This window comes from Triticum aestivum, chromosome 2A (assembly GCF_018294505.1).
Source record: "Triticum aestivum cultivar Chinese Spring chromosome 2A, IWGSC CS RefSeq v2.1, whole genome shotgun sequence".
In the NCBI taxonomy this organism is placed as follows: Eukaryota; Viridiplantae; Streptophyta; class Magnoliopsida; order Poales; family Poaceae; genus Triticum; species Triticum aestivum.
The window spans coordinates 25993691-26065779 of NC_057797.1; positions in this window are offsets into that span (position 1 = coordinate 25993691).

Sequence of the window (72089 nt, forward strand, 5' to 3'; positions counted from 1 at the left end):
GCTGAAGGTAGTCCGGCCATCCGGACACCCCCTAATCTAGGACTCCCTCAGTAGCCCCTGAACCAGGCTTCAATGACGATGAGTCCGGCGCACAGATTGTCTTCGGCATTGCAAGGCGGGTTCTCCTCCAAGTTCCATGTACCTGTCGAATAAAGTCCGGTTTCTTGTAGATGTTGCGCTCCTTGGCTTCTACGCCCAATAATGGCCGCTCCCCACATGTCAAACGAATATAAAAGGTCCGAGTGTTTTTACATTCACACCCCTAGCCGCGTAAACAAGCTGACCTATTTAAGGAGACGAGGATTTAGATCCAAACCACACCTTCCCCCTTCGCGAGTGTTCATCAGAGCGCCTTCGACAAAGATCCATTCCACCATGGCCAGCCGTCGCGACTCCTCCTCCCGCCCTTCCAGCCCCAAGCCTGGATATTGGGGAAGATGCTCCATCCAGCATAATGAGTTGGTGACGCTCCAGACCAAGGGATTTCTCCCCCCCCCCCCGGCCTATATGATCCCGGTTCGAGCCGGTCTTGCCGTCTATAACGGCGGAGAGCAAGCGGAGAGCGCCCCTAATCCCTCTAAGCGAGAGCGGGTGTGCCTCGTCCCTTATTTAATAAGGGGGCTCGGATTTCCAATCCATCCATTTCTTCGGGGGCTGCTGGAGTTCTACGGCCTCCAGCTACATCATCTCACGCCTGCCTCAGTATTGCATATCACGGGCTTTGTAGCCCTCTGCGAGTTGTTCTTGGGTGTTGAAGCTCATTTCAGACTGTGGAGGGAGCTATTTTGCCTCGTGCCCCGTTCCAAGAAGGGGTCTATGTATCAAGTGGGCGGAGCCGAAGTATGGCGCATCGTCGGGACCGGCTATCTGTCCGGAACCCCAAAGAAGGCGTCCAAAGACTGGCCCTCGGAATGGTTTTACATAGAAGACGTCCCACTGCCGGATCCTGTCCGGATCGGCCTCCTTGAATTCAACAATGCTCCCCTAAAGAAGCGCCTAAGATGGTGCCCACGGAGCCCTCAGAGGGAAAGTGACAGGGACGTCGTTTACCTGATGGGCCGAATAAGATTGTTAGCTCATTCCGGATTAACCATGATCGGGGTCATGGCCGCATGCATCATGCGAGGGGTGCAGCCGCTACAGTATAGAGGCCACCCCATGTGGGATTTCAACGGGGAGGACGACATCACCCGTTACGGCCGTAAGGGGCCGGATTCGGCTGCGGCTCTAATAAAGACCTTGTCTGCTTTGTACAAGGGAGAAGAGGAGGATTTTCTCCGCGTTGACCCAAAGGGTGGATTTTCCACATACAATCCTCCAAGCTGGGTGAGTTATCACATCTTGCCCATCTGTTTTATATCCCCATTGTTTAAATATTTAATCTTAGTGACTTCCATGTAGGAACCGCGCCAGGCTGTTAAAGAAATAAATAGCCCTCCTCCACAACCCGAGGACCCAGAACGGTCCCTCGACCCGGGCTCACAAGAGGATCCGAATCTTTCGGTGGATATGATTGATGGAGTGTTCCATCAATTGAGCAATGACAACGTCCTGGTGGCAATTACGACCGATTATCCAGGGCTAATTCCGGCCTCCCAGAAACGGGAGGCTGAACCTGCGGCGACAAGCCAACGAGGGGCCGCAGGGTCCCGTGGGTAGAAAAGAGGTGCAGTCCGGACCGGGGCGTCAGCGCAAAGGTATGGCGCACCCCTTATCCCAGGTGTCGTACCTTCAGTGCATATTACCACTTGTGCTCTCTTCAGGATAAAGAGACCTCGCCGAACTATATTCGGAGAGACCGCCAATCGCGCCTCCACCAGCCAGGCTCCAAAGCCTGGCCCGGAAGCAGGGCCGAACACAAGGTGCGCACCGGACGCTCCTCCGACGGAGGATGTGGACAGGTTGTCTGCCACCAACTCTGAGGTGGAGAGTGCCATGAAGCACAAGCGTCGCCGGACAGTTCTTCGCGACGCGTGTTTCTCCCAAGAGGCGTTAGATGCCTTTAAGTCGGGAGATGCGCACCTCCGTGCCGCTCAAAATGGTCTAACCAGAGTCACGGAGCAATATGTGAAAGACATACGGGTAAGAAAATTTTGGTAATTATATATACCAGTAGCCCCCGAGACTTGAAACAGTTAAGATAACTGATTTAAGGATCATTTGTTATGAAGGTTCTTACAGAAAAGAATTCCCTACTGTCCAAGGAGCTGGAAGAGTGCAAAGCCCAACTTGAGGCCGCACTAGCCGCGGCAGGGGAGCCTAAGGAGGCCCCCCTTTGGTAATATACACTTTGAAAGATAAGTATTTTGTGAAGCACAGCTTTGGTGCGAATCTGACAAATGAAACTGCAGATGGCGCCAGATTAGATCCGGAAAGGCAACACCTCCTACGCCAGCTAAAGGCTGGTGAGAGGGTGCTGTTAAAGGTGATGGCGGAGAAGAACGATCTCCGAGATGCCAACACCAAGCTAGGCGTCGAGCTGAAAGATGTTCGTGCCCAGCTGCCAGACTCCGTGAAGGAGAATCAGCGGCTTCGGCGCGGCATATTTAGTAAGTGCTTGAACGAACCTTTTGAAAGAAAGTTCGGCGGGGAAGTCGACTAACAGAGCAATATCTGTAGGTCACAGGTCGTCCTGCAGAGGATATGCCTGGTTCTACGGGTGACCTTCTTCCCGAGCTCTCGCAACTGCTCAATCGAGTTCGGAAGGCAGTGCGAGGCGTCGCCCAGGCCCTGTGGCCATCTGTCTCCATGCCCGAAGGTCTTGGAGAGCTTGCGGAGAAGATAAAAGTTTCGCGGCGGCGCTTCCAATTGTGGAAGATATTAGCCTGCCATCAAGGCGCTAGGGAGGCCTGGGCCATGGTGAAGACGCAATACGCAAAGGCTGACCCCAACCACATGGCCGAGGTCGGTCCTATAGGGCCCGATGGGAAGGAGATCCCTGTAAGATTGGTATACGGCCAAGTAGAGTTGGCCGCAAAGTATTCCCAGCAGGATTGTAAATTAGACAGCCTGTTAGATGGTATTGAAGAGGAATACGATCAGTCAAAATGACTATGTAATGTAATTGACATTTATGATGCCTTCTAGCCGGATTGTAGATCGTTTTTCATGGCCGACCTTTTCGCTTCAGCCTCGGGACCTGACGGTCCGGAGTGTGTCTGAATTCCCGTGCGGTTATATAAGAACCGGGGAATGCATGGAGACCAGGTGTAGGGGTCATTAGTGCGTGAACAGACAAGTGCCCGACTAGTTATGTTATATTACATGGTTAGTAAGAAACATCTTCCAGGGAGAATAGTTCCGTTAGGGGTTCCTTTCCCTGGGAGGCATGCCCTAAAGTGCATGTCCATGCTGCGAAAACAAACGTAGGAAAAACATCTGGGGGAATAAAAAATAAAAAAGATCATCTTTAGTTCACCGACCGAATATTCCCTTAAGAACGCTAGCTTTCGGCTTCACCCAGTCTGAGGTACACATCCGGCTGACCCGACAGTAACAATCGCAGAGGTGCTCCCTTTACCACCTAGCCGAACAATTGGGAACGTAGGGGTAAGCACAGGAGCCAGGCAACCCAGCTTGGCCAAAACTCAAGTCATATCGATGCATATAATGGTGAAGAAAAGGTACATGCGGAAGTGTGACACATGTGTTGGGCATGAAGCCCGTATAAATAAGCTTCTGTTTAAAGAAGCCCCCAGGTTTAATGAGCGCGGAGAGCGCGTCACTTTATGAGCCTTTAAGGGCTATTAGCACGGGATTCTGTCAGGACCGGTTTTTCGGGATATTAATTTCCCAAAAGCGGCCCTTGTGCTCACCAGCCCCAGGATTACTGTTAGCTGATGAGACACCAACTTGTTACAGAAACTCCAAGAAAAATACAAAATATGAAGTACAAGACCATTCTGGCCTATGGGTACAACAATTGGTCTCTAGTGGTTGATGGCGGAAGCGGTTTGCGAATTATCAGCGTCTATGGAACTCCGTTTCCCACAGGAACAGCTGACCAGGATAACTCCTATCTTCGCGAGGCTGCTATCACCATTGCGTAGGTTCCGGGGCTGTCATCACAACGCTCCTCTCCACGCAAGAAATCTGGCCAAGACAATAGCTAGGGACAAGCCAGTGAGTACTTTGAATGTACTCGCAAACATTAAGAACACAGGTATAATATAGCCACTGATAATCATGGTTTAAAAATATTCTATGATCACTCCGGCAGTTATGAAATAAGGTTCATGATGCGCGCAAGCAGATCATTCAAATAAAACATGAGTAAATGATCAGGGTGTAGAAATGAAAAGCACCGATCGGGTGTCTGCAGCGACGCCTCGAAAGGATAATAATATGAAGCATGCCTCAGTCATGCGTCTGAGCGACACCATAGAAAGGGCTTATATATAAAAGGAATAACAAGCATGCCACAGTCGGGCGTCTGTGTGACACCACATAAAGGGCTTATAAGTAAATGAAATGACAAGCATGCCACAGTCGGGTGTCTGAGCGACACCACATAAAGGGTTTATAAGTAATTGAAATGACAAGCATGCCACAGTCGGGCGTCTGAGCGACACCACATAAAGGGCTTATATAAGAGTAATCACAGTGAGTATCCAGGAGGTAGAACCGTCCCAAGGATACTCAATAATTCAAATAACATAAATGGTTAGTCCATAATAATAATATTCATAATCATCATATATCACAAGTCATAATCAATGTTCTGATTCAGTAGTTTCTCCTCCGAAGACCGACACTAAGACCGACACTTGACCCATCCCAGACTGTAGTCCTTAACCATGGACACGGCTATTCGAATAGGTTTAATCTCTGCAGAGGGTGTACTCTTTACCCACTAGCAACGGATTCCTTTAGTCCATCGGGACTAATTCCGTCCACGGTCTTTTGATTGAAAACACACCTGACCGCACACACCAGCCTAACTCAGCAGTGTCTGGAATCACCCTTGACACCTGTTAAGCAAAACTCTAAGTGGGGAGGCTACAACCTCGACTAGCATGGGATCACAAATTTATACCGCGCGCAAACTGGGGGAGCTACCCCCTTCGGCTACAACCGAAAACACCCATGCCCCTGGACCGGATGACTGGCTTTAACCCAGGGCCATGGAACCCTCATCGCGGTCCCTCTGTACGGTGTGTGCTAGACAGGGGTTGAAAAATTACTGAACCGTACCCTACCTACGGCAGGGACAAGTGGTAGCACGAAACAAGTATGGGGGTTACTGGAACAAGACTCGATCTACGGCCGACTCAGGAGGCTTAAGTATTTCCTGCATGATTAGCTCAAGGATAATATTTCACATCCATCAGACACAACCACCACTCATCATACCTCCCCCTGCCCCGCCGGTCATAACCGTCTCGACGAGGGACAAGCTTGTGTCTACCCAAGACAGAGACTTTCTCGGATCTTTCCCGGTAGGCATGAGAGGCATATGAGGGTGATTGCTATCACAAGTATGTCCATTGCCAATAGAAAAAAATTTCATCTTTGCACTCAAAGCGTATGATCATATCGTCACAAACACATAACGGATACTCCGTGTCATGATGGTGTTGTAACTGTATTAAACAACACACGATAATATTATGCTTGAGTTCAGAAATGCTTGCCTTCAAGGTGTGGAGAGGTGAGGTGCCCTCCAAAACTTTTGAAAGTTATATCTCCCTTCCAAATTCCTATTTTCAAAAATATTCAAATAACACATACTTCAAAAACAGTACAAAAAGTTGCCGTAATTATTTTTGAAATAAATCTTAAAATAAACTAGGTGAAATTTGAGAGAGGTAGGAAAAAGAATCAATTCATTTGGAGTTTTATTTAAAAAGATATAGCCAGTCAAAGTTTCAGTCAAACTCTATTTTTAAAATAAAACAGAAAAAGAAAACGTTTCGAATACGCATACGCTTTCGGGCAGAGAAAACATACTTTAGGTTTTGCGCTTCCAGTTAAAACACGTGGAGGCGGGGCTGGGTCACCGACAGTGGGTCCCTTGGGCCCACTGGTCAGGTTTGACCAGTCGTCCCCTGCCTTCCCTCTCCTTTCGCCGAACGAAGGCGGAGCTCCGGCGATCTTCGCCGGTGAACGGCAGCCCCTTGAGGGCATCCGAGGGCAGGGATGGATCCGCCACTCCTAGGCGGTCCTACCGATGGTCGACTGGCCGGCGGGGACGGAGGGAATCGCCAGCGGCGAGCTCCGCGGCGGAGGAAGCTTCGGGCAAGATTGGGGAATTGGGCTACGGTGGGTTTTGATCGCGTTTGAGGGGTCGGGCAGCTCCGCATGGTCGAGGGGAATCGCATGGTGGCACTGGTTGGACGGGAGGGGCTTGGGTTGCTACTGAATGGACCGGAGGGCGGCGGCGGCTGTATTGGCTGGAGATGGGGAAGAAGACCTTCCCTGGTCGATTGACTGCTACTGGGGTGCTAGGTGGGGTGGCTTGAGGTCGCCTGAGGTTTCGGAGAGGCTCGGGGCTCCTTAAATAGGTGGTCGGGGTCGGTTCCGATGATGGCCGTGGATTAGAACGCCGACGACCGTCATTCTGTTGCAGCAGGGGGACGTGGCGGCGACAAGCGCTTGCGGACAAGTTTGTGGATGAGCTCAGACAGCTCTAGAGGGCAGCTGGCATGCGGGGGTTTCTTGGGTGGCGCCGTCCATGGCAGGGCGCACTGTGGCCGACCGCTAAAGCCGTGGCTGACCTGACGGCGGAGCTGTAGGGCGCCAGGGGCAGCTCTGCAACGCGGGAGGGGTCGGGTGCGTCGACTGGGAGAGGGGAAGGGCCAAAACAAGCGCGGAGCATCGGCAGTGGGACGCGGCGACTCGGTGCGCGCGCGTGCAAAACATGCGCTCTGGGCGCGCCCAGAGCACGCACGCTGCATGTTCGGCAGAATGCCACGGCATGCCAGAGGGCTCCAAATCGCCTAAGGTTTAGCAGGTCTAGGCTAGGGCCATCTAGGAGTTTAGTGGACAAGCTGGTTAGGTCAGGGGATCAAGTTCACAAAGCAAACTAATAGTCATGCCAAATCTGCTTATACACTCAAGGTGTTCGACAGAATGCTAAGTGCATCTAGGCAACTCTTGGGGTGGCCCAAATCTCCAGATCAGAGTATCTTTGGTTGAATAAGAGAGTGGTGAGGTTAGTTTTTCAAAAGCAGAAACTTGTCAGTTCAAATTTGTGAGGAAATTGATTTTGGACAGAAAGGGAAAGGCACCATTGCATGAACTTAAAATCCTCCAATGAGTCCACTCTCCTGGACTTAAGGGTTTAGCAGGATGGGCTATAAGTAGGAAAAGGAATCATGGGTAAAAGAACAAGATAAAAATTTGTTGCAGTACAAACCACCAAGATGGATCAGAATGAAAAAGAGGTTTTTTCTTTCAATTTTTTCAAAGAACATAAAAGGGCTTTTGCATAAAGTTGCATAATATACTCCTATTAACATCCCATCATTTTGGTGGAAGCTAGAAAGGAATATTTAAATGGGTTGTAGTGCAGAATTGCCCACTAGACCAGATTTGAAAACTTGGTGTAGAGCTCAAAATATCCAAAGAATGAAATATATTTTTGCATAAAAGTGATTGAAAAACATCACATGACATCTCCAAATTTTGGTTTGAATTTTATATAAATATATCAAAAGGTTGCAGTGCAAAATTGGGTCCTGAAACTTAAGAAAAATCATTTTAAGGAATAAGGCTCAGAAAGGAATAATTATGCAAATAAATCCACTGATAATAGAAATGTTTTTCTTGAGGGGAGAAACAAGTCCAATAATACATTTGGAAAGTTTTTCACTTGAGGTAAAAACCCCATAATAATAAGGTAAAGAAAGGCACTGAAACTAAAAGAAAATCCAGAAAATAAAAGTTTAAATTTCCTGGCAAAATTTTTAATCAATAAAATAAGGGTAAAATTTTGGGGTGTCACAACTCTACCCCCCTTAAGAAAAATCTCGTCCTCGAGATTTGTTAAAAGTTGTTTTAAGAAAATATATGCAATAGAATGTGGCTAAAGTTAGAGGGCAATAAGTGGTGTAAAACCACAACGTGGAACACTGGCGCTGCGTGGAAAAATCTTTGGTTAGGGGGAAAACGAGAAATTTCTACGCTGGATACAGTAAATTTAGAATAAATTCTAAATTTATAATACGCTGGTCGTACCCAAGAGCACAGTGCTCTCACTGGCTGACAGGTGGACCCAGGGTCTACTGTCAGTCTCTTCTTCTTCCTCCAGTTCTCTCTTCTTCCAATCTCCCGCGCACTTTCCCGCGCTTTCTCCACCGCTGACGTCTAGCGCGTAGGGCATCTAGGCCGTACTTGCGGTAGTGCGCGGCGTGCTAGCTGCCGGTGCAGCGTGCACTCACCTCGCGGGCTAGCGTGTTGTCGGCACTGCTCGTGGATTTGCCTCCGAAAACCGACGATCGGGCGACGAGCGGCGCTGGTGGACTTCGCCCACCATACACCGAGCTCGAGCTATAAAACGGCCGAGGTGCTTCTCTCTTCTTCCTCACACCTGGCCTCGTTTGTCCTTCTCCTTCACCATTTCCGTTTACAGAAGCTTGAGACGAGGCTCTAATGGCGGGGGCGGTGCCGGACTGGTACGTGATCCTGGTGTGCGGAGGGCTGGCGGCATTGCTGGGGCTCTCCATGCTCCTGTGTGCGATGATCCTCGATGATCGTCGTGATGCTGCCGCTCGAGTGTTGGCTCTCCGTGGTGGCGGTGATCACGAGGAGTAGGTGTGGTGTCGGGTGTTCACTGTTGTCGGTATGCTGGGTAACTTGTACCCGGATGATTACCCACTAATCTCTCCTTCAGAGACTGTGGTGTGTTAGGGAGATGATTAGCCAGATGCAACACGTTTACGTTGTGTCGCAAGTAGTGTATGTGTTCGAGTGGTTGTGGTTGTGAGTCTGCTGTCATGGTGCCGTATGAATAAAATTCCATGTCGTGAGGAGACATATGCTGAAGCAACTCAGGGAAAAGAAATCTCACTCCAGGACTTCTCGCGAGGAAATATTAGTTAATCAAAATTTACAGCAGCAAAAATTACTCACTACAATTGAAACCAAATGTTCATCTCATCGCACAAGATTTAGAATAACACGCATGAGTTACAACACTTAGCTAAATGCGAGAATAAAAGAACGTAGCAGTGACGTCTAGAATGAAAATGGTAACTCGATGGGGTCCCATGAAAACGTCTCTGGTACCGGGGCGCACTCTTCTTCTATCGGGGGAAGTGGATTGACCAGTCGATGAACGCGTCTCTCCTGGTCGGGTCTCAGCGGTCTGCGGATGGCGATCTGAGGATTTAAATCAGCGAGGCTTTGGAGATAACCCGTCACTCGCTGGGTTAAATGCTCTTGAGCGATGACATATTGGACAAGGTTGGCTAGTACTTGGTCTCTCTCAATTCGTCCACCGGGAAAAGATATCACTTCCCCGGGTGCTGCACGGCTCGGAAAGTAATAATACCCTTGTTCGTTGGCATAGGGTACCGCGAATCGAAGGCGAACAATCGCTTTGTGTGCAGCTGCTTCTATGGCGATCTGCGGAGTTGGCATAGATTTCCCTAGGAAGGAGACTTCCGTTGGGTCCTGATTTGAGTGTACGGGAGGGATGTGCACTACTGCCCAATATTTCGAGGTGGAAGAGGTGATCCTCGATTTGAGCAGCTCGTACTGGGGTGGCTGGGTAGAACCCATGGTACTGCAGGTAAAGTCCCACAATATTTTAACGAAACTACCCGGGGTTGCATCCGGGGTTCTCAGATAAATGCTAGGGCTCGGCATGGCAAGAAATGATTGTGAGGGTGGTGCACAAGACGAGGGGTACTTGGCACGGTCACGAGGTGGCCTTTTATATAGCAACTGGGCTGGGTTATTTACCGCGGTGAGGGGCACTTGTTTGCTGGTTCTGCTCTCATGGGGGTCGGGGTCAAAGCCACAGATACACACATCTCACAAAAGTGACGTGTTACTATGCGTGCCGCCGTGGTTGGTTTTGGTAGCCACGCCCGGGATTAAAATGTAGCCGTACACCAACGCACTCATGCATGGCCACTATTCAAAATAGGGATGCACAAGCAGGTAGCATTCCAATATGGCGATACATGATCACACAATTATAGGGCGTGGGGCATACTATGACTCGGCACTACTCGAGTGACTTAGTCTACCTCGTTTATATCTAAGCGGGCGTGCCTTGTGGATGTCGAGGCTTCTCCATTGGCTTCACTGTCGGGGTTAGCTGGAGGTGTTGGGGAACGTAGTAATTTTAAAAAATTTCCTACGCACACGCAAGATCATGGTGATGCATAGCAACGAGAGGGGAGAGTGTGATCTACGTACCCTTGTAGATCGACAACGGAAGCATTTGGTTGATGTAGTCGTACGTCTTCACAACCCGATCGATCAAGCACCGAAACTACGGCACCTCCGAGTTTTAGCACACGTTCAGCTCGATGACGATCCCCGGACTCCGTTCCAGCAAAGTGTCGGGGAAGAGTTGCGTCAGCACGACGGTGTGGTGACGATCTTGATGTACTACTGCTATAGGGCTTCGCCTAAGCACCGCTACAATATTATCGAGGACTATGGTGGCTGGGGGCGCCACACACGGCTAAGAATCAGCTCACGTGGATCAACTTGTGTCTCTCTGGGGTGCCCTGCCTCTGTATATAAAGGACCAAGAGGGGGAGGCCGGCCGGCCAAATATGGCGCGCCAGGAGGAGTCCTACTCCCTCCGGGAGTAGGACTTCTCCCCCAATCCTAGTTGGAATAGGACTCGCGAGGTGGGAAAAGAGAGAGAGAGAAGGAAGAGGGCGCCGACCCCCTCTCTCCTTGTCCTATTCGGACTAGGGGGGAGGGGCGCGCGGCCCAGCCCTGGCTGCCTCTCCTCTTCTTCCACTAAGGCCCATTAAGGCCCATGTACCTCCCGGGGGATTCCGGTAACCTCCCGGTACTCCGGTAAAATCCCGATTTCACCCGGAACACTTCCGATATCCAAACATAGGCTTCCAATATATCAATCTTTATGTCTCGACCATTTCGAGACTCCTCGTCATCTCCGTGATCACATCCGGGACTCTGAACAAACTTCGGTACATCAAAATGCATAAACTCATAATATAAGTGTCATCGTAACTTTAAGCGTGCGGACCCTATGGTTCGAGAACAATGTAGACATGACCGAGAAACGTCTCCAGTCAATAACCAATAGCGGGACCTGGATGCCCATATTGGCTCCTACATATTCTACGAAGATCTTTATCAGTCAGACCGCATAACAACATACGTTGTTCCCTTTGTCATCGGTATGTTACTTGCCCGAGATTCGATCGTCGGTATCTTAATACCTAGTTCAATCTAATTACCGGCAAGTCTCTTTACTCATTCCGTAATACATTATCTCACAACTAACTCATTAGTTGCAATGCTTGCAAGGCTTATGTGATGTGCATTACCGAGAGGGCCCAGAGATACCTCTCCGACAATCGGAGTGACAAATCCTAATCTCGAAATACGCCAACCCAACATGTACCTTTGGAGACACCTGTAGAGATCCTTTATAATCACCCAGTTACGTTGTGACGTTTGGTAGCACACGAAGTGTTCCTCCGGCAAACAGGAGTTGCATAATCTCGTAGTCATAGGAACATGTATAAGTCATGAAGAAAGCAATAGCAACATACTAAACGATCGGGTGCTAAGCTAATGGAATGGGTCATGTCAATCACATCATTCTCCTAATGATGTGATCCCGTTAATCAAATAACAACTCTTTTGTTTATGGTTAGGAAACATAACCATCTTCGATTAACGAGCTAGTCAAGTAGAGGCATACTAGTGACACTTTGTTTGTCTATGTATTCACACAAGTATTATGTTTCTGGTTAATACAATTCTAGCATGAATAATAAACATTTATCATGATATAAGGAAATAAATAATAACTTTATTATTGCCTCTAGGGCATATTTCCTTCAGTCTCCCACTTGCACTAGAGTTAATAATCTAGTTCACATCGCCATGTGATTTAACAGCAATAGTTCACATCACCATGTGATTAACACCCATATTTCACATCGATATGTGATCAACACCTAAAGGGTTTACTAGAGTCAGTAATCTAGTTCACATTGCTATGTGATTAACACCCAAAGAGTACTAAGGTGTGATCATGTTTTGCTTGTGAGATAATTTTAGTCAACGGGTCTGTCACATTCAGATCCGTAAGTATTTTGCGAATTTCTATGTCAACAATGCTCTGCACGGAGCTACTCTAGCTTATTGCTCCCACTTTGAATATGTATCTAGATTGAGACTTAGAGTCATCCAGATCTGTGTCAAAACTTGCATCGACGTAACTTTTTACGACGAACCTTTTTGTCACCTCCATAATTGAGAAATATTTCCTTATTCCACTAAGGATAATTTTGACCGTTGTCCAGTGATCTACTCTTAGATCACTATTGTACTCCCTTGCTTAACACAGTGTAGGGTATACAATAGATCTGGTACACAGCATGGCATACTTTATAGAACCTATGGCTGAGGCATAGGGACTGACTTTCATTCTATTTCTATCTTCTGCCGTGGTCGGGCTTTGAGTCTTACTCAATTTCACACCTTGCAACACAGGCAAGAACTCTTTCTTTGACTGTTCCATTTTGAACTACTTCAAAATCTTGTCAAGGTATGTACTCATTGAAAAACTTATCAAGCGTCTTGATCTATCTCTATAGATCTTGATGCTCAATATGTAAGCAGCTTTACCGAGGTCTTTCTTTGAAAAACTCCTTTCAAATATTCCTTTATGCTTTCCAGAAAATTATACATTATTTCCGATCAACAATATGTTGTTTACATATACTTATCAGAAATGTTGTAGTGCTCCCACTCACTTTCTTGTAAATACAGCCTTCACCGTAAGTCTGTATAAAACTATATGCTTTGATCAACTTATCAAAACGTATATTCCAACTCCGAGATGCTTGCACCAGTCCATAGATGGATCGCTGGAGCTTGCATATTTTGTTAACACCTTTAGGATTGACAAAACCTTCTGGTTGCATCATATACAACTCTTCTTTAAGAAATCCATTAAGGAATGCAGTTTTGTTTATCCATTTGCCAGATTTCATAAAATGCGGCAATTGCTAACATGATTCGGACAGACTTAAGCATATATACAAGTGAGAAAATCTCATCGTAGTCAACACCTTGAACTTGTCGAAAACCTTTTGCGACAATTCTAGCTTTGTAGATAGTAACACTACTATCAGCGTTCGTCTTCCTCTTGAAGATCCATTTATTTTCTATGGCTTGCCGATCATCAGGCAAATCCATCAAAGTCCATACTTTGTTCTCATACATGGATCATATCTCAGATTTTATGGCCTCAAACCATTTCGCGGAATCTGGGCTCATCATTGCTTCCTCATAGTTCGCAAGTTCATCATGGTCTAGTAACATGACTTCCAGAACAGGATTACTGTACCACTCTGGTGCGGATCTCACTCTGCTTTACCTACGAGATTCGGTAGTAACTTGATCTGAAGTTACATGATCATCATCATTAGCTTCCTCACTAATTGGTGTAGTAGTCACAGGAACAGATTTCTGTGATGAACTACTTTCCAATAAGGGAGCAGGTACAGTTACCTCATCAAGTTCTACTTTCCTCCCACTCACTTCTTTCAAGAGAAACTCCTTCTCTAGAAAAACTCTGAATATAGCAACAAAAGTCTTGCCTTCGGATTTGTGATAGAAGGTGTACCCAACAGTCTCCTTCAGGTATCCTATGAAGACATATTTCTTCGATTTGGGTTTGAGCTTATCAGGATGAAACTTTTTCATATAAGCATCACAATCCCAAACTTTAAGAAACGACAACTTTGGTTTCTTTCCAAACCACAGTTCAGATTGTGTCGTCTCAACGGACTTAGATGGTGCCCTTTTAAACGTGAACGCAGCTGTCTTTAATGCATAACCCCAAAACGATAGTGGTAGATCGAAAAGAGACATCATAGATCGCACCATATCTAATAAAGTACGGTTATAATGTTCAGACACACCATTATGCTGTGGTGTTCCAGGTGGCGTGAGTAGTAAAACTATTTCACATTGTTTTAACTGAAGGCCAAACTCGTAACTCAAATATTTTACCTCTGCGATCATATCGTAGAAACTTTTATTTTCTTGTTACGATGATTCTCCACTTCACTCTGAAATTCTTTGAACTTTTGAAATATTTCAGACTTGTGTTTCATTAAGTAGATATACCCATATCTGCTCAAATCATTTGTGAAGGTCAGAAAATAATGATACCCACCACGAGCCTTAACACTCATCGGATCTCATACATCAGTATGTATTATTTCCAATAAGTCAGTTGCTCGCTCCATAGTTCCAGAGAACGGCGTTTTAGTCATCTTGCCCATGAGGCATGGTTCACAAGCATCAACTGATTCATAATCAAGTGATTCCAAAAACCCATTAGCATGGAGTTTCTTCATGCGCTTTACACCAATATGACCTAAACGGCAGTGCCACAAACAAGTTGCACTATCATTATTAACTTTGCATCTTTTGGTGTCTATATTATGATTATGTGTATCACTATGATCGAGATCCAACGAACTATTTTCATTGGGTGTGTAACCATATAAGGTTTTATTCATGTAAACAGAACAACAATTTATTCTCTTACTTAAATGAATAACCGTATTACAATAAACATGATCAAATCATATTCATGCTCAACGCAAACACCAAATAACACTTATTCAGGTTCAACACTAATCCCGAAAGTATAGGAAGTGTGCGATGATGATCATATCAATCTTGGAACTACTTCCAACACACATCGTCACTTCACCCTTAACTAGTCTCTGTTTATTCTGCAACTCCCGTTTCGAGTTACTAATCTTAGCAACTGAAATAGTATCAAATACTGAGGGGTTGCTATAAACACTAGTAAAGTACACATCAATAACATGTATATCAAATATACTTATGTTCACTTTGCCATCCTTCTTATCTGCCAATCACTTGGGGTAGTTCCGCTTCCAGTGACCAGTCCCTTTGCAGTAGAAACACTTAGTCTTAGGCTTATACACTACAGGAATCAGCTATTTTGCCGTCTGCCACGGCGGACGGCAAAGGCATGAACGGCGGACGGCAAAGGCCTTTGCCGTCAGCCGCGGACGGCAAAAGGCTCCGGCAAAGTAGGCTACGGTAAACAGCTACTTTGCCGTCTGCTTCCTGGCGGCTGACAGCAAAGGCCCTTTGCCGTCTGCGATGGACGACAAAGAGAGCGGACGGCAATAATTGCGCTGTCAGTCCGTTAAGTGGCTAACGGCAGGCCTTTGCCGTTCGCCGCTGACGGCAAAATTTCTAGTGTCTTTGCCGTCCGCCGTATGATGTCATCTAGACGTCACTACATGGCAGGTTCTTTGCTGTCTGCCACTGATGGCAAAGTGCAGGTTCTTTGCCGTCTGCCACTGATGGCAAAGTCTTTGCCGTCTGCCACTGTAGGCAAACTGACCAAATGGGTCATCTCCCAGGAAGCACAGCTGGATGCCACGTGTCTTCTTTGCCGTCCGCGGCAAACGGCAAAGAGCCCGTTGCCGTCAGTGGCAGACGGCAAAGAGCCTGCATATTGGCTCTTTTATGTGTTTTTTATTAAATCCAACAATTTTCATCACAAATATATATGACATATATAGATATATTTCAAAAGGCCATTACAGAGCAAACATATAAGATATCCAACACATAACTTCATCATCCAACCATATATATTACATGCATAGTTCCATCATACATAACAAGTTCAACATAGAGGCATCCAACCATATATATTACAATAGTTTCATCCAACGATACATGCATAGTTCAACGATACAAAAGAAACAGAGAAAGGGATAAGGAGCACTCCATCTATGCAAGCTTTCGTCAAGTGAATGAAATCTGCAAAATGAAAAATAAGAAAGTTAGAACAAGAAGAGTAGAACAAGAAGAAGAGTAGAACAAGAAGAAGACTAGAACAAGAAGAGTAGAACAAGGAGAACACTAGAACAAGAAGAGTATGTCATTTATGAGCTAACTTACGTGAAATGGATCATATATGAGCTAACTAAGTTGAAATGGGTCGTTTATGAGCTAGCTAAGGTGAAATGGATCATTTATGAGCTAACTTAGTTGAAATGGGTCGTTTATGATCTAACTAAGGTCAAATGGATCGTTTTTGAGGTAACTAAGGTGAAATGGACCGTTTTTAGCTAACTTAGGTGAAATGGATCATTTAAGAGCTAACTTAGTTGAAATGGATCGTTTTTGAGCTAACTTAGGTGAAATGGATCATTTATGAGCTAATTTAGTTGAAATGGATCTTTTTGAGCTAACTTAGGTGAAATGGATCATTTAAGAGCTAATTTAGGTGAAATGGATCGTTTTTTAGCTAACTTGGTGAAATGGATCGTTTATGAGCTAAATTAGTTGAAATGGATCGTTTATGAGATAACCTAGGTAAGATGGGTCATTTTGGAGTTAACCTAGGTGAAATGGGTCATTTTAAAGCTAACGTAGGTAAAATGGATCATTTAGGAGCTAATCTAGGTAAAATGGGTCATTTTTTAGCTAACTTGGATGAACTGGATCATTTATAAGCTAACCTAGGTAAAATGGGTCATTTTAGAGCTAACTTAGGTAAAATGGATCGTGTATGAGCTAACTAAGCTAATTATGCAATTTTTGACATAAGTAAGCTAAGTACAGATCGTTTTAGATCTAACTTAGGTAAAATGGATGGTTTTGGAGGTCAGTAAGCTTATTAAGTCATTTTGGAGGAGAAGAAGCTAAGTCTAGGTCATTATGGTAAGCATTGGAGGAAATAAAGCTAAGTCTAGGTCTTTATGCATGTGTTAAGCAAAACACTAGATAAACTTACCAAGATCCAGGAGGTGTAGGAGTGGGGTGGCTCATGTCGGTAGCTGGAGAAGGATCGTGCGATGCTTGTCTGGAGTTACGCTGCTCCAAAGATCATTTCCAATGTCTTGTTAGCATGATGACACTCAAATGTTAAGACTAGCAAGTAATGTCCATTCAAATAAAACTCACCGTGGTCCCAGGAGCAATCACTGGCATCGGCGGAGCGGTCTGACTAGTCTCCTCGCACACGGACTGCACATTTGGTTTTGACGACTCAGTCATACTAGTTAGTAATGAGACAAACACTACATGAATGTTTTGGCTAATCTGCAGAAGAAACTTACCACAAGGAGCTCGTACATGGCCCTTGCCTGCATGTCATTCCGTGCCCTCTCCTCCTCCATCATCTTTGTCGTCCTCTCCTCCAACTCCCGCTGCCTCTCCGCCGCCTCCGCCAGAAATTTCTCCGTTCTATCTCTCTCACTCTGTATAGCAGCCTGCAACACCACTCACATGACCATTTGTAATCATTGATGGAAGCGCACATAATGTAATGGAGAAAGATAACTGAGTACGTATCACTAACCTTGATGGCGAGTTGCACTGGCCGTTCACAAGGCCTTATCTCAGGAGCGGAGCTCGACTAACGCGCCTTGATCTCCGGGAGAGTGCTAGGACAACGGATAAGTCCATCTCCAATGGCTATGGAGCCATGGGACCTCCCGCCACCAGATATCATCACCAGCTCTGGATCAATGGGACCCTGGCTCGGGTTAAAGTCCTCCCCTTTCCTCGCCTTCCCCTCATCTCTATATCTCACGAGCTTGTTGTGGGAGGAGATGTTGGTGAAGTTGTTTGCATCATCGAGGTCAGACTGAGAGAAAGCCTTGACTTTCTTGAAAGAGGCAGTGTGGGCCATGGCATACAGGTCATACACCTCTGGCACCTTATCCGCCTTATTGTAGCATGCCTGAAAGAGAGAAACAATGAAAATTAGTAATTAAAGGGCTCAAGCTAGCATGATGAATGAATTGCATGAATCATGAAGCAAACCACATACCCAGTTGCGCCCGAACTGATATAAGTGGCAGCTGCCTTGATGGTGTGGCACACCTTCCATTTGGGCACGTTTGTACTTGGCCTCGTTGTGGAGGGCTAGCCATTGTTTTGAGCACCACTCATCGGCCAACACCTCCCAACAATCCATCCGATCCGCACACCATCTCGGAGGCGCCTACGTTAGCAAATAGAAACTTGAGCGCTACGGCTAAGAATTACTAAATGAAGGAACTTAAGTAGAGAAGGCCTTAAGAATTACCTTCATGTACTGCTCCTTACTCAGGAACTTATCGCGGCACGCGGTCTTGGTCTTCTTGATACCACGCAAGGCGTAGTAGTCTCGAACAGCCTGCACCCGAGCCTCGTGCCGTAAGTTCTGGAGTAGGTGCTTGCAGACGTTCTCGATAACATGTGCCGCGTCCTCCTCATATCCCTCCTCACACCTGTAGAATGTCTGCAATCAAATGAGACAATATTGATTAGTACAATTAATAACTAGCTAGTTGAAGATTTTTAAATGTGCAAAGGAGAAATTACCCAGAACTTTCTGATCACCATGTCTGCCCTCGTGTCGCACACGACACCGTCGATAATCTCATCCGGCGGGGCCGGGGCAGCCACGTAGTGATCCCAGCTCAATCCAAGCTCTGGAAGCCGACCCTCACCAGGCAACGTGACAAACCCCGGGAAGTTTTGCAGGCAAAGAACTCCAAGGACGGAGTTGGGCCGGCGGACACTATGATGGTGATCCCAACCCCTGCAGCATGACAAGGCCAACGCATTAGTTATTTGAAGAAACGTGAATGTAGAAGGTATAAAAATATTAAATGCACTTACATACCTCTCCCCATCAGGTAAAATCAACCACCTCTGCTCGCGGGTCACCGGCACGGACGGGAGCCGTGTAGCACCACGCTGGTAGACGTTGCCCCCCTCCTCCCCCTCCTCATCAGTTGGCTCCCCGCTATCATCAGCATGGCCACTCGGCTCCCCGCCATGCTCAGGCTGACCCGACCAGGTACCCCATCCAGACGTGTGCTCCTCCGGGGTCTCGTGGGCCAAAGGCCCGTCGATCCGAGGCTCGTGGGCTGAAGACTCGTGGACTGGAGGCTCGTGGACCGGAGTCCGTGCAGCCTCCTCCTCAGACGAGTCCACCCTAGCAGTCACGTGCTCGGGTGAAACAGCTGGGGGCAGTGGCGAGGAAGGCACCGTACGAGTCACCCTACCTCCTCTCCCGCGACCGCGTGCTCCAACTCCTCTCTTCTTCTTACCTCGTCCCCTGCTGGGCACCGCGGTCAACGAAGAAGGGCCCAGCGGTGTCGCCATACTGTCCAGCAACGCTCGTCGGAGAGGTGCGTGTGGAATGGAAGACCTCGCACCACACGCCGACGAAGAAGGGGCCTCGTCGCGCTCCCGACCAGTGCCCACCATCTTTCAACACCTGCCATGACAAAGAATAAACGAAATTAGTACAACATAAAAAAAGTACCGACATGAATAATAATATGTATATCACTTAAGTGTATCATCATCAAGTACAACATAAAAAAATTGAATACCTGACACTACTAATAATCTCGATCAGTATCATCAATAAATGCATAATCATCATCATCACTATAATCAATGATGGGCTCATAGGGTTCATTGGCATCAACAGGTGCAAGGCCACCTTGACGTAATCGGTCAAGCATTGACAGGTCATCCGCAGTAGTAACCTCTTCTTGTTCTGGCTCTTCTTGTTCCTCCTCTGGGGTGATGTCGGATTCATTGTCGCTGTCTACTTCAATGTTTTGGGGTGAAGTATAGCGGTTCTTGAAACGCTTTTTGGAAAGACGTGTCTCTTGGAAGAATTCTCCTTCATATGTGTCTGGGTTAATGTGAGGTTCATAATCCTCTTCCTTTGGGGGAGAAAGTCTAGCACGTGGCGGCACTTCATAAACGACATCCCAACCTTTCAGATTTGGATTAGTTTGGCAGGCCCACGGTAGATAGAATACTTGGGTCGCCTGTTGAGCCATAATATAGACATCAGGAACATCTAAATGAGTGCTTTGGTTGATTTCAACTAGCCCTATATGTTCATGAGTCCTTCTAGTCTCCTTCGGCTGAAACCAATAACATTTGAAGACTATGACATTTGGTGGGTTTTCACCATAGAACAGAAGTCCATAAATTGCTTCAACTCTCCCATAATACTCGGTACCTCCTTCGCCGATAGCAGATACACAACAATTTGTAGACTTTCGGTCGGCCATAGATAGCTCTTTGCCATAGGTACGAAAGCGATACCCGTTGATGTCGTACTTGTCAAATGAACGGACCTTATAGTCAAAACCATTAGCGACTTGTCTCAATTCGGCGTCCATAGACTCTTAATTAGCCTACAAGTTTAATATGAAAGGATTGTTGCATTATGCAAAAATTAGCGAATGAAATGAAATTGTCTAATAGAAATTACCGTTTGTTTGAACCAAGAGATGAAACCGGGATAGCCACCTCCTTGCTTTGCGAGAAGCTCATACTCTTCGACGGAATCCTTTTGGATCTCCGCTCCATACGAGAATATGGCGACGTATCAACTGTATGACATATCCAAGAATAAGAGTAGTTCAAAGGAAATAGAAGTTGCGAAACAATGTACCGAGAACTTACTCGATGTACGGCCGCACTTCTATCAGGTTGTTGAAGATATACAACGAAATGGTCCGCCATTCTTTGTCATCCAAAGATACTGGATGTGAAACACTAGCTGGTGCGAGATTCCCTTCGATAGGCTGAGGTTGGATCCACCCTTTTTAGGCTCATCAGCATTGTACCGAGGCTTCGGATTATGCAAATGACGATTTTTGGCTTCGTAGTGCGCTGTTACGAAGTTTGTCGCCTCCTCTGTGATATGGCGCGCTGTTAGATATGTTTAATCTTTGCCGTTCGCCACCTTTGCCATCCGCTAATGTGCTCTTTGCCGTCCACTAGCGGACGGCAAAGAGGGGGGCCGTGTTAAGTATTTTTTAACCAGCTCCTCAGTGGGGCCCCTCCCTCTTTGCCATCTGCTAGCGGATGGCAAAGATTCTTTGCCGTCTGCTAGCGGACGGCAAAGAACCGGCTGATGGCAAAGGCTTTCTTTGCCATCAGCCAGTTCTTTGCCGTCTGCTTTCGGGTAGCTGATGGCAAAGAGCTTCTTTGCCGTCTGCTAGCAGACGGCAAAGAGCTGGCAGATGGCAAAGTAGCTGATTCCAGTAGTGTTAGGACCAGACTTGGGCTTCTTCACTTGAGCAGCAACTTGCTTGCTGTTCTTCTTGAAGTTCCCCTTCTTCCCTCTGCCCTTTTATTGAAACTAGTGGTCTTGTCTACCATCAACACTTGATGTTTTTCTCGATTTCTACCTTCGTCAATTTTCGCATTACGAAGAGCTTGGGAATCGTTTCTGTTATCCCTTGCATATCATAGTTCATCACGAAGTTCTACTAACTTGGTGATGGTGACTAGAGAATTATGTCAATCACTATCTTATCTGGAAGATTAACTCCCACTTGATTCAAGCGATTGTAGTACTCAGACAATCTGAGCACATGCTCACTAGTTGAGCGATTCTCCTCCATCTTTTAGCTATAGAACTTGTTGGAGACTTCATATCTCTCAACTCGGGTATTTGCTTGAAATATTAACTTCAACTCCTAGAACATCTCATATGCTCCATGACGTTCAAAACGTCTTTGAAGTCCCGATTCTAAGCCATTAAACATGGTGCACTAAACTATCAAGTAGTCATCATATTGAGCTAGCCAAACGTTCATAACGTCTGCATCTGCTCCTGCAATAGGTCCGTCACCTAGCGGTGCATCAAGGACATAATTCTTCTGTGCAGCAATGAGGATAAACCTCAGATCACAGATCCAATCCGCATCATTGCTACTAACATCTTTCAACACAATTTTCTCTAGGAACATATCAAAATAAACACAGGGAAGCAAAAACGCGAGCTATTGATCTACAACATAATTTGCAAAATACTACTAGGGCTAAGTTCATGATAAATTTAAGTTCAATTAATCATATTACTTAAGAACTCCCACTTAGATAGACATCCCTCTAATCCTCTAAGTGATTACATGATCCAAATCAACTAAACCATGTCCGATCATCACGTGAGATGGAGTAGTTTCATTGGTGAACATCACTATGTTGATCATATCTGCTATATGATTCACGCTCGACCTTTCGGTCTCCGTGTTCCGAGGCCATATATGTATATGCTTGGCTCGTCAAGTATAACCTAAGTATTCTGCGTGTGCAACTATTTTGCACCCGTTGTACTTGAACATAGAGCCTATCACACCCGATCCTCACGTGGTGTCTCAGCACAAAGAACTTTCGCAACGGTGCATACTCAGGGAGAACACTTCTTGCTAATTAGTGAGAGATCATCTTATAATGCTACCGTCAATCAAAGCAAGATAAGATGCATGAAAGATAAACATCACATGCAATCAGTATAAGTGATACGATATGGCCACCATCATCTTGTGCTTGTGATCTCCATCTTCGAAGCACCGTCATGATCACCATCGTCACCGGCGCGACACCTTGATCTCCATCGTAGCATCGTTGTCGTCTCGCCAATCTTATGCTTCCACGACTATCGCTACCGCTTAGTGATAAAGTAAAGCATTACAGCGCGATTGCATTGCATACAATAAAGCGACAACCATATGGCTCCTGCCAGTTGCTGATAACTCGGTTACAAAACATGATCATCTCATACAATAAAATTTAGCATCATGTCTTGACCATATCACATCACAACATGCCCTGCAAAAACAAGTTAGACCTCCTCTACTTTGTTGTTGCAAGTTTTACGTGGCTGCTACGGGCTTAAGCAAGAACCAATCTTACCTACGCATCAAAACCACAACGATAGTTTGTCAAGTTGGTGCTGTTTTAACCTTCGCAAGGACCGGGCGTAGCCACACTCGGATCAACTAAAGTTGGAGAAACTGTCACCCACTAGCCACCTTTGTGCAAAGCACGTCGGGAGAACCGGTCTCGCGTAAGCGTACGCGTAATGTCGGTCCGGGCCGCTTTGTCCAACAATACCGCCGAACCAAAGTATGACATGCTGGTAAGCAGTATGACTTATATTGCCCACAACTCACTTGTGTTCTACTCGTGCATATAACATCAACATATAAAACCTAGGCTCGGATGCCACTGTTGGGGAACGTAGTAATTTCAAAAAAATTCCTACGCACACGCAAGATCATGGTGATGCATAGCAATGATAGGGGAGAGTGTGATCTACGTACCTTTGTAGATCGACAACGGAAGCGTTTGGTTGATGTAGTCGTACGTCTTCACGGCCCGACCAATCAAGCACCGAAACAACGGCACCTCTGAGTTTTAGCACACGTTCAGCTCGATGATGATCCCCGGACTCCGATCAAACAAAGTGTCGGGGAAGTGTTCCGTCAGCACGACGGCGTGGTGACGATCTTGATGTACTACTGCTGCAGGGCTTCGCCTAAGCACCGCTACAATATTATCGAGGACTATGGTGGCTGGGGGCGCCGCACACTCCTAAGAATAAGATCACGTGGATCAACTTGTGTCTCTCTGGGGTGCCCCTGCCTCTGTATATAAAGGACCAAGAGGGGGAGGCCGGCCGGCCACATATGGCGCGCCAGGAGGAGTCCTACTCCCTCCGGGAGTAGGACTTCTCCCCCAATCCTAGTTGGAATAGGACTCGCGAGGTGGGAAAAGAGAGAGAGAGAGAAGGAAGAGGGCGCCGGCCCCCTCTCTCCTTGTCCCATTCGGACTAGGGGGGAGGGGCGCGCGGCCCAGCCCTGGCTGCCTCTCCTCTTCTTCCACTAAGGCCCATTAAGGCCCATGTACCTCCCGGGGGGTTCCGGTAACCTCCCGTTAGTCCGGTAAAATCCCGATTTCACCCGGAACACTTTCGATATCCAAACATAGGCTTCCAATATATCAATCTTTATGTCTCGACCATTTAGAGACTCCTCGTCATGTCCATGATCACATCTGGGACTCTGAACAAACTTCGGTATATCAAAATGCATAAACTCATAATATAACTGTCATCGTAACTTTAAGCGTGCGGACCCTATGGTTCGAGAACAATGTAGACATGACCGAGACACGTCTCCGGTCAATAACCAATAGCGGGACCTGGATGCCCATATTGGCTCCTACATATTCTACGAAGATCTTTATCGGTCAGACCGCATAACAACATACATTGTTCCCTTTGTCATCGGTATGTTACTTGCCCGAGATTCGATCGTCGGTATCTTAATACCTAGTTCAATCTCGTTACCGGCAAGTCTCTTTACTCGTTCCGTAATACATAATCTCACAACTAACTCATTAGTTGCAATGCTTGCAAGGCTTATGTGATGTGCATTACCGAGAGGGCCCAGAGATACCTCTCCGACAATCGGAGTGACAAATCCTAATCTCGAAATACGCCAACCCAACATGTACCTTTGGAGACACCTGTAGAGCTCCTTTATAATCACCCAGTTATGTTGTGACGTTTGGTAGCACACAAAGTGTTCCTCCGGCAAATGGGAGTTGCATAATCTCATAGTCATAGGAACATGTATAAGTCATGAAGAACCCAAGGGAACCAACACTCAGAGGAGCACTGGCCCGGGGGGGGGGGGGTTAAAATAAGATGACCCTTGAGTCTACAGAACCCAAGGGAAAGAAAAGGGTAGGTGGCAAATGGTAAAACCAAGGTTGGGCATTGCTGGACAAGCTTTAAACAAGGCGAAATCCCAACAAGGAACTACCTCCAAACTTCACCTGCAACTAGCAACGCTATAAGAGGGGATGAGCAAAGCGGTAACATAGCCAATCAACGATTTGCTAGGACAAGGTGGGTTAGAGGTTTGACATGGAAATTTGGGAGGCTTGCAAGCAAGTGGTAGGAATTGTAGCAATGGCATAGCAAAAGAGCGAGCAAACTAGCATAGCAAAGATAGTAGTGATTTCGAGGGTATGATCATCTTGCCTGCACAGTTGTCAGAGTTGACTGGATCCTCAAAATCACACTCAGCGGGATCCTCGGTAGCGAACTCTTCTCCCGGCTCTACCCAACAAGACAAACAAGAAACAAGGATACAATCAACCACGTGCAAACTCAAACAACACGATACAAAGATGATATGCTATGCGGGATGCGAGGCGGGATGCAAAATGCAAGATATGACAGGAAATGCATGAACCTGGCCTCAAATTGGAAATCTAAGTGTGCCAATGGAAATATGGTATGAAATCGCTTGAAAATGATATAAAGAACGCCGGAATCGGAGTTACGGTTTGGAAATGGCAAGCGATTCAAAATTGACACCGGTCTGCGAATTACAGCAAGTTGGCATCTAAACGCAATGAAATGAACATGCCACCGCACTCAAACATGACAACAAAATACATGACAGGGATGCACACAAGATGCTTAACAAAAGACTAGCACTGAGACACGACCAATTCATCCATTAACAGGTTCAAACAAGCATGGCAAAAACGCAAATGCAAACCAGATTTCAGACTTAGTGAAATTAACACTTGTCTGAAATTTCAGATCATATAGCCCTCTTCGGAGCAACAAAACAACATGCTACACGGCCTGAACATGACAAATAAAGACATGGCATGGAGATACTCAACAAGCTTAACAAAAGTCCCTTAGTGACCTTGAGCCAAAAGAGATCACAAAATATACTAACAAGCACACGAACATAGCAAAAACATAATCAGTTTTCAGACTTGGTGAAAACTGGGACATGCAGAAACTTAACTCACGAAGGCATGTAAACAAGCTCGATGCACTCACTACGGTGCAAGTCATGGCAAGACAAGCATACATCCATCAAGAAGGCACAAAATAAAAGCTAGACATGGCAAGAACAATGGCATAGCATGCACGGATCAACTACAATAACATCGGCAAAATCGCAAACAAGTTGACGATCTGCCCAGATTCACCACGAAGTAAAAGTAGAGCTCGATTAACTCAAGCTAGCTTCCTCCATAATTGCAAACAAAGACATGGATGGATAGAGCATAACAAGATTAACAAAACTCCCTTAATGATCATCCTCAAAAGAGGCACGGATCACTAGGAAACAACAAGAACATATGGCATCATGAACTAAATAATCCCAAACTTAGTGAAAACTACTAAGTCCCTGAAAACAGAATTACCGGGTGCCTCACTTTGCAAGCTTGCACAAGTCACCACACACATCCTAAAAATACATGGGTTGCACCTCTGGAATGATAACAAAATCCTTAACAAAACATATGAAGGACTCACAGGCATAGCATGCACACAATAATCATGGCAAAAATGACAAAAGTCTAAGATGAACTAGCAGATCTGACAATTAACTCACGAAGCCTCCTTCTAACAGCATTTCGGGCATCAAGATGAACTCAAATGAAAATGATGCAATGGAATGAAATGATGCACTGATCGAGACGAACATTTTGATATGCTATACGCCCAAATCGGAGCTACAGATGCAAAGTTACGGGACCTCGAACAGGAGCATATGAAGTAAAAATATCCGGGACTTGGCAAAAAAAACCTCTGGAAAGATCTAGGGTTTCGGGGCACGCGGCCCGAGGCGGCAGCAGCACTGTTCACCGGCAGTCGCCGGAGTTGGGGACGAGTCCGGGGCGGCCGGTGGTGGCGGGCGGCGGCCGCGGCGAGGACGGCGGCGAGGTCGGCGCGGCGGGGCAGCGGCGGACCGAGGAGGCGACGCCGGGCGGCGAGGACGGCCGTGGCGGCACGGTGGGGCTGCCGGAGTGGAGCGGCTCCGGTGGCGGAGCCTCGCCGGCGCGGGAGGAGGACGTCGGGCACGGGCGGCGGACGAGGGAGCCGGGCGCGGCCCGGGTGCGCGGCGGCGGGGGCCGGCCTTGGGCCCTCGCGGGCCGACGGCGGGTGGAGGGCGGCGCGCCACGTGGCGTGGCGTGGTTGGGCAGGCGGTGGCGGCGGACATGTCCGGCGCCGTCCGGACGTGCCCGGCGGTGTCGGATCTGAGATTTTAGGGTTAGGGGGAGAACGAACCGCGAATTTCGGAGGGGGGTGTATATATAAGCATAGGGGGAGCTAGGAGAGTCCAAATGAGGTGCGTCTTTCAGCCACGCGATCGTGATCGAACGCTCTAGGACATGGAGCAGAGTTTGGTGGGTTTTGGGCCAAATTGGAGGGGTGTTGGGCTGCAACACACACGAGGCCTTCTCGGTCCCTCGGTTAACCGTTGGAGTATCAAACGAAGTCCAAATGATACGAAACTTGACACGCGGTCTACCGGTAGTAAACCAAGGCCGCTTGGCAAGTCTCGGTCCAATACGGAAATGTTTAATCCCCACACACGAAAGAAAGCTAGAAATGACCACCGGAGGAGAACGAAGCGCCGGAATGCAAAACGGACAACGGGGAAAATGCTCGAATGCATGAGACAAACACGTATGCAAATGCAATGCACATGATGACATGATATGAGATGCATGACAACGACAACAACACACGGAGACAAAACCCAAACCCGAGGAAAATAAATATAACTTAACGCCGGAAACGGCAAGAGTTGGAGTACAATTTGGGAAAGTTACATCCGGGGTGTTACAACACTCCACCACTACGAAAGGATCTCGTCCCGAGATCTAGGACTGAAAGAACTCCGGGTACTCAGAACGGAGGTGATCCTCGCGTTCCCAGGTAGCTTCACGGTCGGAATGGTGTGACCACTTGACTTTGAGAAATTTTATTGACTTGTTGCGAGTCTTGCGTTTAGTCTCTTCAAGAATAGCAACTGGGTGCTCACGATAGGAAAGATCTTCTTGGAGCTCAATGTCCTCGAAGTTGACGGTGCGGTCAGGAGTCTTGAAGCACTTTCGAAGCTGAGAGACATGGAACACGTCATGAACATTTGCAAAGTTTGAAGGAAGCTCGAGTTGATAGGCAAGGTCGCCTCTCTTGCTAACAATCTTGAAAGGTCCCACGTATCTAGGGGCAAGCTTCCCTTTGATACCAAAGCGGCGAGTACCTTTCATAGGAGAGACGCGGAGGTAAACATGATCTCCGATCTCGAAAGCCAAATCACGGTGCTTACTATCATAGTAGCTCTTCTGGCGGGATTGGCCTGCTTTGAGGTTATCTCGAATGACTTTGCACATTTCTTCTGCTTCTGTGATTAAGTCATTACCCAAAAGCTGACGTACACCGGTTTCAGACCAGTTGAGAGGGGTACGACACTTCCTGCCATATAGAATTTCAAAAGGGGCCTTGCCCGAACTTGCTTGAAAACTGTTGGTGTAGGAGAATTCAGCATAAGGAAGACAATCCTCCCACTTCATGTCGAAGGAGATCACACAAGCCCTGAGCATATCTTCAAGAATCTGGTTGACACGCTCAACTTGATCGCTTGTTTAAGGATGGAAAGCAGTGCTGAAGCAGATGTTAGTGCCCATGGCCTTCTGAAAAGAATCCCAAAACTTGGAGGTAAAGATGCTGCCACGGTCTGAAGATATCACTTGAGGAATAACGTGCAGAGAGACAATATGAGAGGTATAGAGTTCCGCCAATTGAGCTGCAGTGATTGACTCTTTGATAGGCAGAAAATGAGCCACTTTGGTGAGTTTATCGATGACAACGAATATAGCATCATTGCCACGCTTGGACTTTGGAAACCCAGTCACGAAGTCCATTTCGATGTGTTCAAACTTCCATTCTGGAATGGCAAGAGGTTGGAGGAGACCTGCTGGCCTTTGGTGTTCTGCCTTCACTCTTCTGCAGACATCACATTCATTCACGAATTGAGCGATCTCGCGCTTCATTTGAGTCCACCAATAAGCTTGCTTAAGGTCCTGATACATCTTCGTGCTCCCAGGGTGGATGGAGAGGAGAGAATTGTGATCCTCGTTCATGATCACTTTACGGAGGTCACCTTTGGGCACAACAATACGATCCTCGAAGAAGAGAGTGTCCTTGTCATCAAGGCGGTAGCACTTGTACTTGGACTGACTCTTGGGAATCCCAATCTTCCCCTTTTTGACCATAGCATCAAGAAGCTGGGCTTGGCGAATCTGGTCTTCCAAGGTAGGAGAGACTTGAAGGTTGGCGAGGAAACCTTGAGGAAGAACTTGCAGATTAAGTTTGCGGAAAGCTTCACAAAGCTCGGGTTGATAAGGCTTAAGAATCAGACTACTGCAGTAGGCCTTTCTGCTCAAAGCGTCAGCAATCACATTGGCCTTGCCTGGAGTGTACTCAATACTCGGATTATACTCTTGAATCATTTCAACCCAACGAGTTTGCCTGAGGTTGAGATTAGGCTGAGTGAAGATGTACTTGAGACTCTTGTGATCAGTGAAAATGTCCACTTCTCTTCCCAATAGAAGATGTCTCCAAGTCAAAAGAGCATGCACAACTGCCGCCAACTCGAGATCATGAGTGGGGTAGTTCTTCTCATTAGGCTTCAACTGGCGAGATGTATAAGCAACAACTTTCTTCTCTTGCATCAATACTGCGCCAAGACCTTGGAGAGAGGCATCACAAAAAACCTCGTACGGCTTGGATTCATCAGGTGGAGTCAGAACTGGAGCGGTGATCAATTTCTCTTTCGAAGTGTTGAAAGCAATATCACACTCCGGAGACCAAACGTACTTGACGTGCTTCTGAAGAAGATTTGAGAGAGGCTTCGCGATCTTAGAAAAGTTTTCAACGAATCTTCGGCAATAGCTTGCGAGACCGAGAAAACTGCGGAGTTGCTTCACGTTCTGAGGAGGTTCCCAATTCACAATTGCAGACACCTTCTCAGGATTCACGGCAATGCCCTTGGCAGAGATGATATGACCAAGATAAAGAACCTCATCAAGCCAAAATTCACACTTGGAGAACTTGGCGTAGAACTGATGTTCCCTGAGCTTATCGAGAACCAAACGCAAGTGCTTGGCATGATCTTCCTTGTTCTTGGAGAAAACCAGAATGTCGTCGAGATAGACCAAAACGAAGTCATTGGTGTAGGTGTTGAAGATGAAGTTCATCATGCGAGAGAACGTCGGAGGAGCGTTGGCGAGGCCAAAAGACATGACAGTGTACTCATATGAACCAAAGCTTGTTCTGAATGCCGTCTTGGGAATATCTTCTTCACGAATGTGAATCTGATGATAGCCCATACGGAGATCAAGCTTGGAGAATACTTGAGCACCTTTGAGTTGTTCGAACAACTCATTGATGTTGGGAAGTGGGTATTTGTTCTTGATGGTCTTCTTGTTCACTGGACGGTAATCAACACAAAGTCGGTCCGTTCCATCCTTCTTCTTCACAAAAAGAACACCACAACCCCACGGAGAAGAACTAGGCCGGATGAGACCCATTCTTTCTTGCTCATCGAGTTGCTTCTTCAGCTCCTTTAACTCTTCAGGTCCGACCTTGTAAGGACGCTTGCACACAGGTTCCGTGCCAGGCTCAAGATCAATAACGAACTCAACTGGCCGGTGCGGAGGCATTCCTGGAAGCTTTTCTGGAAAGACGTCTTGATATTCGCAAACGACTGGAATTTGCGAGATGGCATCCAATTCACCCTTCTCATTGAGAGAAAACAGATGGATAGTATTATCCCGAGCGGCAAAGACAATTACATCCTCAGACGAATGAGTCAATTGAATCTGCCTGGCTGCACAATCAAGCTGAGCCTTGTGCTTAGAAAGCCAAGCCATTCCGAGAATAAGATCAATATCCGAGTCACCGAGAACCGTTGGAGAAGATAGAAACTTGTAGTCACATAAAGTGATAGAAACATCTGGAACTATGGAGTTAGCCTCCATGCGCTTACCGGGAGAGACAACTGCTAAAGGACTAGGCAAAATTTGCAAAGGCAAACCATGCTTAGATGAAAACGGTCTCGAGATGAAACAATGCGATGCACCTGTGTCAAAAAGAACTTTTGCAGGAATATCATTAACAGGGAGGTTACCCATGATCACATCTGACGAGTCCTCTGCCTGAGCTGCATTCATCAAATTGACCTTGGTATGCTTGGGGTTATGCTTGACCACAGCTGTACTTGCCGATCTCACAGGAGGAGGAGGAGGAAGACGCCTCTGGTTGAGACACTTGTTGGCATAGTGACCCTTCTGTTGGCACTTGTTGCACGTGACCTCTGAAAGCGGACGGTGATACGAAGCACTCGATGTTGGAGCTTGAGACGAAGTCTTGTTCTGAAAGCCAGGGTTGGATGGGTGGGAAGAACCACTGCCACCTTTGCTCTTCTGCTGATACGGTTGACGGAACGGAGGAGGAGGAAGCCCAAACTTCTGCTGCTTGGCCACTTGAGTAGAACAAGAAGGAGTAACATCTCTGACTCGCTTCTTGGAAGCATCACACCTCAACTGAGCAGCCTATTGCTTCAGTGCCATGTTGTAGAACTCATCGTATCTCAAGGGCTCGAAGAGAACAAGAGCGAGCTGAATATCTTCTCTGAGACCACCCCTGAACTAGTATATCATGCTCTTCTCATCAGGGACATCCTGCTTGGCAAAGCGGGCGAGCTTCTGGAACAATTTGTTGTAGTCATAGACAGACAAAGAGCCTTGCTTCAGATTGCGGAATTCCTCACACTTGCTTTCAACCACGCTCTGGGGAATATGATGAGCTCGGAAATCTCAACGGAAATCATCCCAAGTGATAACATGTCCACCTCTGGAATCCTTGTACTGCTGGAACCATTCTGCAGCTTGATCTTTGAGTTGGAAGGAAGCTAACTTAACCAAGTCCTCAGGCCTGACGTTACTGCACTTGAAATGGTTACACAGATCCACAAGCCAATCATCAGCATCGGTTGCCTCAACACAATTGCTGAAAGTCTTTGGCCCGTTAGCAAGGAACTGGTTGAGTGTAGCAAAGTGACTCTGATTGCTACCTTGATTCCCTTGACTGCCTTGATTGCGCTCTTGGAGAATTTGCATGATCAGCTGAGTGTTTGCATTGGTTGCGGCCATCACAGCTTGCCATGCCTCTGGAGGAGGTGGAGGTGGTGGCGGATCAGGATTCGGAGTCGTGCACATTGGAGGAGCCATCCTGAAGAGGTTGACCACCATTAGCACATTGACAGATAAATATTGAAGCTGAATCCAACGGAATGAAAATTGCAACATATAGTCTTCACATCCGAACAAAATGAATGAATGCATTCCTCTTCAAATGGTCACATCTCCATAAATTGAGAAGCCACGTAGAATTAAGGTAGAGAAATAAATCAACAAGGTACGGAACAAGAACGAATAATCGGTAAGAAATTCCAATCTCAAACCAATATCCGTGGAAGAACAACTAGAGCTACTAGAATTTGCACCTATGAAACTCCCGAACCTTTCCGGTTATGCAATCAGGTGTTGGGGATACAGGGGAAGCATAATATCTCACCCAAACTAGCAATTCCTACATCCAGTTGTATCCATCCTTCAACACATAACTAAGAAACCTTCGGAAACCATCTACCTCAACCTTCGAAAAGCATCCGTTATGCAAGTTATGGCGATACTCCCGAACTACCGCCCCAGTACTGGGTGGCGTCGATGTTATCTCACCAATGAACTGCATAAAAGAGATTTTCGATGTCGGCGAACATATCTCAAGTATTCCAGAATTGCAACGATAAAATTATGATGACAACACCTCAGAGCTCAACTCCCCGGGACACTTCCACTAAACCCCTGACAGGAGGCACCAAGACAGTATTCTCATCATAAGCCATCAGAATGATTCCAAGATACTCGCGTGATCCTAAAAAAAATTTAGTGAAATTTGAGAAGAGAAGAGTCAAAACTCTACGTCAGGATGCCTTACCAGAGCGATGAGGAGACTGGGAAGTAAAAAGAATTCTTAAGCTCTCCGATATATAATTCCTAAATGACTCAAAACATTTTTCTAGACACAACTCGGCCGCTAAAAACGATCTAGCAATGGGGCTCCTAAGGTCGGGGAAGGCTTTGATACCAACTTGTAACACCCTCGATGCGACTATAGCTCCCACGTGTCGAGGCACGACTTAGAGACATAATCGCATTGAAGGCATTTGTCGCAAGTTAGGAAATCTTCACAACATCCCATGTAATGTAAATAATAAAGGGGAGAACATAGTTGGCTTACACTCGCCACGTCAATCAAGTACATAAATAACATTACATCATCCATACACTCAAGGCCCGACTACGGCGCCAAAATAAAAGAGAACCCAACATGCGACACGGTCCCAATCACCCCCAACTGGGCACCACTACTAATCATCGGGAAAGGAAATGTAGTATCGTTGAGAGTCTTCGTCGAACTCCCACTTGAGCTCATACGCGTCACCTGGAGCGGAATCATCAAGCCCTGCATTTGGAGTTATAGTATCTGTGAGCCACAGGGACTCAGCAATCACGCACCCTCGCGATCAAGACTATTTAAGCTTATAGGAATGGCAAGGCAATATATATGTGGAGCTGCAGCAAGCGACTAGCATATGTGGTAGCTAACTTATACGTAAAAGAGAGCGAGAAGAGGAGGCAAAGCGCGAGCGAGAATCTAGAGGAACAACTCGCGCAAGCATTACTCCAACACCGTGTCCACTTCCCGGACTCCGCCGAGAAGGGGCCATCATGGTAACACACACGGTTGATTCATTTTAATTAGGTTTATATTTAAGTTATGTATAAGCGGACATTAACAAATTCCCATCCGCCCATAACCGCGGGCACGGCTTTCGAAAGTTCAATCCCTACAGGGGAGTCCCAACTTAGCCCATCACAAGCTCTCACGGTCAACGAAGGAATAGACCTCCTCCCAAGATGTTCCGATCAGACTCGGTATCTCGGTAACTCAAGACACTTCGACAGGTTAAAACAAGACCAGCAACACCGCCCGAATGTGCCGACAAATCCTGATAGGAGCTGCACATATCTCTTTCTCAGGGCACACTCAGATTGTCTTAGGTGCGGGTAGGCCAGCCCAGAGTTGCCCCTGGTGGCCACCGGAAGCTGACAGGTGGACCAACACTCAGAGGAGCACTGGCCCGGGGGGGTTAAAATAAGATGACCCTTGAGTCTGCAGAACCCAAGGGAAAGAAAAGGGTAGGTAGCAAATGGTAAAACCAAGGTTGGGCATTGCTGGACAAGCTTTAAACAAGGCGAAATCTCAAGGGGTTCCCATTATAACCCAACCGCGTAAGGAACGCAAAATCCGGGAACATAACACCGATATGACGGAAACTAGGGCGGCAAGAGTGGAACAAAACACTAGGCAAGAGGCCGAGCCTTCCACCCTTTACCAAGTATATAGATGCATTAAGATAACATAGCAATATAATGATATCCCAACAATTAAGTAAAAGATGTCCCAACAAGGAACGGCCTCCAAACTTCACCTGCAACTAGCAACGCTATAAGAGGGGCTGAGCAAAGCGGTAACATAGCCAATCAACGGTTTGCTAGGACAAGGTAGGTTAGAGGTTTGACATGACAATTTGGGAGGCTTGCAAGAAAGTGGTAGGCATCGTAGCAATGGCATAGCAAAAGAGTGAGCAAACTAGCATAGCAAAGATAGTAGTGATTTCGAGGGTATGATCATCTTGCCTGCATAGTTGTCAGAGTTGACTGGATCCTCAAAAGCACACTCAGCGGGCTCCTCGGTAGAGAACTCGTCTCCCGGCTCTACCCAACAAGACAAACAAGCAACAAGGATACAATCAACCATGTGCAAACTCAAACAACACGGTACAAAGATCATATGCTATGCGGGATGCGATGCGGGATGCAAAATGCAAGATATGACAGGAAATGCATGAACCTGGCCTCAACTTGGAAATCCAAGTGTGCCACTGGAAAGATGGGATGAAATCGCTTGAAAACGATATAAAGAACGCCGGAATCGGAGTTACGGTTTGGAAATGGCAAGCGATTCAAAATTGACACCGGTCTGCGAATTACAGCAAGTAGGCATCTAAACGCAATGAAATGAACATTCTACAGCACTCAAACATGACAACAAAATACATGGCAGGGATGCACACAAGATGCTTAACAAAAGACTAACACTGAGCCACGGCCAATTCATCCATTAACAGGTTCAAACAAGCATGGCAAAAACGCAAATGCAAAACAGATTTCAGACTTAGTGAAATTAACACTTGTCTAAAATTTCACATCATATAGCCCTCTTCGGAGCAACAAAACAACATGCTACGGGGCCTGAACATGACAAAGAAAGACATGGCATGGAGCTACTCAACAAGCTTAACAAAAGTCCCGTAGTGACTTTGAGCCAAAAGGGATCACAAAATATACTAACAAGCACACGAACATAGCAAAAACATAATCAGTTTTCGGACTTTGTGAAAACTAGGACATGCTGAAACTTAACTCACGAAGGCATGTAAACAAGCTCGATGCACTCACTACGGTGCAAGTCATGGCAAGACAAGCATACATCCATCAAGAAGGCACAAAATAAAAGCTAGACATGGCAAGAACAATTGCATAGCATGCACGGATCAACTACAATAACATCGGCAAAATCGCAAACAAGTTGACGATCTGCCCAGATTCACTCAAGCTAGCTTGCTCCATAATTGCAAACAAAGACATGGATGGATAGAGCATAACAAGATTAACAAAACTCCCTTAATGATCATCCTCAAAAGAGGCACGGATCACTAGGAAACAACAAGAACATATGGCATCATGAACTAAATAATCCCAGACTTAGGGAAAACTACTAAGTCCCTGAAAACAGAATTACAGGGTGCCTCACTTTGCAAGCTTGCACAAGTCACCACACACATCCTAAAGATGCATGGGTTGCACCTCTGGAAAGATAACAAAATCCTCAACAAAACATAAGAAGGACTCACAGGCATAGCATGCACACAATAATCATGGCAAAAATGACAAAAGTCTAAGATGAACTAGCAGATCTGACAATTAACTCACGAAGCCTCCTTCTAACAGCATTTCGGGCATCAATATGAACTCAAATGAAAATGATGCAATGGAACAAAATGACGTACTCATCGAGGCGAACATTTTGATATGCTATACGCCCAAATCGAAGCTACGGATGCAAAGTTACGGGACCTCGAACAGGAGCATATGAAGTAAAAATATCCGGGACTTAGCAAAAAAAACAACCTCTGGAAAGATCTAGGGTTTCGGGGCACGCGGCCCGAGGTGGCGGCGGCACTGTTCACCGACGGTCGCCGGAGTTGTGGACGAGGCCGGGGCGGCCGGTGGTGGCGGGCGGCGGCCGCGGCGAGGATGGCGGGGAGGTCGACACGGCAGGGCGGCGCCGGACCGAGGAGGCGACGCCGGGCGGCGAGGACGGCCGCGGCGGTGCGGTGGGGCTGCCGGAGCGGGGTGGCTCCGGTGGCGGAGCCTCGCCGGCGCGGGAGGAGGAGGTCGGGCGCGGGCGGCGGACGAGGGAGCCAGGCGCGGCCCGGGTGCGCGACGGCAGGGGCCGGCCTTGGGCCCTCGCGGGCCGGCGGCGGGTGGAGGGCGGCGCGCCACGTGGCATGGCGTGGTTGGGCAGGCGGTGGCGGAAGACGTGTCTGGCGCCGTCTAGACATGTCCGGCGGCGTCGGATCTGAGATTTTAGGGTTAGGGGGGAGAACGAGCCGAGAATTTCGGAGGGGGTGTATATATAGGCATAGGGGTAGCTAGGAGAGTCCAAATGAGGTGCAGTTTTCGGCCACGCGATCGTGATCGAACGCTCTAGGACATGGAGCAGAGTTTGGTGGGTTTTGGGCCAAATTGGAGGGGTGTTGGGCTGCAAAACACATGAGGCCTTTTCGGTCCCTCGGTTAACCGTTGGAGTATCAAACGAAGTCCAAATGATACGAAAGTTGACAGGCGGTCTACCGGTAGTAAACCAAGGCCGCTTGGCAAGTCTCGGTCCAATCCGGAAATGTTTAATCCCCACACATGAAAGAAAGCTAGAAATGACCATCGGAGGAGAACGAAGCGCCGGAATGCAAAACGGACAACGGGGGAAATGCTCGAATGCATGAGACGAACATGTATGCAAATACAATGCACATGATGACATGATATATGATGCATGACAACGACAACAACACACGGAGACAAAACCCAAACCCGAGGAAAATAAATATAACTTAACGCCGGAAACGGCAAGAGTTGGAGTACAATTTGGGAAAGTTACATCCGGGGTGTTACATCAAAGCACCTTGGTTGATGGCTGGGGCTGACCTCAAGGTCTCGATCAGTTGTCCGAATAGCACAACTGGATTGTTGGCGTCGGGCTCATCTTCTCTGCTTGCTGGGGGTCGACGGATCAGTTCTCCGCGAGTTGCGATCAGATCCAGGGTGATTTGATCAAACAGTCCCTCTAGTGCACTTACATAGCGCACCAGATGCAATAATGCAGGATCCGTCTCGTGATCTCCGCTAGCAACTTGTGGTGGTCTACCATACCCGTCACGGCTGGGGTAGTAGTAGAAGGAGCGACAGTTAACTCGGGGCGACAAGTGCTGGAGTTGAACTATAGCTTCTCGAGCAGCTAATTGGATGGCTTGTGGCTCAAAGGAAGTTGTCCTTCTGGTGAACCTGTAGGGGCGTTCTGGTGATAAACCCCTACCATAGATGTGCATAGTGGCCCAAAATTGACGGCTCTCACCGCTCATGGACCCTTGGTACACAACATATTCTGGGGGCTCTTCTAATGCAAAGGCAGGGCGGGTGAGGTTTGCTAGCACGGTCACAAAACCTCCAAGGTTGGTTGCTGTGGTCTCATTGTGAACAATGGGGCCAGGCATTATGGCTTGGTGTGGGGTAGAGGTTGTGCTGTGCTGGGTTGAGGCTAGCATGCCCTTTTATAGAAAAAGGGAACGGAGTCTTCCTTCGCACGCTTGCTAGAAAGACTATTTAGGGGCTGGTCACTGGCGTGTGACTGGCAGGTTAGGCTGATAGGTTGGGCACCGACTGCCAAAAGGTGTCGGGTCACTGTGTGGCTATCTTACGCGAGAAGCTTGGCCAGGGTGTGGTTAAGGTCTGGTGGGTTGGTTTACCTAGGTTTTTTGACCTGGCTAAGATAGGATTAGCCAATGGTCAGCCTGGCTTTGAAACCAAGTTTGTTAGGACCGGTTTTTTGGGATATTAATTTCCCAATAGCGGCCCTTGTGCTCACCAGCCCCAGGATTACTGTTAGCTGATGAGACACCAACTTGTTATAGAAACTCCAAGGAAAATACAAAACATGAAGTACAAGACCATTCTGGCCTATGGGTACAACAATTGGTCTCTAGTGGTTGATGGCGGAAGCGGTTTGCAGATTATCAGCGTCTATGGAACTCCGTTTCCCACAGGAACAGCTGACCAGGATAACTCCTATCTTCGCGAGGCTGCTATCACCATTGCGTAGGTTCCGGGGCTGTCATCGCAACGCTCCTCTCCATGCAAGAAATCTGCCCAAGACAATAGCCAGGGACAAGCCAGTGAGTACTTTGAATGTACTCGCAAACATTAAGAACACAGGTATAATATAGCCACTGATAATCATGTTTTAAAAATATTCTATGATCACTTCGTCAGTTATGAAATAAGGTTCATGATGCGCGCAAGCAGATCATTCAAATAAAACATGAGTAAACGATCAGGGTGTAGAAATGAAAAGCACCGATCGGGTGTCTGAAGCGATGCCTCGAAAGGATAATAATATGAAGCATGCCTCAGTCGTGCGTCTGAGCGACACCACAGAAAGGGCTTATATATAAAAGGAATAACAAGCATGCCACAGTCGGGCGTCTGTGCGACACCACATAAAGGGCTTATAAGTAAATGAAATGACAAGCATGCCACAGTCGGGTGTCTGAGCGACACCACATAAAGGGCTTATAAGTAATTGAAATGACAAGCATGCCACAGTCGGGCGTCTGAGCGACACCACATAAAGGGCTTATATAAGAGTAATCACAGTGAGTATCCAGGAGGTAGAACCGTCCCGAGGATACTCAATAATTCAAATAACATAAATGGTTAGTCCATAATAATAATATTCATAATCATCATATATCACACGTCATAATCAATGTTCTGATTCAGTAGCTTCTCCTCTGAAGACCGACACTAAGACCGACACTTGACCCATCCCAGACTGTAGTCCTTAACCATGGACACGGCTATTCGAATAGGTTTAATCTCTGCAGAGGGTGTACTCTTTACCCACTAGCAACGGATTCCTTTAGTCCACCGGGACTAATTCCGTCCACGGTCTTTTGATTGAAAACACACCTGACCGCACACACAAGCCTAACTCAGCAGTGTCTGGAATCACCCTTGACACCTGTTAAGAAAAACTCTAAGTGGGGAGGCTACAACCTCGACTAGCATGGGATCACAAAAATTATACCGCGCACAAACTAGGGGAGCTACCCCCTTCGGCTACAACCGAAAACACCCATGCCCCCGGACCGGATGACTGGCTTTAACCCAGGGCCATGGAACCCTCATCGCGGTCTCTCTGTACGGTGTGTGCTAGACAGGAGTTGACAACTTACTGAACCATACCCTACCTACGACAAGGACAAGTGGCAGCATGAAACAAGTATGGGTGTTACTGGAACAAGACTCGATCTACGGCCGACTCAGGAGGCTTAAGTATTTCCTGCATGATTAGCTCAAGGATATTATTTCACATCCATCAGACACAACCACCACTCATCATACCTCCCCCTGCCCCGCCAGTCATAACCGTCTCGACGAGGGACAAGCTCGTGTCTACCCAAGACAGAGACTTTCCCGGATCTTTCCCGGTAGGCATGAGAGGCATATGAGGGTGATTGCTATCACAAGTATGTCCATTGCCAACAGAAAAAAATTTCATCTTTGCACTCAAAGCGTATGATCATATCGTCACAAACACATAACGGATACTCCGTGTCACGATGGTGTTGTAACTGTATTAAACAACACACGATAATATTATGCCTGAGTTCAGAAATGCTTTCCTTCAAGGTGTGGAGAGGTGAGGTGCCCTCCAAAACTTTTGAAAGTTATATCTCCCTTCCAAATTCCTATTTCCAAAAATATTCAAATAACACATACTTCAAAAATAGTACAAAAAGTTGTCCTAATTATTTTTGAAATAAATCTTAAAATAAACTAGGTGAAATTTGAGAGAGGTAGGACAAAGAATCAATTCATTTGGAGTTTTATTTAAAAAGATATAGCCAGTCAAAGTTTTAGTGAAACTCTGTTTTTAAAATAAAACAGAAAAAGAAAATCTTTCGAATACGCATACGCTTTCGGGAAGAGAAAACATACTTTAGGTTTTGTGCTTCCACTTAAAACACGTGGAGGCGGGGCTGGGTCACCGACAGTGGGTCCCTTGGGCCCACTGGTCAGGTTTGACCAGTCATCCCCCGCCTTCCCTCTCCTTTCGCCGAACGAACGCAGAGCTCCGGCGATCTTCACGGCGAACGGCGGCCCCTCGAGGGCATCCAAGGGCAGGGATGGATCCGCCACTCCTAGGCGGTCCTACCGGTGGTCGACTAGCCGGCGGGGACGGAGGGAGTCGCTGGCGGCGAGCTCCGTAGTGGAGGAAGCTTCGGCCAAGATTGGGGAATTGGGCTACGGTGGGTTTTGATCGCGTTTGAGGGGTCGGGAAGCTCCGCACGGTCGAGGGTTATCGCATGGTGGCACTGGTTGGACGGGAGGGGCTCGGGTTGCTACTGAATGGACCGGAGGGTGGCGGCGGCTGTACTGGCCGGAGATGGGGAAGAAGACCTTCCCTGGTCGATTGACTGCTACAAGGGTGCTAGGTGGGGTGGCTTGAGGTCGCCTGAGGTTTCGGAGAGGCTCGGGGCTCCTTAAATAGGCGGTCGGGGTCGGTTCCGACGATGGCCATGGATAAGAATGCCGGCGACCGTCATTCTGTTGCAGCAGGGGTACGTGGCGGCGACGAGCGCTTGCAGACAAGCCTGTGGATGAGCTCGGACTGCTCTAGAGGGAAGCTGGCATGCGGGGGTGGCTTGGGCGGCGCCGTCCATGGCAGGGCGCACTGTGGTCGCCCGCTAGCTGTCGTGGCCGACCTGACGGCGGAGCTGTAGGGCGCCAGGGGAAGCTCTGCGACGCGGGAGGGGTGGGGTGCGTCGACTGGGAGAGGGGAAGGGCCAAAACGAGCGCGGGGCATCGGCAGTGGGACGTGGCGACTCGGTGCGCACGCGTGCAAAACATGCGCTCTGGGCGTGCCCTGAGCACGCATGCTGCGTGTTCGGCAGAATGCCACGGCATGCCAAAGGGCTCCAAATCGCCTAAAGTTTAGCACGTCTAGGCTAGGGCCATCTAGGAGTTTAGTGGACAAGCTGGTTAGGTCAGGGGATCAACTTCACAAAGCAAACTAATAGTCATGCCAAATCTGCTTATACACTCAAGGTGTTCGACAGAATGCTAAGTTTATCTAGGCAACTCTTGGGGTGGCCCAAATCTCCAGATCAGAGTCGCTTTAAATGAATAAGAGAGTGGTGAGGTTAGTCTGTCAAAAGCAGAAACTTGTCAGTTCAAATTTGTGAGGAAATTGATTTTGGACAGAAAGGGAAAGGCACCATTGCATGAACTTAAAATCCTCCAATGAGTCCACTCTCCTGGACTTAAGGGTTTAGCAGGATGGGCTATAAGTAGGAAAAGGAATCATGGGTAAAAGAACAAGATAAAAAAGGGGTTGTAGTACAAACCACCAAGATGGATCAGAATGAAAAAGAGGTTGATTCACTCAATTTTTTCAAAGAACATAAAAGGGCTATTGCATAAAGTTGCATAATATACCCCTATTAACATCCCATCAGTTTGGTGGAAGCTAGAAATGAATATTTAAATGGGTTGTAGTGCAGAATTGCCCATTGGACCAGATTTGAAAACTTGGTGTAGAGCTCAAAATATCCAAAGAATGAAATATATTTTTGCATAAAAGTGATTTAAAAACATGACATGACATCTCCAAATTTTGGTTGGAATTTTAGATAAATATATCAAAATGTTGCAGTGCAAAATTGGGTCCTGAAACTTAAGAAAAATCATTTTAAGGAAAAGCTCAGAAAGGAATAATTATTCAAATAAATCCACTGATAATAGAAATGTTTTTCTTGAGGGGAGAAAAAGTCCAATAATACATTTGGAAAGTTTTTCACTTGAGGTAAAAACCCCACAATAATAAGGTAAAGAAAGGCCCTGAAACCAAAAGAAAATCCAGAAAATAAAAGTTTAAATTTCCTGGCAAAATTTTTAATCAATAAAACAAGGGTAAAATTTTGGGGTGTCACAGATTCTCATCAATATGGGTGTGGGTAACCCAACAATGTTTGTTAATATGACTCCTCTATTTTAGGCAAGTTCCAAACGGGCACGCGGAGGACGCTTGATATTCGCCCTCTTTATAAAGGAGCCAAGGCGTGTCCTCCGCCCCCCGCGCTCGGTCCTGCCCTTCCCCCAGCTCGAGTTCCAACACCCAAGGCTCAGGCTAAGCGCTTCAGACTTTTAACATGTACGGATCCAACCTTCAAGGCCGGTGGATGGCCTCCTCTGTCACAGAGGAGGACATCAAGAAGTTAAGAGAAGGCAGGTATCTGACAGCTGAAATCTCGCATAGGTTGCCTGCTCAAGGGTAGGTCATCCCTACTCCCGAACCCAACGAGAGCGTCGTATTTGTTTCCCACTTCCTCCGAGGGCTAGGTTTCAGTCTTGATCCCTTTGTTAGAGGGCTCATGTTCTATTACGGGCTTGATTTCCACGATCTAGCCCCAGATTCCATCCTTCACATCTCGTCGTTTATCGTCGTGTGTGAGGCCTTCCTCCGCATCACCCCACACTTCGGCTTATGGCTCAAGACCTTCAATGTGAAGCCAAAGATGATCGATGGGCGACACGCAGAATGCGGAGGTGCCACAATAAGAAAAGGCGTCGATGCTCCATGGCCCAAGGGTTCCTTACCGGAGGTATCCAACTTATGGCAGCGGGAGTGGTTTTACATCACAGCTCCTCGAAGTACTAAGTGGGTAGCTATCCCCGCCTTCCATTCGGGCCCCCTGCCGGAACTGGCGTCATGGGTCAACAAAGGGCTGGACTGGGGGCCAGCTAATGATGTGCCGATATTGTAGAGTCGTATCCGAGATCTCCTCAAAAGAGATGTCAGCCTTGTCAAGGTAATGCAAGTCATGCTAGCTCGTCGGGTCCTACCATGCCAGCGTCGATCTCTCCGTATGTGGGAGTTCAATCCGGAAGGACCGCGAACTATTCAGCAGTTCTTCAGCATGATGCTCGAAGAGATGTATGGATTGTTCTTCGGATCACGAATAAAGTGTCCGGACACCATCGAGGATGCGGGTCTCCACTGCAACCGTCCAGAAACCCAGGTGAGTAATTCTGCAGCCGAACATGCTGTCTTTTTATGACATCATTATGAAAAAATCGATCTTGGCCAGGACTGGATAAGAAAGGCGAAGATGATCAGGTGTCCGACGCCCCTCCCCGAAGGCTCACCGGATCCTGTACTAGCCAGCATGCTTGAGCACACAATTTATCAAGTGCCATCAGGGGAAGATAAAGGAAGGGGTAAAGAAGCCGAAAGCAGGCCTCGCGCGTCACTTATCCAAACCGGGGGAATTAATGTATCCGCGAAGGAGGATAATCGCGGAGAAGAATCTTGAATCCCCTCTCCCCAAGAAATGAAAAGGACCGCCTCTAAGGCTTGGAAGCGAAGGTTTCCAAATGAGGGAAAAAACCTTCGCCAGGGGTCCCTGCCCCGGAGGGCGTCCTTACCGCAGAGTGCCCGCAGGAGCGCCAGCCCTCCATCAAGCTGTAAGTGAATAAGGAGTATTTTTAGTAAATATATCATGCTTTATTTCCAGGGACAATAACCGAGACATAAATCTTGCAGGCCGGATCCCAGCCCCTCTCAACATAGTTCATCTTCGGGGGATCTTCTTCAGAAGATGATGGATAGCGAAACACCTCTCCCTGACTCCCCGCCTCCTGGGCGGAGGACCCTGAGGTGTCATCACGGAGAATTTCTCCAGATCCGCCAAGGCCCGAAGGTAACCCTTCTGCCACCCGGAGTCCAGAGTATTCGGCTCCAAGGGGAGCAACAGAAAGAGTCCGGGACTGAGGGAGTCCTGGATTAGGGGGTCTCCGGACAGCCGGACTATATCCTTTGGCCGGACTTTTGGACTATGAAGATACAAGTTTGAAGACTTCGTCCCGTGTCCGGATGGGACTCTACTTGGCATGGAAGGCAAGCTAGGTAATACGGATATGTATATCTCCTCCTTTGTAACCGACCTAGTGTAACCCTAGCCCCCTCTGGTGTCTATATAAACCAGAGGGTTTTAGTCCGTAGGACAACATACAATCATACCATAGGCTAGCTTCTAGGGTTTAGCCTCTCCGATCTCATGGTAGATCAACTCTTGTACTACACATATTATCAAGAATAAATCAAGCAGGACGTAGGGTTTTACCTCCATCAAGAGGGCCCGAACCTGGGTAATACATCGTGTCCCCTGCCTCCTGTTACCATCCGCCTTAGACGCATAGTTCGGGACCCCCTACCCGAGATCCGCCGGTTTTGACACCGACATTGGTGCTTCCATTGAGAGTTCCTCTGTGTCGTCGCCGTTAGGCTTGATGGCTCCTTCGATCATCGATAGCGATGCTGTCCAGGGTGAGACTTTTCTCCCCGTACAGATCTTTGTATTCGGCGGCTTCGCACTGCGGGCCAACTCGCTTGGCCATCTGGAGCAGATCGAGAGTTACGCCCCTGGCCATCAGGTCAGGTTTGGAATCTTAAACTACACGGCCGATATCCGCGGAGACTTGATCTTCGACGGATTCGAGCCCCTGCCTAGTGCGCCACACGACCACGATGAGCATGATCTAGCTCTGCCATCGGACAGTGCCCAGGAGATCGCGCCGGCAACCACTCCGACCTTCAATTCGGAGCCAACTGCGCTATCCATGGGAGGGTGGATAGACCCCGCCACGGAGGCCGCACTCTCATCGGTGATCGAGCCGAGTATCGACCCTACGCTTCACGAGAGCCATGACGCCGAACTACCGGATCCTTCCCCGGCCACGGACTCCGAACTGCCTGCGCCCGTGCCTATCGAATCCAACTAGGCGCCGATCATGGAGTTTATCTCCACGGATATCTTTCGGCACTCGCCCTTCGACGACATACCGAACTCATTAAGGTCTCTCTCCTTGTCAGGAGAGTCCTGGCCGAACTATGTTCGGCAGGATTGGGATGCGGATGATGAAGAAATTCGCCGCCCACCCACCACCCACTTAGTAGCCACCGTCGATGACTTAACCGACATGCTCGACTTTGACTCCGAAGACATCGACGGTATGGACGACGATGCGGGAGACGAAGAGGAACCACTGCCCACGGGGCACTGGACAACCACCTCATCATATGATATATACATGGTGGACACACCCAAAGAAGGCAATGGCGACGAGACAGCAGAGGATGACCCCTCCAAGAAGCAACCCAAGCGCCGACGTCAGCGGCGCCGCTCTAAGTCTTGCCAAAGCAAAAGCGGTGACACCGGCACAGGAGATAATACCACTCCGGACAGTGCCGAAGATGACAACAAACCCCTCCAGCAAGATTTAGGGCAGGAGGATGGAGAAGCCAGCCCTCCCGAGAGAGTGGCAGATGGAGAGGCGGAGGATGATAATTACATGCCTCCCTCCGAAGACGAGGCAAGCCTCGACGATGACGAGTTTGTCGTGCCTGAGGATCCCGTCGAACAAGAGCACTTCAAGCGTCGGCTTATAGCCATGGTAAATAGCCTTAAGAAAAAGCAACAGCAGCTTCAAGCTGATCAAGATTTTCTAGCTGACAGATGGACTGAAGTCCTTGCGGCCGAGGAATATAAACTCGAACGCCCCTCCAAGAGTTACCCAAAGCGTAGGCTGCTACACTGACTGGAGGAGGAAGCACTCAAACATACATCTCCAGCATATGATGCGGCTGACCAGCCGCCTCGTGTCCGTGATAGAGAGGCATTTCAACCAAAAGCTCAGCCCGCACTCCGATGCCACTCAAATAACAATGACAAGGCACGGGGAAACATGCTAGACCTGCGAGACGTATTGTAGGACAAAGCAAAACATGCAAGATAGATCTACGAATCACAAGGGGGCGCCACTATGCGAGACGATAACCATCACGCCGGATACATTAAAAGTGAATCCGACCGGGCCAAACACAGCGGACAAGACTCATTTCAGTTGTGTCACGATATAGCCCAGTAGAGAGGCGCCGCACACCCCCTATGCTTCACATACGAAGTAATGGATCATCAAATCCAAGAGGGTTTCAAACCTGTAAATATAGAATCATACGACGGCACAACAGATCCTGCGGTATGGATCGAGGATTTCCTCCTGCACATCCACATGGCCCGCGGTGATGATCTACACGGCATCAAATACCTCCCACTCAAGCTCAAAGGACCATCTCGGCATTGCCTCAATAGCTTGCCAGCAGAGTCCATTGGCTGTTGGGAAGCCGCATTCCTCGACAACTTCCAGGGCACTTATGTGCGACCACTAGACGCCGATGACTTGAGCCACACAATTCAGTAGCCAGAGGAATCTGCCAGGCAATTCTGGACACGGTTCCTAACAAAGAAGAATCAAATCATCGACTGTCCGGATGCAGGGGCCCTAGTAGCTTTTAAGCACAACATCCGTGACGAGTGGCTCGCCCGGCACCTTGGCCAGGAAAAGCCGAAATCTATGGCAGCCCCCACGACACTCATGACTTGCTTTTGCGCGGGAGTAGACAGCTGGCTGGCTCGCAGCAATAACATATCAAAGAACCATGGTACTTCGGATACCAAGGATGGCAATGGCAGGTCACGTCGCAACAAACACAGGCGCCACATTAACAACGACAATACCGAGGACACGGCAGTCAATGCCGGATTCATAGGCTCTAAACCCGGTCAGCGGAAAAAGCCATTCAAAAGAAGCACTTCGGGCCCGTCCTGTTTGGACCGTATACTCGACCGCTCGTGTCAAATACACGGCACTCCCGACAAGCCAGCCAACCACACCAACAGGGATTGTTGGGTGCTCAAGCAGGCCGGCAAGTTAAATGCCGAAAACAAAGATAAGGGGTCACATAGCGATAACGAGGAGGAGCCCCGGCAGCCAAACACCAGAGGACAGAAGAGGTTCCCGCCACAAGTGCGGACGGTGAACATGTGCGCAACCCACATCCCCAAGAGGGAGCAGAAGCGTGTGCTAAGGGACGTATATGCGTTGGAGCTAGTCGCCTAAAAGTTCAACCCATGGTCCTCTTGCCCGATCACCTTCGATCGCCGGTACCACCCCACTAGTATCCGTCATGGCGGATTCGCCGCACTGGTCCTAGACCCAATCATTGATGGATTTCACCTCACTCGAGTCCTTATGGATGGCGGCAGCAGCCTGAACCTGCTTTATCAGGACACAGTGCGCAAAATGGGTATAGACCCCTCAAGGATCAAACCCACAAAAATGACCTTCAAAGGCGTCATACCAGGTGTATAGGCCCATTGCACAGGCTCAGTCACACTGGAAGTGGTCTTCGGATCCCCGGATAACTTCCGAAGCGAGGAGTTAATCTTCGATATAGACCCGTTCCGCAGTGGCTATCATGCACTGCTCGGGCGAAACGCATTTGCGAGATTCAATGCGGTACCGCATTATGCATACCTTAAGCTCAAGATGCCAGGACCTCGAGGGGTCATCACAGCTAATGGAAACACAGAGCGCTCTCTCCGTACGGAGGAGCAAACTGTGGCCCTCGCAATAGAAGCGCAAAGTAGCCTCTTAAGGCACAACACCAGTTCGGCGATTCAAGACCCGGACACCGTCAAGCGCACCCGGAGTAATCAGCAACAAGACCGCCTGGCACGTTCCGAGCTCACATAGCAATGCGGCCCCCACCTCAGTACCAGCCAAACGGCGGAATCCGTGCCATGCGTACATACCTACGCATTGAAAATACCATGGGCATAGGTGAGGAGAGGGGCACGACTACGTCACTCCCCAAGACGCGGCTTAACCGCACTAAGGGCTTCCCGCTTTGTTATTTTTCTCTCTTTCAGGACTTCAATCTCTGGAAACCCTGTCCGGCAATATGATGGCCGAACATATGATGCAGCAACCAAGGAGGCAGAAAGCAACGTCGCACCACGGAACTCCCAGGTGGATTACGATAACGAGTGAAATACTTTCTTTAATACCATTCATCAGCTTGCCCTTGGAGGGGACATGTCAAATAGTCCTACTTTTTGCTTATCGCACTACTTGTATCATTTTGCTTTAATGCACCTTCTTGAATAAACAATGCATAGCATTAGACTATTATTGCATTCTCTATTTTTCTTTTTGTACGTGTATACATATGTTCATTCATGACATCCAGCACCCGTACACTCTGGTACGGCCAATACGCTAGGGGCTTAAGCATACCCCATAATACGTCAAGAGAAGTCCGAACACTTTCGACAGTGCGGCACCCCGAACTTATAACATTATATGCATCAGCTCCGAATCATGTGTTGGGTCAATAGTTGTGTTTGCCCGGCTCCCATGTTTTGGTACCTTACATTGCGCTATATCGGCTAAGGTAGCACTGGGAGAACTACTGCGATTGTGCCCTGATTCAGCTGGGCTAAGCACCTCAGTAGAGAAAGCTAAAACTGACTGTCATGATAAGGCGAGAGACTGGTCGCTGTTCGAGAGGTTTCGAGTCCCTAAAGACTTATGCCCCTTTGAGAGAGGAGTCGGCTTTGTCCGGCTTAAGGCATGTATAGCGCCCCAAATTCGGCCTTTCGAATACTAGGGGCTTCGCCAAAATTTAAAACTATAGAATTCTATGGCTAAGTGAGAGTGATAAAGCATTATAGTCCGATTGCCTTGTTCGTTGCGCTGAGCACCTCCCTCGAAGGACCCAAAAATGGGAACAAGAGTGCTCAGGTTTATCCCGAACACCCTAGCAATCGTGGCATGGGGGCAGAAGCCGACGACTAGCCATCTCTCAGATTTGATAAAACAGCCGAACAGAAGGTAATATTTCAAATTCAAACAAGCGTTGCATAACGCATAAGAACAAGTTTTCATACCACAGGATCACACGAGCAAGTTCATTCAAATATTACATCTTTCGCACACTCGTCCACTACAAGACGGGCACCCTTCAGGACACCCTCATAGTACATCTCGGGGTGGCGATGCTCCTTCCCCTCCGGCGGCCCCTCCTTCACCAGCTTCTCAGCGTCCATCTTGGCCTAGTGCACCTTTGCACGTGCAAAAGCCCGGCGGGCACCTTCGATGCAGACGGACCGCTTGATGACTTCCAGCCATGGGCAGGCATCCACAAGCCGCCTAACCAGGCCGAAGTAGCTGTTGGCAAGGGCTTCGCCAGGCCACATCCGGACTATAAAGCCCTTCATGGCCTGTTCGGCCGCCTTGTGTAGCTCGAATAGTTGCTTCAGTTGGTCGCTCACAGGCATCGGGTGTTCGGTCCCAGTATACTGAGACCAGAACAGCTTCTCCGTCGAGCTTCCCTCCTCGGCCTGGTAAAACTTCGTGGCATCCGACACGCTGCGGGGCAAATCTGTGAATGCTCCTGGAGAACTCCGGACTCGGGTAAGTAACAAGTAATTTACTTTCACATGCTTGCTTTGCATATTGAATTCCTTACCCGCTACTATCTTCCTTATCACCTCAATTTCCTGGAGGGCCTTTTGGGCTTCAGCCTTGGCATTCTTCGCGCTCTCAAGGGCTGCGGCAAGCTCAGACTCTCGCGTCTTCGAGTCAAGCTCCAAAGCCTCGTGCTTCGTCACGAGAGCCTGGAGCTCTTGCTGCACCTCGTCCACCTGTGCCTCTTGCTTCTCCCGCTCGGTGCGCTCCTTGGCCGCTTTGTCTTCGGCCTCGAACAGCGCTTGCTTTAGGGTCGCCACCTCAGTCGTGGCCCCTGGCACATTCATGATGATCCTGTCATTTCGCAACCACATTTTCTTTTTATATATATAGACAAGGTATTACTTACCTTTGTTCACCTCGAGCTGTCTCTTGGCAAGGCCGAGCTCCTTTTCGGACCCCTCGAGGTCCTGCTTCAGTGTGGCGACCTCCGCAGTCAGTGCGGCAAAGGCCAGTAGCGAAGCCTACGTACGCATACAGACACACTTATATTAGACCTTGCATATTTTATTTGATCCTCTATTCGGCTTTTCTTTGTGAACACCAAATAGAGCATCAGGAGCTACTGTCTATGCGGTAATATTTTTCCTACATGAGGGAGTCCTGGATTAGGGGGTGTCCGGATGGCCGGACTATACCTTCAGCTGGACTCCAGGACTATGAAGATACAAGATTGAAGACTCCGTCCCGTGTCCGGAAGGGACTTTCCTTGGCGTGGAAGGCAAGCTTGGCGATACGGATATTCAGATCTCCTACCATTGTAACCGACTCTATGTAACCCTAACCCTATCCGGTGTCTATATAAACCGGATGGCTTTAGTCCGTAGGACAACATACACATCAACAATCATACCATAGGCTAGCTTCTAGGGTTTAGCCTCTCTGATCTCGTGGTAGATCAACTCTTGTAATACCCATACCATCAATATTAATCAAGCAAGACGTAGGGTTTTACCTCCATCGAGAGGGCCCGAACCTGGCTAAAACTTCGTGTCCCCAGCCTCCTGTTACCATCCAGCCTAGACGCACAGTTCGGGACCCCCTACCCAAGATCCGTTGGTTTTGAAACCAACATCGGTGCTTTCATTGAGAGTTCCTCTGTGCCGATGCCGTCAGGCCCGATGGCCCCTACGATCTTCAACAGCGATGCTGTCCAGGTGAGACCTTCCTCCCCGGACAGATCTTCGTCTTCGGCGGCTTCGCACTGCGGGCCAATTCACTTGGCCATCTGGAGCAGATCGAAACCTACGCCCCTGGCCGTCTGGTCAGATTCGGAAGTTTTTACTACACGGCTGACATCCGCGGGGACTTGATCTTCGACGGATTCGAGCCACTGCCGAGCGCGCCGCACTGTCCCGACGAGCATGATCTATCTCTGCCGCCGAACAGTGCCTTGGAGACTGCACCCGCATCGGCTCCGGTCCCTAATTCGGAACCAACTGCGCCGATCGAGGATGGGCGGTTGGACACCACCTCGGGGCCTGCGATCCCAACGGCGATTGAGGCGAACACCAGCCTCGCACTCCGCGAGACTCATGACTCAAGGAGCCGGACTCTTTTCCGGACTCCGAACCCTCCGCGCCCCGGCCTATCGAATCCGATTGGGCGCCGATCATGGTGTTCACTGCCGCGGACATCTTTCAGGACTCACCTTTTGGCGATATTCTAAAGTCACTGAAGTCTCTCTCTTTATCAGGAGAGCCCTGGCCGGACTGCGGCCAGCGAGGTTGGTATTCGGACGATGAAGAAATTCAAAGCCGCCCACCAACCACTTTGTAGCCACTGTCGACGACTTAATCGACATGCTCGACTTTGAATACGAAGACATCAACGGTATGGACACCGATGAAGGAGATAATGAAGAACCAGCGCCTACTAGGCCCTGGAAAGCCACCTCGTCGTATGACATATACATGGTGGACACCCCAAAAGAGGGAGATGGCAATGGAATAGCGGAGGATGACCCCTCCAAGAAGCAGCCTAAGCGCCGACGTCAGTGCCGCCGCTCAAAATCCCGCCAAAACAAACACGGTGATTCCAGCACGGGAGATAATAACACTCTGGAAAGCGCCAAACAAAACCCCCTCCAGCAAGATTTAGCACAGGAGGATGGAGAAACCAGCCCTCATGAGAGAGCGGCAGACAGAGAGGTCGAGGACGATAATTATATGCCTCCCTTCGAAGACGAGGCAAGCCTCGACGACGACGAATTCATCGTGCCAGAGGATCCCGTCGAGCAAGAGCATTTTCAACGCAGGCTTATGACCATGGCAAGAAGCCTCAAGAAAAAATAGCAACAGCTCAGAGCTGATCAAGATTTGCTAGTTGACAGATGGACAGAAGTCCTTGCGGCCGAAGAGCATAAACTCGAACGCCCCTCCAAGAGATACCCAAAGCGCAGGTTGCTACCCCAATTAGAAGAGGAAGCACTCGATGCGGCCGACCGGCCACCTCGTGGCCGCGACAGAGAGGCCTCTCGGCCCTCCACTCAAGACGCACCCCGTACCAAGGCACGGGACTATGCTCCGGACTTACGAGATATGTTGGAGGACAAGGCTAAACAAACAAGATCGATCTACGGATCACGTGGGCGCCGCACGGCTCGAGACGGCATCCGTCCCGGCGGCCACAAATTCGGCAGGGCCGAACACAGTAGACAAGGCTCACTGGAGCTACGTCATGATACAGCCCAGTACAGAGGCGCCGCACACCCACTCTGCTTCACAGACGAAATAATGGATCATCAAATCCCCGAGGGTTTCAAACCCGTAAACATTGAATCATATGATGGCACAACAGATCATGCGGTATGGATTGAGGATTATCTCCTTCATATCCATATGGCCCGCGGCGACAATTTCTACGCCATCAAATACCTCCCACTCAAGCTTAAAGGACCAGCTCGGCATTGGCTTAACATCTTGCCAACAGGATCAATCAGTTGTTGGGAGGACCTAGAAGCCGCATTCCTCGACAATTTCCAGGGAACTTATGTGCGACCCCCAGACGCCGATGACCTAAGCCACGTAATTCAGCAGCCAGATGAATCGGCCAGGCAATTCTGGACACGGTTCTTAACAAAGAAAAATCAAATAGTCGACTGTCCGGACGCTGAGGCCCTAGCAGCCTTCAAGCACAATATCCGCAACGAGTGGCTAGCCCGGCACCTTGGACAGGAAAAGCCGAAATCTATGGCAGCACTCACGACACTCATGACCCGCTTTTGCACGAGAGAAGACGGCTGGCTTGCTCGTAGCAACAATATAACCAAAAACCCTGGTAATTCGGACACCAGGGACAGTGGTGGCAGGTCGCGTCGAACCAAGCAGAAGCGCCGCATTAACGGCAACAATGCTGAGGATACGGCAGTTAATGCCGGATTCAGAGGCTCTAAATCCGATCAGCGGAAGAAGCCATTCAAAAGGAATCCTAGGGGCCCGTCCAGTTTGGACCGGATACTCGACCGCTTATGCCAGATACATGGCACCCCCGAAAAGCCGGCCAATCACACCAATAGGGATTGTTGGGTGTTCAAGCAGGCAGGCAAGCTAAACGCCGAGAACGAAGACAAGGGGCTGCATAGCGATGACGACGAGGAGCCCCGGCCACCGAACAACAGGGGACAGAAGGGTTTTCCCCCACAAGTGCGGACGGTGAACATGATATACGCAACCCACATCCCCAAGAGGGAGCTGAAGCGCGCGTTAAGGGACGTATACGCGATAGAGCCAGTCACCCCAAAGTTCAACCCATGGTCCTCCTGCCCGATCACCTTTGATCGAAGGGACCACCCCACTAGAACCCGTCATGGCGGCTTCGCCGCATTGGTTCCAGACCCAATTATTGACGGATTTCATCTCACTAGAGTCCTTATGGACAGCGGCAGTAGCCTGAACCTGCTTTACCAGGATACAGTGCGGAAAATGGGCATAGATCCCTCGAGGATTAAGCCAACCAAAATGACCTTTAAAGGCATAATACCAGGTGTAGAGGCCAACTGTACAGGCTCAGTCACACCTGAAGTGGTCTTCGGATCTCCGGATAATTTCGGAAGCGAGGAGTTAATCTTCGACATAGTCCCGTTTCGCAGGGTTATCACACACTGCTCGGGCGAACCGCATTTTCTAAGTTCAATGTGGTACCGCATTACGCATACCTTAAGCTAAAGATGCCAGGCCCTCGAGGAGTAATTTGTTGGGGAACGTAGCAGAAATTCAAAATTTTCCTACGTGTCACCAAGATCTATCTATGGAGAGACCAGCAACGAGTAGAAAGAGAGTGCATCTACATACCCTTGTAGATCGCTAAGCGGAAGCGTTCAAGTGAACGGGGTTGATGGAGTCGTACTCGTCGTGATTCAAATCACCGATGATCCTAGTGCCGAACGGACGGCACCTCCGCGTTCAACACACGTACAGCCCGGTGACGTCTCCCACGCCCTGATCCAGCAAGGAGAGAGGGAGAGGTTGAGGAAGACTCCATCCAACAGCAGCACAACGGCGTGGTGGTGGTGGAGGAGCGTGGCAATCCAGCAGGGCTTCGCCAAGCACCATGGGAGAGGAGGAGTAGGAAGAGAGGTAGGGCTGTGCCAGAACTTCGTGTATAGCTCCCATGCGCCTCCCCACTATATATAGGGGTGGAGGGGCTGGTTTCTTGCCCTCCAACTCCATTGGGGCGTTGGCCAAGGTGGGAGGAAAGAAATCTCATTATTTCCTTCCCCACCGATTGTTATCCCCCCTTTTTAGGGATCTTGATCTTATCCCTTCGGGATATGATCTTATTCCTTCTAAGGGGGGATCTTGGTGCGCCTTGACCAGGGGTGTGGGGCCTTGCCCCCACTACCCACGTCCATGTGGGTCCCCCCATGCAGGTGGGCCCCACTCCGGAACCTTCTAGAACCTTCCCGGTACAATACCGAAAAATCCCGAACATTTTCCGGTGGCCAAAATAGGACTTCCCATATATAAATCTTTACCTCCGGACCATTCCGGAACTCCTCGTGACGTCCGGGATCTCATCCGGGACTCCGAACAACATTCGGTAACCACATACAAACTTCCTTTATAACCCTAGCGTCATCGAACCTTAAGTGTGTAGACCCTACGGGTTCGGGAGACATGTAGACATGACCGAGACGTTCTCCGGTCAATAACCAACAGCGGGATCTGGATACCCATGATGGCTCCCACATGTTCCACGATGATCTCATCGGATGAACCACGATGTCAAGGACTTAATCAATCCCGTATTCAATTCCCTTTGTCTATCGGTATGTTACTTGCCCGAGATTCGATCGTCGGTATCCAATACCTTGTTCAATCTCGTTACCGGCAAGTCACTTTACTCGTTCCGTAACACATCATCCCGTGATCAACTCCTTGGTCACATTGCGCATATGATGATGTCCTACCGAGTGGGCCCAGAGATACCTCTCCGTTTACACGGAGTGACAAATCCCAGTCTCGATCCGCATAAAACAATAGATACTTTCGGAGATACCTGTAGTGCACCTTTATAGTCACCCAGTTACGTTGTGACGTTTGATACACCCAAAGCACTCCTACGGTATCCAGGAGTTACACGCTCTCATGGTCGAAGGAAGAGATACTTGACATTGGCAAAGCTCTAGCAAATGAACTACACGATCTTTTGTGCTAGTCTTAGGATTGGGTCTTGTCCATCACATCATTCTCCTAATGATGTGATCCCGTTATCAACGACATCCAATGTCCATAGCCAGGAAACCATGACTATCTGTTGATCACAACGAGCTAGTCAACTAGAGGCTCACTAGGGACATATTGTGGTCTATGTATTCACACGTGTATTACGATTTCCGGATAATACAGTTATAGCATGAATAAAAGACAATTATCATGAACAAGGAAATATAATAATAATACTTTTATTATTGCCTCTAGGGCATATTTCCAACAGTCTCCCACTTGCACTAGAGTCAATAATCTAGTTCACATCGCCATGTGATTAACACTCACAGGTCACATCGCCATGTGACTAATACCCAAGAGTTTACTAGAGTCAGTAGTCTAGTTCACATCACTATGTGATTAACACTCAATGAGTTTTATGTTTGATCATGTTGCTTGTGAGAGAGGTTTTAGTCAACGGGTCTGAACCTTTCAGATCCGTGTGTGCTTTACAAATCTCTATGTCATCTCCTAGATGCAGCTACCACGCTCTATTTGGAGCTATTCCAAACAACTGTTCTACTTGGAGCTATTCTAAATTATTGCTCCATTATATGTATCCGGTCTCTCTACTCAGAGCTATCCGGATAGGTGTCAAGCTTGCATCGTCGTAACCTTTACGACGAACTCTTTTACCACCTCCATAATCGAGAAAATTCCTTAGTCCACTAGTTACTAAGGATAACTTTGACCGCTGTCCTGTGAGCCATTCTTGGATCACTCTTGTACCCCTTGACTGACTCATGGCAAGGCACACTTCAGGTGCGGTACACAGCATAGCATACTGAAGAGCCTATGTCTTAAGCATAGGGGACGACCTTCGTCCTTTCTCTCTATTCTGCCGTGGTCGAGCTTTAAGTCTTAACTTCGTACCTTACAACTCAGGCAAGAACTCCTTCTTTGACTGGTCCATCTTGAACACCTTCAAGATCATGTCAAGGTATGTGCTCATTTGAAAGTATTATTAAGCATTTTGATCTATCCTTATAGATCTTGATGCTCAATGTTCAAGTAGCTTAATCCAGGCTTTCCATTGAAAAACACTTTCAAAATAACCCTATATGCTTTCCAGAAATTCTACGTCATTTCTGATCAACAATATGTCAACAACATATACTCATCAGAAATTCTATAGTGCTCCCACTCACTTCTTTGGAAATACAAGTTTCTCATAAACTTTGTACAAACCCAAAATTTTTGATCATCATCAAAGCATACATTCCAACTCCGAGATGCTCACTCCAGTCCTTAGAAGGATTGCTGGAGCTTTGCATACTTATTAGCATCTTTCGGGATTGACAAAACCTTCCGGTTGTATCACATACAACCTTTCCTCATTAAAATCGTCGAGGAAACAATGTTTTGACATCCTATCTGCAAGATTTCATAAATAATGCAGTAATCGCTAAGATAATTCCAACAGACTCTTAGCATCGCTACGAGTGAGAAAATCTCATCGTAGTCAACTCCTTGAACTTGTCGGAAAACATCTTAACGACAAGTCGAGCTTTCTTAATGGTGACATTTACCATCATTGTCCGTCTTCCTTTTGAAATCCATCTGTACTCATTAGCCTTACGACCATCGAGCCGTTCTACCAAAGTCTACACTTTGTTTTCATACATGGATCCTCTCTCGGATTTTATGGCCTCAAGCCATTTATCGGAATCCGGGCCCACCATCGCTTCTCCATAGCTCGTAGGTTCATTGTTGTCTAGCAACATGACCTTCAAGACAGGATTACGTACCACTCTGAAGTAGTACGCATCCTTGTCATCCTATGAGGTTTGGGAGTGACTTGATCCGAAGTTTCATGATCAATATCATAAGCTTCCACTTCAATTGGTGTAGGTGCCACAGGAACAACTCCCTATGCCCTATCACACACTAGTTGAAGAGACGGTTCAATAACCTCATCAAGTCTCCACCATCCTCCCACTCAATTCTTTCGAGAGAATCTTTTCCTCGAGAAAGGACCCGATTCTAGAAACAATCCATATTGCTTTCGGATCTGAATTAGGAGGTATACCCAACTGTTTTGGGTTTCCTATGAAGATGCATTTTATCCGCTTTGGGTTCGAGCTTATCAACCTGAAACTTTTTCATATAAGCGTCGCAGCCCCAAACTTTTAAGAAACGACAACTTAGGTTTCTCTAAACCATAATTCATACGGTGTCATCTCATCGGAATTACGTGGTGCCCTATTTAAAGTGAATGTGGTTGTCTCTAATGCCTAACCCATGAACGATAGTGGTAATTCGATAAGAGACATCATGGTACGCACCATATCCAATAGGGTGCAACTATGATGTTCGGACACACCATCACATTATGGTGTTCCAGGCAGTATTAATTGCGAAACAATTTCCACAATGTCTTAATTGTGTGCCAAAACTCGTAACTCAGATATTCATCTCTATGATCATATCATAGACATTTTATCCTCTTGTCACAATGATCTGCTACTTCACTCTGAAATTACTTGAACCATTCAATAATTCAGACTTGTGTTTCATCAAGTAAATATACTCAACATTTACTCGAATCATCTGTGAAGTAAGAACATAATGATATTCACTGCATGCCTCAGCACTCATTCGACTGCACACATCAAAATGTGTTACTTCCAACAAGTTGCTATCTTGTTCCATCTTACTGAAAATGAGGCTTTTCAGTCATCTTGCCCATGTGGTATGATTTGCATATCTCAAGTGATTCAAAATCAAGTGAGTCCGAACGATCCATTTGCATGGAGTTTCTTCATGCATATACACCAATGGACATGGTTCGCATGTCTCAAACTTTTCAAAAACGAGTGAGTCCAAAGATCCATCAACATGGAGCTTCTTCATGCGTTTTATACCATTATGACTTACATGGCAGTGCCACAAGTAAGTGGTACTATCATTACTATCTTATATCTTTTGGCATGAAAATGTGTATCACTACGACCGAGATTCAATAAACCATTCCTTTAGGTGCAAGACCATTGAAGGTATTATTCAAAAATAGAGTAACCATTATTCTCCTTAAATGAATAACCGTATTGCGATAGACATAATCCAATCATGTCTATGCTCAACGCAAACACCAATCTAGGTGGTAGAGGGAGCGTGCGATGCTTGATCATATCAACCTTGGAAAAACTTCCAACATATATCGTCAGCTCACCTTTAGCTAGTCTCCGTTTATTCCGTAGCTTTTATTTCGAGTTACTAACACTTAGCAACCAAACCGGTATCCAATACCCTGGTGCTACTAGGAGTACTAGTAAAGTACACATTAACATAATGTATATCCAATATACTTCTATCGACCTTGCCAGCCTTCTCATCTACCAAGTATCTAGGGTAATGCTGCTCCAGTGGTTGTTCCCCTTATTACAGAAGCACTTAGTCTCGGGTTTGGGTTCAACCTTGGGTTTCTTCACTAGAGCAGCAGCTGAATTGCCGTTTCATGAAGTATCCCTTTGTTCCCTTGCCCTTCTTGAAACTACTGGTTTCACCAACCATCAACAATTGATGCTCCTTCTTGATTTCTACTTTCGCGGTGTCAAACATCATGAATATTTCAAGGATCATCATATCTATCCCTGACATGTTATAGTTAATCACGAAGCTCTAGCAGCTTGGTGGCAATGACTTTGGGGAAACATCACTATCTCATCTGGAGGATCAACTCCCACTCGATTCAAGTGATTGTTGTGCTCACACAATCTGAGCACAAGCTCAACGATTGAGCTTTTCTCCCTTAGTTTGCAGGCTAAGAAAATCGTCGGAGGTCTTATACCTCTTGACGTGGGCACGAGCCTGAAATCCCAATTTCAGCCCTCGAAACATCTCATATGTTCCGCGACGTTTCGAAAACGTCTTTGGTGCCTCTACTTAAACCATTTAATTGAACTATCACGTAGTTATCAAAACGTGTATGTCCGATGTTCGCAACATCGACAAACGACGTTGGGGTTCAGCACACTGAGCGGTGCATTAAGGACATAAGCTTTCTACTGATCGCATAATCGCTACTATCAACTTTCAACTATATTTTCTCTAGGAACATATCTAAACAGTGGAACTAAAGCGCGAGCTTACGACATAATTTGCAAAAGGTCTTTTGACTATGTTCAGGATAATTAAGTTCATCTTATGAACTCCCACTTAGATAGACATCCCTCTGGTCATCTAAGTGATCACATGATCCGAGTCAACTAGGCCATGTCCGATCATCACGTGAGACGGACTAGTCATCATCGGTGAACATCTTCATGTTGATCGTATCTACCATACGACTCATGCTGGACCTTTCGGTCTCCATGTTCCGAGGCCATGTCTGCACATGCTAGGCTCGTCAAGTTAACCCTAAGTGTTTTCGCTGTGTAAAATTGTCTTACACCCGTTGTATGTGAACGTAAGAATCCATCACACCCGATCATCACGTGGTGTTTAGAAGCGACGAACTGTAGCAACGGTGCACAGTTAGGGGAGAACACTTCTTGAAATTTTGTAAGGGATCATCTTATTTACTACCGTCGTCCTAAGCAAACAAGATGCATAAACATGATAAACATCACATGCAATCAAATAGTGACATGATATGGCCAATATCATTTTGCTCCTTTTGATCTTCATCTTCGGGGCTCCATGATCATCATCGTCACCGGCACGACACCATGATCTCCATCATCATGATCTCCATCATCGTGTCTTCATGAAGTTGTCACGCCAACGACTACTTCTACTTCTATGACTAACGCGCTTAGCAATAAAGTAAAGTAGTTTACATGGCGTTCTTCAATGACACGCAGGTCATACAATAAATAAAGACAACTCCTATGGCTCCTGCCAGTTGTCATACTCATCGACATGCAAGTCGTGAATCCTATTACAAGAACATGATCAATCTCATACTTCACATATCATTCATCACATTCTTCTTGGCCATATCACATCACATAGCATACCCTGCAAAAACAAGTTAGACGTCCTCTAATTGTTGTTGCATGTTTTACGTGGCTGCAATGGGTTTCTAGCAAGAACGTTTCTTACCTATGCAAGACCACAACGTGATATGCCAATTGCTATTTACCCTTCATAAGGACCCTTTTCATCGAATCCGTTCCGACTAAAGTGGGAGAGACTGGCACCCGCTAGCCACCTTATGCACCAAGTGCATGTCAATCGGTGGAACCTGTCTCACGTAAGAGTACGTGTAAGGTCGGTCCGGGCCGCTTCATCCCACAATACCGTCGAAACAAGATTGGACTAGTAACGGTAAGCATATTGAACAACATCAACGCCCACAACTACTTTGTGTTCTACTCGTGCAAAGAATCTACGCAATAGACCTAGCTCATGATGCCACTGTTGGGGAACGTAGCAGAAATTCAAAATTTTCCTACGTGTCACCAAGATCTATCTATGGAGAGACCAGCAACGAGTAGAAAGAGAGTGCATCTACATACCCTTGTAGATCTCTAAGCGGAAGCGTTCAAGTGAAAGGGGTTGATGGAGTCGTACTCGTCGTGATTCAAATCACCGATGATCCTAGTGCCGAACGGACGGCACCTCCGCGTTCAACACACGTACAGCCCGGTGACGTCTCCCACGCCTTGATCCAGCAAGGAGATAGGGAGAGGTTGAGGAAGACTCCATCCAACAGCAGCACAACGGCGTGGTGGTGGTGGAGGAGCGTGGCAATCCAGCAGGGCTTCGCCAAGCACCATGGGAGAGGAGGAGTAGGAAGAGAGGTAGGGCTGTGCCAGAACTTCGTGTATAGCTCCCATGCGCCTCCCCACTATATATAGGGGTGGAGGGGCTGGTTTCTTGCCCTCCAAGTCCATTGGGGCGTTTGCCAAGGTGGGAGGAAAGAAATCTCATTATTTCCTTCCCCACCGATTGTTATCCCCCCTTTTTAGGGATCTTGATCTTATCCCTTCGGGATATGATCTTATTCCTTCTAAGGGGGGATCTTGGTGCGCCTTGACCAGGGGTGTGGGGCCTTGCCCCCACTACCCACGTCCATGTGGGTCCCCCCATGCAGGTGGGCCCCACTCCGGAACCTTCTAGAACCTTCCCGGTACAATACCGAAAAATCCCGAACATTTTCCGGTGGCCAAAATAGGACTTCGCATATATAAATCTTTACCTCCGGACCATTCCGGAACTCCTCGTGACGTCCGGGATCTCATCCGGGACTCCGAACAACATTCGGTAACCACATACAAACTTCCTTTATAACCCTAGCATCATCGAACCTTAAGTGTGTAGACCCTACGGGTTCGGGAGACATGTAGACATGACCGAGACGTTCTCCGGTCAATAACCAACAGCGGGATCTGGATACCCATGATGGCTCCCACATGTTCCATGATGATCTCATCGGATGAACCACGATGTCAAGGACTTAATCAATCCCGTATTCAATTCCCTTTGTCTATCGGTATGTTACTTGCCCGAGATTCGATCGTCGGTATCCAATACCTTGTTCAATCTCGTTACCGGCAAGTCACTTTACTCGTTCCGTAACACATCATCCCGTGATCAACTCCTTGGTCACATTGCGCATATGATGATGTCCTACCGAGTGGGCCCAGAGATACCTCTCCGTTTACACGGAGTGACAAATCCCAGTCTCGATCCGCATAAAACAATAGATACTTTCGGAGATACCTGCAGTGCACCTTTATAGTCACCCAGTTACGTTGTGATGTTTGATACACCCAAAGCACTCCTACGGTATCCAGGAGTTACACGCTCTCATGGTCGAAGGAAGAGATACTTGACATTGGCAAAGCTCTAGCAAATGAACTACACGATCTTTTGTGCTAGTCTTAGGATTGGGTCTTGTCCATCACATCATTCTCCTAATGGTGTGATCCCGTTATCAACGACATCCAATGTCCATAGCCAGGAAACCATGACTATCTGTTGATCACAACGAGCTAGTCAACTAGAGGCTCACTAGGGACATATTGTGGTCTATGTATTCACACGTGTATTACAATTTCCGGATAATACAGTTATAGCATGAATAAAAGACAATTATCATGAACAAGGAAATATAATAATAATACTTTTATTATTGCCTCTAGGGCATATTTCCAACATAATTACGGTCAGTGGAAACACCGAACGCTCCCTCCGAACGGAGGAGCACATGGCGGCCCTTGTGGCGGAAGTTCAAAGCAGCCTCTTTAGGCAGTTCTCTAGTCCGGCCACTAAATGACCGGACACCGTCAAACGCGCCCGGAGTAACCTACAACAAGACCGCCTGGCACGATCCGAGCAGGCATAGCAATGCGGCCCCAACCCCAACCCTCGCAAAAAGGCGACGCCAGTACTTCGCGTACATAACTACGCTCTAGAGATACCATGGGCACAGGGGGAGGGGCACCACCACGGCACGCCCGAAACACGGCTTAAACTGCACCAGGGGCTGCCGATTTATTAAATTTTCTCTTACTTTCAGGACTCCACTCTTCGGAAGGACTGTTCGGCAGTTCAGTTGCCACACAAACGATGCAAGAACCAGGGAAGCAGCCAAGCCACGCCGCATTACGGAACTCCCAGATGGTCTCTATCACGAGCAGTATACCTGTTTCGCACATTATTCCGCAGCTTGCCCCTGGAGTGGACATGTTACATAGTCCAACCTTTTGCTTATCGCATTATTTGTATCGTTCTGCTTTGATCGTAGCTCTTTTTAATAAACAATGCATAGCTTTTGTCTATTTTTGCATTACTTTATATATATATATATGTTCCTTAATGACATGCTGCCCCCGTACACTTTGGTACGGCCAAAATATGCCAGGGGCTTCCGTTCCCCTCAACATGGTGTGAGAAGTCCGAACACTTTAACAAGTACGGCACCCCGAACTTATAGCATTATATGCATCGACTCCGAATCATGTCTTGGGTCAATAGTTGGGTTTGCCTGGCTCCTATGTTTTGGTGCCTTACGTTCCGCTATATCGGCTAAGGTAGCACTAGGAGAACCACTGCGATTGTGCCCCGGTTGAGCTGGGTCGAGCACCTCAGTGGAGAAAGCTAAAACGGACCGTCATGATGAGGCGAGAGCTGGTCGCTGTTCGAGAGGTTTTTTCGAGTCCCTAAAGACTTATGCCGCTTAGGGCGAGGAGCCGGCTCTGTCCGGCCAAGGCGTGGATAGCGCCCCAAACTCGGTCTTCCAAATACTAGGGGCTTCGCCGAAATTTGAAATTATAGAATTCTATGGCTAAGTGAGAGTGTTCACGCATTATAGTCCGATTGCCTCGTTCGACGGGCTGAGCGCCTAGCTCGAAGGACCCAAATATGGGAAAAAGAGCGCCCAGGTTTATACCCGAACACCCCAGCACTAGCGGCAAGGGGGCAGAAGCCGACGACTCGCCATCTCTCAGTATTGATAAACAGCCGCACAGAAGGTAATATTTTAAATTCAAAAAGCATTGCTTAAGCGCATATGAACAAGTTTTCAGCGCACAGGACAAAACGAGCGAGTTTTACTCAAAAATTACATCCATAGAACATTCCTACGCAACAAGGCGGGCACCCTTCAGAACATCCTTATAATAATTTTCAGGCTTACGATGCTCTTTTCGCGGCGGTGGCCCGTCCTTCACAAGCTTCTCAGCATCCAGCTTGCCCCAGTGCACCTTCGCACGGGCAAGGGCCCTACGGGCACCTTCAATGCAGACGGAGCGCTTTATGACCTCGAGCCTTGTACAGGCCTCCACCAGCCGCCGCACTAGTCCGAAGTAGCTCCCAGGCAGGGCCTCTCCGGGCCACAGCCGAACTATGAAGCCCTTCATGGCCTATTTGGCCGCCTTGTGGAGCTCGACCAGCTGTTTCAGCTGGTTGCTCAAGGGCACAGGGTGTCCGGCCTCAGCATACTGAGACCAGAACACCTTCTCCGTCGAGCTGCCCTCTTCGGCTCGGTAGAATGCGGCGGCGTCGGATACGCTGCGGGGAAGATCTGCGAATGCCCCTGGAGAGCTCCGGATTCGGGTAAGTAACAAGTACTTTACTTTTATACTTCTGATTTGCATAAAGAATGCCTTACCCGCCGCTATCTTCTTCATCTCCTCCAACTCTTGGAGGGCCCTTTGGGCTTCGGCCTTGGCGGACTTGGCAGTCTCAAGGGCCGCCGCGAGCTCGGACGCTTGTGTCTTGGACTCAAGCTCCAAACCCTCATGTTTTTCATGAGAACCTGAAGCTCCTGCTTCACCTCGCCGACCTGGGCCTCAAGTTTCTCTCACTCGGTGCACTCCGCAGCCATTTTCTTTTCGGCCTCGGACAGTGCCTGCTTGAGGGTCGCCACCTCAGTCGTGGCCCCTACAATAAGTAGTACAATCCTGTTATTTTTTGCAATCACGTCTTTTTATAGGCACTTTTTCTGTAACGTATTTCTTACCTTCTTTCTCCTCGAGCTGCCGTTTGGCAAGGCCGAGCTCTTGCTCGGTCTGCTCGAGGCCCTGTTTCAGGGCACCCACCTCCGCAGTCAGTGCGGCGGTGGCTAGCAGCGAAGCCTGCATACGCATATTGACTCTTTTGTTGTTAGACTCCTGCAAAATTTAATAGATCCTCTATTCGGCATTTATTTCCAAACGCCAAACAGAGCATCAGGGGCTACTGTCTATGCGGTTATCTTTTTACATATTTTTACTTACCTCGAAGCCTGTCAGAAGGCTAGCGCAAGCTTCAGTCAGTCCGCTCTTGGCGGACTGAACCTTCTGGATCACCGTACTCATAATAGTACGGTGCTCCTCGTCGATGGAGGCGCCGTCAAGCACCTCCAGCAGATTGTCCGGCACCTCCGGTTGGACGGAGGCTGCCGGCTCAGAAGGCTTACCCCTCTTGGAAGGAGTTTGCCTACCGCGGCCCGGAACTGTTGTAGATTTCGGTGCGGTGTCCGGCTCAAAGCCGGACTTGGAGCCCTGGGGGGTCTTGTCCCCTTCACTCCTGGAGTCCGGGAGGTTGCCTTGCAGCTCCTCTGGGACCACCTCCTCCTGGCCCGGAGCTTGTCGCGTCACCACTTCGGCGTTGTCTGCAGTGCGGGGGGAGGCAGCGGGCGGAACTGAGTTCACGTCCGACGAGTCCAGGGAGCCGCCCGACAATTCATCGAGTTCGGTCCGGGGCGGGCTGCAAAATTATATTCGACATTAGGGAAAGTTGTGCAACAAAGGAACATCATGAGTTACTCTGATATCCGAACTTACGATTTTGCCGGACGCTTGGCCCTGTCTGGCCACTCCTCTTCGTCCTCTTCGGTGTCGGGGGAGTAGTCCGGCGGAGGGGTCTTCCTCTTCCTGGACCCTTCGGCCTCCCCCGTTGGGGAGGCCTTCCTCTTCTTTCCTTCCCCTGCTGGAGGGGGAGAGGTTTCTTCTTCCTCCTCCTCGTTTTCACGGGAGGAGTGCGTCTCGGACTCATCGGATGACGAGTCTGACACCACCATATTACGGGAACTCTTTCGAGTCCCCGTAGCCTTATTCTTCTTGGCCTTCTTCTCCGGCACCACATAAGGCGCCGGGACCAGCAGCTTCACTAGTAGAGCTGGGGCTGGGTGTTCGGGCAGCGGAGCCGGACAGTTAATCGGTCCGGATATCGCCCACCAAGCCTGTCAAAGGTAAGGGAGTTTAGATCCCGCATAGAGTCAAACTATGGAAAAAGCTTAACATCCTATAAAAGGTGTAGATGGCTTACCTCGTTAGCATGACACTGTGAGCTGTATCCACGGTCCTCGGAAGCGGATGCATGAGCCTCGGCGCCCTTGAATAGCATCCTCCAAGCGTCTTCGTAGGTCGTGTCGAAGAGCCTGCTGAGGGTTTGATGATGCGCCGGGTTGAACTCCCACAGATTAAAATCCCGTTGTTGGCACGGGAGGATCCGGCGGACGAGCATAACCTGGATTACATTAACAAGCCGGACTGGCTTGTTCACCAGGGACTGGATGCATGTTTGCAATCCGGTCACCTCTTTTTCGTCACCCCACGACAGGCCCGTCTCTTTCCAAGACATAAGCCGCGTGGGGGGTCCGGATCGGAACTCGGGGGCTGCGGTCCATTTCGGATCGCGCGGCTCGGTGATATAAAACCACCCGTCTTGCCATCCCTTTAGGGTCTCCACAAAAGAGCCCTCGAACCATAGGATGTTGGCCATCTTGCCCGCCATGGCGCCTCCGCACTCCACCTGGCTGCCGCGCACCACCTTGGGCTTGACGTTGAAGGTCTTGAGCCAGAGGCCGAAATGGGGGCGGACGCGGAGAAAAGCCTCGCACACGACGATAAATGCCGAGATGTTGAGGAAGAAGTTCGGGGCCAGATCGTGGAAATCCAGGCCGTAGTAGAACATGAGCCCCCGGACAAATGGGTGGAGTGGAAAGCCCAGTCCGCGAAGGAAGTGGGGAAGGAATACTACCCTCTCATGGGGCCTTGGGGTGGGGAGAAGCTGCCCCTCCTCGGGAAGCCGGTGCGCGATGTCCTTGGACAAGTATCCGGCCTTCCTTAGCATTTTGACTTGGCCCACCATGACGGTGGAGACCATCCACTTGCCTCCCGCTCCGGACATTGCTGGAGGAGGTTGAGGTGGGATGTGCGGGCTTGGGCGCTGGAGCTCGAGTGTGCAGGATATGGATAGGCAGAGGAGGAAGAAGGCGTAGGTAAAAAGGTGGATCCTTATCCCCTTATATGGGCGGATGCGGTTGTGCGTCCCCACCTGCCTAGTAAAACTCACTTGCCTCCCAAGCGTCGTGATAAGTGGCGTGGTTGGATTACCCACGTCTGTATTGATGAGAATCCCGTAAAAAGGGGGTACACGATCTCTGCTTTGACAAGAAGTGCCAAGGAAACCGCCTCGTAAAACGTGCTGAGGTGGAAAAGTGAAAACAATTTGGGTAAAGGACTTGGCCGTAGTGTGATAACGCACTGTGGAATACGTCAGTAGATTTGATTCATGTTAATATTATTATCTCTATGGCAATATGTGGAAACTTATTTTGCAGAGCCGGACACTACTCTTGGTGTTTACAATCTTCTATGAAGGACTTGGAGGAGGAACCCGCCTTGCAATGCCGAAGACAATTTGCGCGCCGGACTTGTCGTCATTGAAGCCTGGTTGAGGGGCTACTGAGGGAGTCCTAGATTAGGGGGTGTTCGGGTAGCCGGACTATACCTTCAATCGGACTCCTGGACTATGAAGATACAAGATTGAAGATTTCGTCCCGTGTCCGGATGGGACTTTCCTTGGCGTGGAAGGCAAGCTTGGCGATATGGATATTCAAGATCTCCTACCATTGTAACCGACTCTATGTAACCCTAACCCTATCCGGTGTCTATATAAACCGGAGGGTTCTAGTCCGTAGGACAACTTCATCAACACCATAGACAACAATCATACCATAGGCTAGCTTCTAGGGTTTAGCCTCCTCTATCTCATGGTAGATCTACTCTTGTACTACCCATATCATCAATATTAATCAAGCAGGACGTAGGGTTTTACCTCCATCGAGAGGGCCCGAACTTGGGTAAAACATCGTGTTCCCTGCCTCATGTTACCATCCGGCCTAGACGCACAGTTCGGGACCCCCTACCCGAGATCCACCGGTTTTGACACCGACACCCTTCATGGCCTGTTCGGCCGCCTTGTGGAGCTCGACCGGTTGCTTCAACTGGTCGCTCAGGGGCACGGGGTGTCCGACCTCAGCGTACTGAGACCAGAACACCTTCTCCATCGATCTGCCCTCCTCGGCTCGATAGAATGTGGCGGCATCAGATACACTCCGGGGAAGGTCTGCGAACACGCCTGGAGAACTACGGATTCGGGTAAGCAACAAGTAACTCACGCTTATGTGTTTACTTTACATAAATAATGACTTACCCGCCGCTATATTCTTCACCTCATCCATCTCCTGGAGGGTCTTCAGGGATTCGGCCTTGGCAGACTTGGCACTTTCAGTAGCCGCCGCGAGCTCGGACGCTCGCGTCCTTGAGTCACTCTCCAAACTCTCTAGTTTTTCCATGAGAGCCTGGAGCTCTTGCCGCACCTTGCCAACCTCGGCCTCATACTTTTCTCGCTCAACGCGCTCCGCGGCCGACCTACATATTCTCGGCCTAGAGCAGCGCTTGCTTCAGGGTCACCACCTCAGACGTGGCCCCTACAATAGCCATGATAATCCTGTAATTTTTTGCAATTGCACCTTTTTATATATACATATATTTAATTTAAACAAGGTATTTCTTACCTTCATTGTCCTCGAGCTGCTTCTTGGCACGTCCGAGCTCTTGCTCAGACTGCTCGAGGTTCTGCTTTAGCACATCCACTTCCGCAGTCAGTGCGGCAGACGCCAGCAGGGAAGCCTGCACACACATATTGACTCTTTTTAGACTCCTGCGATTTTTATTTGATCCTCTATTTGGGTTTTCTTTCCGAATGCCAAACAGAGCATCAGGGGCTACTGTCTATGCGGTAATGTTATTTACACATTCTTTACTTACCTCAAAGCCTGTTAAAAGGCTTGTACAAGCTTCAGTCAGTCCGCTCTTGACGGACTGAACCTTCTGGATCACCGCACTCATAATAGTGCGGTGCCCCTCGTCGATGGAGGCGCCTTGGAGCGCCTCCAACATATTGTCCGGCGCCTCCGGTTGGACGGAGGTCGCTGCCGCGGTGGGTTTGCTCCTCTTGGAAGGAGGTTCCCCACCAGACTCTGGAACCTTTAAAGGTTCCGGAGCGGTGTCTGACCTAGGGACGGACTTGGAGCCCTGGGGGTTTCGTCCCCTTTACTCCTGGAGTTCGAGAGGTCGCCTTGCGGCGCCTCCAGGACCACCTCCTCCGGGATTGGACCCTGTTGGGACAACACTTTGGTGTCGTTCGTAAGGCGGGGGGAGGAAGCCTTCGGCAGCGAGTTCACGTCCGACGAGTCCAGTGAGCCGCTCGATGACGCGTCGAGCCGGTCTTTGGGTGGGATGCATAAACATATTCGACATAAGGGAAAGCTGTGCAATAAACGAATACTATGAAATCACTCCGGTATCCAGATACTTACGATTTCGCCAGGGGCTTGGCCCTGGGCGGCCACTCCTCTTCACCGTCGTCGGCGTTGGTGGAGTAGTCCGGAGGAGGGATTCTCCCCTTCTTGGACCCTTCGGCATCCCCAGTTGGGGCGGCCATTCTTTTCTTCCCTTCCCCCGCTGGAGGGGGAGGGGTCTCTTCTTCCTCCTCCTCATCTTCGTGGGAGGAGTGCGCCTCGGAACCGTCAGATGATGGATCCGACGCCTCCTGGCGCCGGGCACTCTTTCGAGTCCCCACGGCCTTTTTCGCAATCTTCTTCTCCGGCACCACATAGGGTGCCGGAACCAGCAGCTTGGCCAAGAGGGCGTCCGCTGGGCCTTCGGGCAAAGGAGCCCGACAGTTGATCTGTCTGGACTTCGCCTGCCAATCCTGTCAAAGGTAAGGGAGCTTAGATCCCGCACAAAGTTGAACTATGAAAACTAGTGCCCTGTAAAAGGTACAAAAACATACCGCGCTAGCGTGACGCTACGTGTTGTATCCGCGATCCTCGGTAGCAGATGTGGGAGCCTCGGCGCCTTTGAAAAGCCCCTTCCAGGCATCTTCGTACGTCGTGTCAAAGAGCCTGCTCAGAGTTTGGTGTCGCGCCGGATCGAACTCCCACAGGTTGAAAGCCCGTTGTTGACACGGGAGGATCAGGCGGATGAGCATAACCTGGACTACATTGACAAGCCTGAGTTGCTTGTTCACCAGGGATTGGATGCATGTTTGTAGTCCGGTCACCTCCTTTTGCCCGCCCCATGACAGGCCCGTCTCTTTCCAAGACGTGAGCCGCGTTGGGGGCCGGACCGGAACTCGGGGGCTTCGACCCACTTAGGGTCGCGCGGCTCGGTGATGTAGAACCACCCCGATTGCCACCCCTTCAGGGTCTCCACAAAGGAGCCCTTGAGCCATAGGACGTTGGCCATCTTGCCAACCATGGCCCCGCCGCACTCCGCCTGGCTGCCGTGCACCACCTTCGGCTTGACGTTGAAAGTCTTAAGCCATTGGCCGAAATGGGGGCGGATGCGGAGGAAAGCTTCGCACACAATGATAAATGCTGAGATGGTGAGCACAAAATTCGGGGCCAGATCGTGGAAATCCAGGCCGTAGTAGAACATGAGCCCCCGGACAAATGGATGCAGAGGGAAGCCCAGACCGCGGAGGAAATGGGGGAGGAATACCACCCTCTCATGGGGCCTGGGAGTGGGGATGAGATGCCCCGTTTCGGGAAGCCGGTGCGCGATGTCGCTAGCCAGATATCCGGCCTTCCTCAGCTTTTTGATGTGTCCCTCCGTGACGGATGAGACCATCCACTTGCCTCCCGCTCCAGACATGGCTGGAGAAGGTTGAGGTGAGGACTGCGGACTTGGGCGCTGGAGCTCGAGTGCGCAAGAATGGATGGCGAAGGGGGAAGAGGGCGTACGTGAAAAGGTGGATCCTTATCCCCTTATATGGGTGGACGCAACTACATGTCCCCACCAGCCTGGTAAAACTCGCTTATCTCCCAAGCGCCGTAATAAAAGGCACGGTTGGGTTACCCACGCCCGTATTGATGAGAATCCCGGAATAAGGGGACACGATCTCTGCTTTAGCAAGACATGCCAAGGAAACCGCCTCGCATAACGCGCTGAGATGGGACAGTAAAACGGTTTGAATAAAAGCTTGGCCGTGGTGTGATGTCAAACTACGGAGTGTGTCAGCGGAATAGATTTGTGTAAATATTATTCTCTCTATGGCAATATGTGGAAACTTATTTTGCAGAGACGGACACTACTTTTGTGTTCAAAATCTTCTATGAAGTACTTGGAGGAGGAACCCGCCTTGCAATGCCGAAGACAATTTGCACGCTGGACTCGTCGTCATTGAAGCTTGGTTCAGGGGCTACTGAGGGAGTCCTGGATTAGGGGGTGTCCGGATGGCCGGACTATACCTTCAGCCGGACTCCAGGACTATGAAGATACAAGATTCAAGACTTCGTCCCGTGTCCAGAAGGGACTTTCCTTGGCGTGGAAGGCAAGCTTGGCGATATGGATATTCAGATCTCCTACCATTGTAACCGACTCTATGTAACCCTAACCCTATCCGGTGTCTATATAAACCGGAGGGTTTTAGTCCGTAGGACAACATACACATGAGCAATCATACCATAGGCTAGCTTCTAGGGTTTAGCCTCTCTGATCTCGTGGTAGATCAACTCTTGTAATACCCATACCATCAATATTAATCAAGCAGGACATAGGGTTTTACCTCCATCGAGAGGGCCCGAACCTGGGTAAAACTTCATGTCCCCTGCCTCCTGTTACCATCCAGCCTAGACGCACAGTTTGGGACCCCCTACCCGAGATCCGCCGGTTTTGACACCGACCCTACATTTTCAATACTTACCTCAAAGCCTGTTAGAAGGTTGGCGCAGGCTTCAGCCTGTCCACTCTTGGCGGACTGAACCTTCTTGATCACCGCACTCATAATAGTGCGGTGTTTTTCGTCAATGGAAGCGCCGCAAAGCGCTCCCAATAGGTAGTCCGGTGCCTCTGGATGGGCAAA